Genomic DNA, 71,403 nt, shown 5'->3' with positions numbered 1-71,403 from the left:
AGAGTCAGCCTTTTTGTTCTAGTCAGGACTGATCTGATGAGGGCCACCCACATTAGGGAGGGCAATCTGTTATGTGTCACCCCAAAATGCCCTCACAGACACACCCAGGATAATGTTTGACCAAATACCTGGGTGCCCCCCATGGCCCGTTCATACCCTGATGAAACTGTGAAACTGCAAGGCCAAGAGAAAAAAAAAATAACAGCTCTCCGTGAAGAGGGACAGATTCCCAATGTGTTAACTGCAATGAAGGCAGCCTTCTCATCAGCAACAGCAGAAACCAAAAGACAGAAGGATAATATTTGCAAAGCGTGGAAAGAAAATAAATCTCAACACGGAATTCTATACACAGTTAAATTCATAAGTGAGAGCTAGCTTTTCAGACTATTTCAGACACGCAAAGCCAATGAATTTACCTCACACAAACTCTTGCTGAAAGACCACTAGGGGATATGCTTCAGTGAGAAAATTCAGTCCAGAAAGAAGATGTAAGGAGTGGGATACAAGTGAGGTCAGGGCTCCAGCCAGCTCCCCCGTCAGTCTGGAGAGCCGAGTATGAACATTCCAGGAATTTTGAGATCTGGCTGCTAAATATGGTCATCGTTGAACATCAAATTATATAAACTTACAGTTAAATGATTTCTTTAAAAAGGTAAAAAAAATCCTCACAAATGCATCACTTCTTAATTATTTTACTACAATGTTTCTACTATCTATGTTCTTGGGTTTATTCATATTTTTTGTATCTAATGGTAGAAGGTGCTACAAAATGGTGTGCTACTGTGCATTTCTCCTCATCTCTGTATTTCAGTGATATCACGTTGGCAACCTGAGCATTTATACCCCAGAGATCAACAAATGCTACAAATCAGGGCTCCCTTACCCAATACCACGTAAAAACTAGTTGTTAAAATATCTATCAGCACACCACTGAATACAAATAGTGGTTTCCACTTCCAGGTATGTATCTGAGAACTGAAAACATATATCCACAAAAATACTTGGACACATAAGTTCACAGCAACCTTATGCATAACAGCCAAAGGGGGGAAACAATTTAAATGTCCATCAACTAGTGACTAGCAAATAAAATGTTGTTTATCCATACAATGGAATAGTATTCAGGCATAAAAAGAACGAAATACTAATACATGACCCAACATGGATGAGCCTTGAAAACATTATACATGAAAGAAGCCAGACATGAAAAGCCATATATTATATGATTCCATTTATTGAAATTTCTAGAACAGGCAAATCCATAGAGACAGAAAGTAGTTTAGTGGTTGCCAGGGGCTGGGGATAGGAGGGAATGGGGAGTGACTGGTAATAGATATGGGATTTCTTTGGGGGGTGATGCAAATGTTCTAAAATTGGATAGTGGTGATGGTCACACAATTTTGTGAATATACTAAAAACTGCAGAATTGTATACTTAAAAAGGGTGAATTTCATTGTACGTGAATTATATATTTAAAAAAATTTTTTTAATGTTTATTTATTTTTGAAAGAGAGAGAGACAGAATGTGAGTGGGGGCAGGGGGCAGAGAGAGAGGGAGACACAGAATCCAAAGCAGACTCCAGGATCCAAGCTGTCAGCATAGAGCTGGATGTTGGGCTTGAATTCACAAACTGTGAGATCATGACCGAAGCTGAAGTCAGACGCTGACCCACCCGGGAGCCCCACGTGAATTATATTTTGATAAAACGAAGGGACTAAAGAAAGGTAGGCAAAGAAATTAATACCCAGGCTTGTAAATATAAATAATACCAGCTGTTAAATCATCTAATGGGGAGGGGAGGGTGGTTAAAATAAGTTGGAACCAAAATACTAAAAACCAAATTACTGGACAATGGAGGGGGTGGAGATTGGAAATAAAGAATTCTAAGGATCCTGAAATCTTCACAACGAGCTAGAGATAGTGACTGACTTAACGTTATTTCAAGCGTGCACATTAATAATGGAAGAACTCCCACTGAAAGAACAGAATTAGAATGTATAACTTCCAAACCATTAGTGAGAATAAAAAGGAAGCAGAGAAAACACCTAAATCAAAGACATCAGGATAAAAGAATAAAGCAAACATGTGGCAAACAAACAAAACAATGGAAAAAATCCCCGATATATCATCCTAATAAGAAATATAAACATGACTGAGACAAGACAAAGGTTCTCAGATTCGATTTTTAAAAATCCAGCTGTACGTTGATTACAAGAATACATTCACAAGGTAATGAACCAGAAATGTGAAAAGGCTGGGGGAAAATATACTGAGTCAACACTAATGAAATAATGCAATCATAATAGATTTTAAGGAAAAAAGCATTGTTAGAGATACGGCCATATACTTTAGTGACAAAAGGGACAGTTCATCAGGAAGATATAATGACCTAGAACCTCTCTGTACCAACGGAAAACACTGCCTCCAGATAAGATTATGCGGAGACAAGGACAAATCCACATCGAGATTCTAACACGTCTTCCTCAGTAGCTGATTAAGTTGATGAAATATTTGTAAGGCTGTAGGAGATTTGAAGACCACAACAGTCAAGCTTTTTCTTTTCATCTTTCTACGCACACACACTCCCAGGCCTCGAAAGTTCCTCCTCCCTGTAGCTGCGGAGTCCACTGCCAAAATTTGTGGATTCTCACAGTACAGTGGGTTGGTTCTGTGCCAATCCCCTTTCATCCTATAGCTAGTTCTTGGCTCAGACTGTAGTTGCCTCTTGCCTGAACCACTATAATTGTCTCCTAATTGACCCCCCTGTATTTATGGAGGATCGCCCAAATGACATGTGGCTCAGTAGTTTCATTTTGATGCTATATATTTTATCTTTGGATTAGGCCAGACTAAAGGTATTATGATATTTCAGACACAGTGGAAGTACTTTTACTAAACTAAGTTCTAGTGTGAAGTTATTGGTTATTTGGAGGGATGGTAAAGACAGAATCCTAGGGAACGCCCTCTGGCTGGTATATTATTCTAGGTACATACAGTTCTCTCTCTATGAGGAATCTTGTGGGAGAAATATTCTGAAATCTATGCTTCTGTCCAACCAATTTCTATATATTTTATGGACACCAAATCATGCAACGGATATTTCCACCTTGCTAGGGTCACTAGGAAACTCAGTCAAATTGGTAGGCCACTTATTTTTAATGGTTTTTAAAATTTATTCTTGCGAGAGAGAGAACACGAGCCAGGGAGTGGCAGAGAGAGACACACACAGAATCTGAAGCGGGCTTCAGGCTCTGACCTGTCAGCATAGAGCCCCATGCGGGGCCTGAACTCACCAACCGTGAGATCTGACCTGAACTGACGTCAGATGCTTAACTGACAGAGCCACCCAGGTGCCCCTGCAGGCCACTTTTAACAGGTATATAACTAACTAATATTTATTGAATACTTGCTGTGAAGCAAGCACTGCTCCAAATGCTTTACATGTTTTAATCTATTTAACCCCCATCTCATTCCAATGAAATCTGACCACTGAGTCTTCAGCATGCATGTGAGGAAAATACCTGAGACCAGAGAGAGAACTATCCCAAAGAACTAGAAGGAATGATTCCCAAAGATCACCCAGGCTCAGTTCCTGTTCCAACATTCAGAGTGGCAGGCATGTTTCACAAGGCATCAGGTTCATCACAATAGTGGGTCAAAATTAGCCCTAGACTAATATTGCTCTGGTTCCTTCTAACAAGGTTTAAAAGTAATACCCAAAAGTTACTTCCAGAGTTGCAAAATCCTTCGATTGAAACTGACCAAGATAAGTAGAATGGGTAGATAAGAACATTAAAACAGTTACAACTGAAGTCCGTGTGTTCAAGAAGCTAGAGAAAAGACTAAGCTGTTAATCAGAGGCATAGAAGATACAAAAAAGATCCAAATCATAGTAGCAACAAACACTCAGTGCCCATATCTTGGTTTCTAAATACCATTCTCCAAGAAAAGAAACAAGCATCTTTTAGAGAAAGGTTTTGATTGATGATCTAGAACAGGGAAAATACAAGATGATTCTGGAGCACACTGTAGTACCAGAAAGTAAGAAAGTGTTTAAAAACAAAGGAATGGGAGCATGTCAGAGAGACACAGAAGTCAACCTGAAAGAGCATCCAATGGCCAAAACTGGAACAATTTGAGCAACAAAATAAATAACATCGCATTGGATTATAATGCAAAATATCAAACAAATATACATGAGATATAAATAAATATATATCTGACTGAATAAACAAATTGGGGAGAAATATAATTATTTCATACAGAACTCCAAATAATATATGCAGATACTCCCCTTTCGCAAGAGGTGGAACTTAATCACTCCCCTTCCCTGAGTGTGGGTTGAAATGGGTGATTTGCTTCCAAAGAACAGAGTATGGAAAGGGAAAAACAGTATCTTCACTGTAGGAAAATCTATCAAAACTACCTACTCAAGTGATTAAAGTGAATGTCACCAAGGAGGTCATGTGGCTTTCACGTGCCCTCTAATTTGGTGTAGTAACAAGAACACTTTACCTCCTATTCTTTCTCAAAATCCATAACCCAAGTCTAATCGTGAGAAAAACATCAGACAAACCCAAATTAAGGGATGTTATGTAAAATACATGACCAGTGCTCTGTCACTGGGGACTGGACCAGTGCTCTTTAAAACACTCAAGTTCATAAAAAAGAAGATAAGATTTAGAAACCATTAGGGGTCAGAAGAGACTAATGAGACATAACAACTAAATGAGATTGTTCCTGGAACAGAATAAAAGACATTAATGGAAAAGCTGTTGAAATCTGAATAAAATGTGGGGTTTTGTTAATAGTCCTGCAACAACATTGGTATCTTAGTTTGGGGATAAGTGCACCCCAGTGATGTCAGATAACAACATTGGGAGAAACTAAAACTGGATGAGGGGCATTTGGGAATACTCTGTGCCATCTCCGCAAATTTTATATAAATCTAAAATTATTCCAAAATAAAAAAAATATTTAAAAAACCAAGTCAAATTTCTTGAGATGGAAACTGCCATATTTGAGATGAAGACACAAAATGAGATTAAAATAGAGTGGATGTTTCCAAAGAGAGCATTAGTGAATTTGGGAACACAGCAATAAATACTAGAAGGAGGAGAAAAAAAGGAAAAAATTGAACAGAATCAGTGAGCTGTGGGACAACTTCAAGTAGCCTACTATTCATGTGATTGGAGTTCCTAAAGGAGGGAGGGGCAGAAAAATATTTGAAGAAATAATGTCCATAAATTTTCCAAATTTGATGAAAAGTTTAGGCTCACAAATCCAAGAAGCTCAATGAACTCAAAGCACAAGGAACATGATTAAAACCCTCAAAACAAAAACCAACTATACCGGGGCATATAAAATCAAATCGCTAAAGTCAGTAATAAAGAAAAGATGTTAAGAACAGCAAAAGAGGAAACAGTACATATGCAGGAACAAAGATAAGAATTACAGCAGACTCTTCCTCAGAAATAATGCAAGCCTAAAGACAGTAGAGCAAAATATTCAAGGTACAGAAAAAAAAATGTCAACTTATAATTTGAAAATATCTTTCAATAATGTATGTGACAATGGGAAAAGAAAAGTCTTTTCAATAAAAGAAGCCTTTTCAATAAGCACAGGAATAACTTCAGTCCACATGTGAAAGAATGAAGTTGGGACACTTACCTCACACCATATACAAACACAGACTCAAAATGGATCAAAAACCTAAATATAATAGCTAAACTATAAAGCTCTTGGGAAAAAACATAGGGATAAATCTTCATGACTTTTGATTTGGCAACGGTTTCTTAGCACAAAGCAACCAAAATATAAGTCAATAAATAAATTGGACTTCCTCAAAATGAAAACTTTTCTGTATCAAAGGACACTATCAAGAAAGTTAAAAGACAATCCATAGAATGGCAGAAAATATTTGCAAATCATATATCAAATGAAGGTCTAGTATCCAGAATATGTAAAGAACTCTTCCAAGTCAACAATAAAAAGACAACCCAAATAAAAAGTGGGCAAAAAGGCTTGTGTAAGAGACATTTCTCCAAAGATACACATATGGCCAGAAAGCACACCAAAAGATGCTTGACATCATTAGTTTTTAGTTTTTAGGGGAAAAACAATGAGATTCCACTTCACATTCACTAGGATGGATATACATATATCATATCCATCCTAGTGAATATCCATCACATATATATACATATATATATATATACACATATATATGTATATGTATATATATGTATATATGTATATATATGTATATATATATATATCTCCCACTATATATATATAAAGGGAATCCACTATATATCCACTATACATATAAAGGGAAAATAATAGGTGTTGGCAAAAATGTGGAGAAATTGGAACGCTCACTTCATACACTGCTGGTGAGGATGTAAAACGGGCAATCACAGTGGAAGCAGTCTGGCGGTTCCTCAATAAGTTAAGCATAGAAATGCCATATGACCAAGCAATTCCATTCCTAAGTATATACCCAGGAGAATTAAAAATGGGTGTTCAGGGGCGCCTGGGTGGCTCAGTTGGGTAAGCGTCTGGCTTTTGATCTTGGCTCAGGTCATGATCTCACAGTTTGTGAGATCGAGCCCCACATCTGGCTCTGCGCTGACAGCATGGAGCCTGCTTGGGATTTTTCTGTCCCTCTCTGCCCCTCCCCTGCTCGCACTCTCTCTCTCAAAATAAATACACATTCCAAAAAATTTTTAAAAAATAGGTGTTAGAAAAAACTTGTACACACACATTCATAGTACCACTATTACTATTCATAATAGTCAAAAGATAGCAACACAAAAGTATATCAATGGATGAATGGATAAACAAAATATGGCAGATCAATACAATAGAATAGTATTCAGCAGTAAAAAGGAATGAAGTACTGATACATACTACAATATGGATGAATCTTGAAAACATTATGCTAAGTGAAAGAAGCCAGGCACAAAAGGCCACATACTGCATGACTACTTTTATGTGAAAATTTCAGAATAAGCAAATCCATTGAGACAGAAAGTTGATTAGTGGTTACCAGGGACTCCGGGTGGGGGGGGAGGAATGGGGAGTGTCTGCTTAATGGATACAAGATTTCCTTTTGGAGTGATGAAAGCCTTCTGGAACTAGATAGTGGTAGTGATTGCACAGCACCATAAATATTCTGTCACTGAAACATACATTTTAAAAGGTCAAACTGGTGAATTTTGTTATGTGAACTTCGTCCCAATAAAAAAAGCAACTACCATTGAAGTCTATTCTTTTATTCACCTATCAAACCGTTGTTGAACAATGCCAGGCAAGCTTTAATCTGGATGCGGGGAATACGGAGACTAATTAAATGTGGTTTGGCTCTTGGGGAGCCAAAGACGGTAAGGTAACGGAGGAAAAACATTCTGCAAACAATTCAGTTCTTAATTAAGTGTTAAAGTTTCCTTGACCTAAGGATGTGTATATACACACTGTGGTGGCTGCTTTCCCATTGCAGAGAACAGCAAGGATAAGGTTAAGGCTTGAGTTGCTGAGTAGGAGTTTGCTGGGTGGATGGGGGGGGGGGGGGGAGGATTCCAGGCAGAGGGCGGGATCTGTGGAAGCTCAAAAAGCTGGGGTCCAAAAGCCTCCGGTTTTCAGTACACTTTAAACCATACAGCACGTGTGCGGGCAGTGTGGAGGATGGACTTCAGGATAGTGAGGTGACAGGTTGGTAACCGCCTTCATCTGGTTGCAGTAGGTGATGCCAAGAAATGTTAGGGGAATGACACGGACCTCACTGAATGTGAGGGTCCAAGAAAGTAGGACTCCAAGATCGGGCCGCTTGGTGGGTGGTGAATCCGCAGGTCCCTAAAGTTGGTCTGCAAGACTTTCTGTTCTCAGAGCACATCAAACCAGATTCACACCCCTCTCCCCCACCGTATATATTCTACTTTTTTAATGATTTTTTTTTTTTTTTGCATTTTAAACCTACTTCCCTTTTCCTTAGGCTTCCTCTGTTTTCCTGTTCGAAATATGCGTTACTATGGAAATGTCATGGCACAGTATAGTGGCATTTACAAGTGAAGTGTAAAGAATTTTCAGAACATCTCGAAACGCACCAAGTCTATGGTTTAGGAATATAAACCCTAATGATGTGAGAGCATTCACGCCTTCAGACACTGTGTCATAAATATAAACACACCCGGAAATTCAAGACGGCAGAGAGGAGATAGCTGAGAACTTTATTAGGATTTACGTGTCCAGATTTAAAAAACGTGTATGAGAAATATTAAAAACATAAAACCCAACAGACTACTTGAAAAGGACATCTGGAAAAAATGAATGACAGAATGCCAGCATTTACTTGTGAATACACACCTCTGGTAGAAGGACCAGAGGGCCTGGACACCCCAAGGAAACTTGGAAAAACCTTTGTCCTACTTCTGTGCTATAAATATGTTCCTTAAAAATTGCATATAAATCAACGGTTGGTAAATCATATATTTATCAAACATAAGGTTGACTGCTGTTTTAAAGATACCTTCACAATGTACACATCAGTAAAGGCAATTATTACCAATGGAGTAATGGAAAAAAACTCACTGCACTGAGTGAAATTCAAGGTCCTTCATTATTATCCTGGCTCTGCCACCAGCTGGATGTGTGATTCAAGAAAATCACTCAACCTCCCTGGGCCAATTTCCTCATCGAATCTGATTTGTGGTTCAATGGATTCCTCATTGAATTCCTCATTGAATCTGAGTTGTGATTCTGAATTTTCTCTTAGTAGGTTCCTAGAGCAAGGTATAGGGGTACTGGCCTCCAGCCAAACATCTAGTTTCTTCTGAGAGACAATACCTCACACTGAATCCTGGGGATCATACAGCCAGCAGGCCACTTACCACTGTTCTGTGTATTTTGTCTCTCTGTACCCCACTTTCTCATTCCTACAATCACCCTGTGCATGATCATCCTAACTTTTTGCCCCAAATTCTGTGTAAAAGCTTGTTCCTTACAGTCGTCCTCTGGAAAAGACTGACAGTTGAAGGTGGGAGCCCATTCTCAGTGGTCTCTCCACCTCTGGCCCTGTCTCCATGCCACGAGGCCGGGCACAGCCTCAGGGCAAGGGCTGTACCCTCTGTGCCTACCACAGGCCCAGACCTGAAGACGAAATTCAGTAAATGAATGGATGTTTCTGGAGGAGGAAGATGAGCCAGGGAAATGGGTCTGGTGAAGTACCTGAACCCCTAGGGGTGAACTTTTGGCTGCTATTTTCCAACATTCCTTGAACCTTCCAAAATTTCCACAATGGGGCAGAAATATAAACATACCACAAGCATTAAACCCGCCTTTTCCTGGCTTTTTGTCAATGCCCTGGTATCCCATAAATAACGCAAACTTTGCCTGGCTCACCAGTACTGGGAACAGGGCATAGGGCACACAGCTTTAACAGAAACAGCCATTGTGGTCTGTGCATCTGTTTTACTTAAACAGCAATGACACCCCCGCATTTGTCTTGGTGGACCTAACACCTGCCATCTAGCCCAAGGCAAAGACCCCTGCCAACTGGCTTCAGAAAAGGCCATTTATCAACAGTGTTTAGGCACCACCTTGATTAATCTGCCATGCAGGAAGTACAAAACAAAACTGTAGGAATTCTTTGTCTTCTTAAGCAAAAACAGGTTTAGGCCTTATTAACTGGCAAGAGCTAGAAGGCAGAGTCAGGATTTTTGCCGATTACTACCATGTTGTAGAGTAATTCAAGAGCCATTAGGAAGACTAAAGAAGCAAAGGAAGAGGTGCCTGGGTGGCTCAGTTGGTTGAGTGTCTGACTCTTGATTTTGGCTCAGGTCATGATCTCAGGGTCATGGGGTCAAGCCAAGTCCAGCCCACCACCCCCCCTCTGGGGCTGAGCCTGCTTAAGATTCTTCTCTCTCTCCCTCTACCCCTCTCCCTTGCTTGCACTCTCTTTCTTTCTAAAAACAAAAGCAAACAAAAAACAAAACAAACAAACAAAGGAAATCACTATCTACTTAGTACTACATGCCAAGTCTTGTTGGGCATCACCTACGTTATTTAATGTAAGCTTCACATCTAATCATCACTATCTAACATGCTATACTCTTGCTCTTAAATGTATGCTCAGAAGGAGGAACATTCTTTTGTCTCATTTATTGCTATATCTTTAGAGTCTAGGACAGTGTCAAATACACATAAGCAGTCAATAAATATTTGTTGAATGAACAAAACAAACAAGTCCATGAGATAAGTGTTATTATTCTCCTTTTACAGATGAGTAAACTAGAATGCTCCAAGGGTGCAAATGAATTGCCCAAAGTCACGTGGTCTATTAAGGAGCCAGAACTAACACCCATGTTTCACTCTTCTGTTCTTTCTACAGACCAACACTTACACTTCAATATTAAAGAACTCTCTCAGCTTGGCAAATCCATAATTTATATGCCTATAGAAGATGTACATACTCAACTGAAAGTTTGAAATTTTACTGAGATGTTTGGCATTTTAATGATAAACGTTTTGCTACAGCAACAATGGAGGACACATTTTCCCAACATAACAGTTGCATTTATCGATAGGCATTATCTATATCATTTCTCACTTTAAAATCCTGTAACACGATTACTCTGAAGACATAGATAAAAAGCACAGCAATTCCAGATTCCACCAAAATAACATTTGCAAACTTTAGTTTTGTAAGTTACAACATTATGATGACTCATGATATGCTGTGGGATTCCCAGTTTGGAATACCAAATATTTCCATGTGCATCCAGGTTGCTTGAGCATCCCAGTATGGGAGGAGGCAGGCTTGGCACATCAATAGGCATTTCTATCCTAAAAAAATGATATGGGAGGCTCAAGGATTCTTCAGAGAATCAACTGTAATAAAATCCATCTTGAGAATATTCACTTTGTATGAGAGAATGCGAGAATGAGGTTAATTTTGCTCAGGAGAGTATTCCATATCCTTTCCCATTGTCAGAACATACCTGATCCATTCGTGCTTTTACTTACCTAGGATTACATAACATGGTACCTTCTCATACCACTTTGCCTTTTTTGTAGGGATCCTGGTCACCTGCCTTTCCTCTCGGGCAGGCCCTTTTCCCTTCTGTCCCACTCTTGCTACCCGCAATGCAATGGCATACATCCTCCGTATCCACCCAGACAGTTCATTATTCATGGACCAAACTAGTGGTTTGGCCTTCACTGTCTTCCATCGCCACCTTTTGGTGCTACTGTCTTATTCTGATAAAAGTAATAACATTTGGACAAATGTTTAAAAGAGAAGAAATGGAAAATTAAAAAAAAATACTTATAACCCAACCACACAGAGTTGGCATACCCATTCTAGTCATTTAAGAGACTGAGGCTGGGTGGCTCAGCCAGTTAAGTGACTGGCTTCAACTCAGGTCATGATCTCACTGTTTGTGGGTTCGGTTCGAGCCCTGAACTGGGGCTCCGTGCTGACAGTGCAGAGCCTGCTGGGGATTCTCTCTCGCTCTCCCTCTTTCTCTACCACTCCCCGACTTGTGCTTTCTCTCTCTCTCTCTCTCTCAAAATAAGTAAACTTTTAAAAAAAAGAGACAATTTTGGATTTATATATACTATTTTGTATAACACCCTTTTCACTTAATATAAGCATTTCGCCATGGTGTTTTAACTGTTCATAAACGTTAATTATAATGACTGCATAATAGTCTATTGTATGGTCATACTGTAATTTATTTAACCAATTTTCTACTGTTGGACTTCTGGGTTGTTAAGCATAAATTCTGCCCACATTTTAGACTATTTCTTTAGGACAGAGTCCCAGAAGTGGAATTAGAGGATCAGGAGATATAAACATTTTAAAGCTCCTGATAGATACTGCCAAATTGCTTTTCAGAAAGCTGTTGCCAATTTACACTTCCAACACTGCCAGCGTGTTTTCCTACCAATACAGATCTGTCTAAAGGATAATAAAATCTAAGTGGAACATACAGTCCTCAAATTATTCACGCAGTTGGAGAGGCTTCACGACCGCAGCACAGAGACTTACGGCAAAGGTCATACTTATTTTCAGGTATGCAATTAACAATAAGTTAGTGTGGGCACATGGAAGAGAAGTTCTACTCGGGTGAAGAGTAATATAATTAGATTTTAGACTGTCAGATCTAAGGCGTGTGTCTGTTTTCTTCATTGCTGCACCTCAGCACACAGGACAGTGCCTGGGACATATAGTCGCTTGACAAAAATTTTTGGAATTAACACAGAACCTTCTCTCAGATGCAACTATTCAGCAGCTGTAGTATTTTCGTCACTCCAGGATTCGAGAAAAACTTGACTTGCTGGATTAAATACTTTTGTAAACATCTGTTCAATCCTGAGATTCTATCTCAATTTTGGGAAACCAGTTTAAATAAAGGTGACACAATACGGCTCTCTTTAGGGGAAAAGCAAGTAAAACAAGGGTACACCCTTGGCCCCAGCGTGCGCTGAATCGTGAGTGTTGTCGCTTCCACAGTAGTCACTTTCATAGGTAAGAACATAAACTCATTCAAATGCTGCCCATGGTCAAGGCAATTTGGGAACCACCTTCAGCTCCTTGTTATCACTGGTTGCAACTTGGAACCATTTGCAGCATTGCCAAAATTGTTTCTGAGATATGATAAGGGCATAATATAGGTAGTAGTTTGTGTAATATCACTTTTAGTCAAAAACAGCATAGAACTTATTTTGTGAAACAGAATGTGGTTACGATAAACAGTCCATCATTCAGTTGTAGTTCACTCTCCTGGCATCATAAAGATTCCCTTCAATATTCTACAGTCTCCGTACAGTAAGTTGTCAGACACTGGTGGATCAATATGGCATTAACATTATCGATGGAAGAGGATCAGTCATCTGTCATTTTATATACACACTTTACATACATTGGACCAGGGGCAGGCAAACTACGGTCCATGGGCCAAGCCTGGCCCATCATCTGCTTTTCTATGGTGTATAAGCTAAGAAGTCTAAAAATGGTTTTTTACATTTTTAAATAGTTGAACAAAATCAAAATAGTATTTTGTAACATGTGAAATTCAAATTACAGTATCCATAAAGTTTTATTAGGACACGGCTATGTTCACCTACTTCCGTATTAGCTATATCTGCTTTTGCAATAAAATGCTGAGCAGTTACAACACAGACTGGATGGCCCACAAATCCTAAGACATTTCCTTTACAGAAAAAGTTTTTGTTGACCCCTTTATGAGATCCAAGGGTTGTTGGAAGTATCGAAGTTCCCCACTATAGCTTTTTTATTTCTAGATATTAATACTGGAGAAGGGTGATGCAACCGGTAAGTGTTTGCAAGGATCTGATATGGCAGACTAGAGAAGAGAAATACATGAGGGTTGCCTTGGATAGTGTGTAAAGCCTGGTAAAATCTGAGAGGTCTGATCTAACCAAGAAGCAGTTGGAGAACACAGGGTTACATATACAGTTCCAGCAGCAAAGGAACCTCTTGCTAATTGAGCCACGTGAGACCCTGGTGAGACCCAATCCCAAGGACCTAGAGGTGAAGTGGTCTGCAAATAGCAGGCTGGCTGAGCAGTGCATGTGATGTAGAGACAGTTCCCCAAGGGTATCACCGTCCTTTGCTAGATGGCCTCAAGTCATTTGACACCCACATTTATCAAGGCATGTTCACTGGCAAATCTGAATTCTAAGAAATGGATTTGAAAGGAAGTCTCTGGAAAGCAGGCGCCAGGTACACATTCTTCCTAAATAATAACATTTCATTGAGGATTCAGAACCAGGGGCAGAATTCAGAAGATTGCAGAACTATCCACATGTTTTTTAAAATCAAAGATTGGTGAATATTTAATTCTTTCCGTTTTTTTTTTTTTTTTTTCATTACCAGTGGGACAGGTGGAAGTAAAATAGTGTGGTGTGAGGGGCAGAGGAAGAATTAGATAAAATCACTGATGGGATGATCTGCCCTGGAAGGTGTCTATTCTCGTGGACTTCTAGTTGTGGAATGTAACATTCCATGTGGATTTTGAACCAGAATGCGGATGGGGATGGAGATCAGCCTGAAAGCCAAAGAGATTCATTAAATGACTGTGTTGAGCTCGAGAATTACAGTCAAGGTTTGCAGATGTCCAGCTCTCCTCCTGATGTCCTACAGAGCCAGGCTTCATCTTCTATGTTTCCATGGAGCTTACCCAGAGAGGATGGGATTTGGATCTTCTATTTCTGAAAAACTTTCGTGACTCCTGAGCACCAGAGGTAACCAAATTTCCTCTTTAAGAAACCTGTTAACACTGGTTGGCTCTGGGGAGCAGAACCACTGGTGGCTAAGGGTGGGAGGGAGCTTTCTCTTCCTCCCTGTATGTCTCTTAGATAACACAAAAATAAGAACACATACCTCCATGTTGTCCCACCCTGCTTCTTGAGGATAGGAAAGCAACCTGGGGCCACTTTCCCCACTCAAGACTTTAGAGCTGAAGTGAAGAGCTGGAAGAGGGATCTAAAAATTAAGAGTTGTAATGGAAAATCTTGACCAGAAGGGGGAGAGGTGTGATCCTGAACCAGAAAACAAAGCACCAGTGTAGCAGAGGAGAGAGAGCACACTGGTAGAGAATAGACAGAGGTGTATAAGAAAAGCCAAGGACAAGAGCCTGGGGCACGATGTTGGGTAGATTCTTGAGACTACAGGATTAGCTCAAGAAGCCTGGGTGGGAAGGTGCAGTTCAGGGTTAAAATTTGTGTCGGCAATAAAACCGATTTGGTGGGTGGGCACATAAGGGATACTGCTTTATGAGAACTCTCCCGTCTGGGGATACTCTAGATCATGGTCTGGCCTCAGGTTTAGCAACTCTGAGCAGCCATGTATAGATGGTTTGCTGTGGATGAGTGTTAGGGCAGAAATTTTACTTCCCCAAATCTGAGCTGTCTTAGGGTCTATTATCATTACATTGAATATTTTCCGGGAAGCCTCGCAAATGGGCAATGGGCCCCAGTAGTACCGTAGATCGACCTGACTAGTACTCAGCACAAGAGCTAAAGTAAAACATTAAGTCCTTTTCCTTATAGCTACTTGTAACAATTTGAATTCACACTCTTGATTACCTGCTTCCAGTAGCTGTGTCCAAACCCTGTCTGGGCCACCATTGCTTGTGGAACCCTATGCTCCAGCATGGTCTTGGTCCAGCATCTTTGGAAGGCTCATGCCAGCCCTGTTTACAGGACAGGAATGAGTCCAGAAATAAGTTCTCTCAGGTTGGAGATGTTGCCTAGAGATACTGTTGTAGGATCCTGGCCCTGGCCGAGGAGCATCCAATTCTCCAATAATTACCACTGAACCTAGCAAGAATTAATGAGGTTCAGCCCCAAAGTTGCAACAGCCAGGTACGGGGCCTTTGTTCCAGAAGTGCAGTGTTCCTGGTGGCAAGTGCTTGTGGGGAACCCAGAACCTCTTCTGATGTGGAAGACGTCAGATGACGTCCTGAAACAGAAAGTCTACAAATCGCTAAGTAGGTAGAAGTCTATGAGCTGTTGTTTGGTTTAAGATTTTTCTTGCACAAGATCTTTTATTTGTTGCATAAAGTGTAGGTTTAAGGGTGCCTCAAAACTGACAGGTGTTAGTTGGGAACATGCCATTTTTTGAAGGCGACAGAGATAGTGAAAGAACAGAACTAAAAATAACTGTGTTGAATAATTAAGTGCCAGGCTTCTCTCAACCAATATGGTTTACTAATCTACTAGTTCAATAATAGGAGCTTTGCATGCGAAAACCCTTGGGTAAAACAGACATTGGCTATTCCTGTGAAATGCTGTTTCTAACCATCTTCCACTGCATCTCCATCAGGCATTTCTGAGATGTCTCCAGTCTATGTGGTATTACTTGGAATCCACTTGGGAAAAGTTCCACTGCATAAATCCTGGCAGAGAGGCAGAAAGAGATAAAGGAGTTCGAACTTGCAGAGAATGTTTTTTTTTTTTTTGGCGGTGGGGAGGGGGTCTGATGGAAAAATTAGATAATCAAATAAATGAATTATTATAAACCTAGCCACAGACTCAGGGGAAGCAATTTATAAAATAATGGCATAGTTGGGGCAGAGGAAGGGAAGCAAATTATCCCAAATTGTTCATCTTCTGCAACACTATCATCTTCCTCCAGACTTTGCTATTTCAGCCAAGAGCGCCATCATTTTCATACTGATGCAGGTTTGAAGCCTCATGCTGTTTCACCTGCTTGGGAAGCTTCCCCTAATTTCCTAGCCTCCTGTCTCACCCTTCCTTATGGATCCAGTTCAGGAATCATCTCATCTGGAAGTCCACCCACCTTGTGGTGACCGTGTTTTATAACTTCACACTTTCAATGCCCAGCAGTGTTTTAAAAACTGCACGTGCTCAAAAAACACCCGACAGTGTTGGTATTAGTTATAGCTGTGTGGGAATCAGCACATGAGCAGCAGACGCCCTTAATTCAAGGTCTAGAGTATCCTCTTGTCTTCCTCCTCACACATCACAGCCTGGTCCTGAGTCTCCTCACTTATATTTTCTAGGACCAAATCCTCCTTTTCCAGCAGAGGAGTTACCCAATCGAGTGGGGGTGCGAAGCATGGGACTAATGAAACAAATCCAGCTCTTCTGTGAGAGACAGGTCTGTGAGATTAGTATGGGTGGCCAACCCCTCAATACGGAGGGGTTCCTACTGAGTCATTTGGGCTGGATATTCCCTTAGCATTGCTCACTAGGTCAGCGTGCCACAGCCTTCTGTACCGTACCTCAGGTCCTGCCTGGGAAGCAGGCTGGAACTGTAGGCCTTCTTTTGGGGTCCTCCCAGAAGAATATGCATTCCTGGGCACAGAAAGACTCCAGGGGGTCATGTTCCCACCTTTCAATGGTATGAACCCCTGAGTCAGGATGTTGAGAACACGGGAACAGGATAGCCACAAGCTAAGGTCTGGGCAGCAAGGAGATCCAAACTTGTTAAACAAAAGAATTCAAGAACAAACAAGTACCAGCAGTCAACAGCCAGAAGTTCTTCAAAACTGGAGGATGGCCCAGCAGGCCAGCAAGAGTAACTGGGAGGGCTGTGACATGGGGGAAGGAATGGTAAAGACTGAAAATGGAGGGGCAGCAAAGGAAGGTGCCCAACTGTGAGGCAGCTTTCTACCTCAGGCTTGGCTACTTCACATTCCTTTCACCATGGTGTGAACCAGTCCTGAGCTGCTCTGGTGGGAAGGCTTGTTGATGATGAAGCATGCAGAAGCTGGCTGGCAGGGAAGTGGTTCTGGGGATGAGATACAGGCAGAGGTATCTCCCCGCCAGCTTCACACTGGAGATGAGTCCATGTTTCAGAACTTGTTATCTTTTTCCTTACACACGAGCTATTTTTCCCAGTTTCCTTTGAAAGATCAGACCGAAAGTCAAGTTTCCCAGGCTGAGGTTCATCCTTCAAAATACCTGATAGGACTTTTGCAGAAACTTTTCTCATATTCAAGTTTTCTTTCAGAATGAGTCTAACAGTTTCTTTATCTAAATTTAACTCTTCGGCCATCATCCTCACTGTCAACCGCCTGTTTGAACAAACCAAGTCCTTGACCTTCTGAATATTTTCATCCGTCCGGTGGGTGACTGGACGGCCACTTCGGGCGTCATCTCGAACGTCTTCCCGCCCTTCTTTAAACCTTTTGTGCCAGTCGAAAACTCTGGCCCTGGACATGACTTCATCCCCATAAGCTTCTTGTAAAAGGTGGTGGGTCTCACTTGCAGACTTGTTCAATTTGACGCAAAATTTGATACTAATCCTTTGTTCTAGATAGCGGTCACTCATTCTGGCACTTAACACAGGAACGTTAAGACCACGACTGTAAGGGAAGACAGAGAAACCAATCTCTATAGGGCTGCAAGGGGAATCATGTCGCTATTAATGCTCCTCCAGAAGCCTCACCAGGGAGGAGTAATTGCTTTTCTGAGTTTTTGCCCCTCAGCTTCCGGGTCGAGGCTGGGGAGGCCTGTCCTGAGAAGCTAACCTGGCCCGAGGGCCAAAGAGAAGCTGTAAAGCTGGGGAAAATGAAATCTACACGTCTCCGTCCAACTTGTGCACGTAGATCTGCCAAGAGTGTGCCAATCAGTCAGCAAGGTCTTCCCGATTCTGCGGCCCTTAAGAGTGTATGGCGATTTCTGCAATAGAGGCCTAAGTGGTGGCAACGTAAGCAAGCAAGGAGAGATGCACCAGCGATACGACGTGCAAGCTCGCCCCAGATCTGCAAAAACCCGCGCAAGCCAAACCTACCGAAAGTGCCGGGGGCTCGCCTGCTCTAGAGTCCCGGGAGACACGCCCGCATGCGCATTACTCTCTCCTCGCGGAGTAGGTTGTGCGCAGGCGCACTGCGGCAGCCCGCGCCAGGCCTCGCCTCCGCCCCGCCACACCCCGGCCGGCGCGCTTCTTTGCGCGTGCCCGCCTGAGGAGAAGTCGGCGGAAAGGAGGGGGCGGGGGAGGAAGGCTGAGAGAAGAGAGGGCACCCCCGGGCGCCAGGGTGCATTGTGGGAAGGAGGCGGCAGCGTCCCGGGCGGGCGGGAGGTGCACCAGCGGCAGCGGCGGCGGCGGCGGTAAATCCTCCCGGCCGCTCACAGCACTGTGGAGCCGCGTCCCCAGCCCGGCCTCGGACCGCGGCGCCCCTCCTGCCCCTCGCGGCTTCTCGCCCGCCGCCCCTCCCCCCGGCGCGCCGGCCTTGCCGAGCCGGCCGGCCGGCCTGGCTCCCCTCCCCGGCCCCGACGGGCGGGCGGGCTGCCCTGAGGAGGCGGGGAGGGGAGGGCTGGGCCGGCCGGCGGGTGGGCGACGATGCCGAACTTCTGCGCTGCCCCCAACTGTACGAGGAAGAGCACGCAGTCGGACCTGGCCTTCTTCAGGTTCCCGCGGGATCCGGCCAGGTAAGCGGCGGGCGCCGAGCCGGCAGCCCGGGCCCACCTCTGCGGTGCGCACTGCCAACCGCCGGCTCCGGGGCTGCGTGGGGAGTGGGCCACGGGTCGTCGACCCCAGCCTCGGTCCCAGGTGGGGAACGGGCCTGGAGCAGCCGGCCGGCGAGCGCCCGGGGACCTCGGAGCACGTGCGCCAGCGGGGGCTCGGCGCCGAGGGCACCACCCGAAGCCAGAGGCAACTGGGGCGGCGCGCGGGCGGGATGAGCCGGGTTCTCGCCCTGGTTAGCTTGCTGGGTGACCTCGGGCAGGTCGCTTTCCTCTCTAGGCTTTAGTTTCCTCAGCTGTCAAAAGAGGGACTTGGATTCTGCGGTTGTGGTCACCCCAGGGCCCTTCCTTCTTCTTGCCACCACCCCCGGGACAGTGTTTCTTTTTAGAGTCCGGTCACCTTTGATCTCGTCAAGTCACAGTTACTTCCTCCATCGGGCTTGTTCACGGTTCAAATTCTGGCTCTGACCGTTACTCATTGTCTCACTTGGTTAATAATGGGGATAACGGAGGGTAGGGTGGGGGGATACGCCCACAGGCGTGGGAATTGGTATTGAAACCTCTTCCTTGAGTTAACCCACACGCTCGGGCGTCCGTTTAAAGAGTGATCGAGTAGGGACTGTGATAGTCGGAAGAATTTTCTCTGGCCTCTTCTTGTTCATTCGTTCATTTCAAACCAGTACTTACTATGTGCCGAGCACTAGTGTTAGGTGCTGGAAATTCAGATGTGAATGAGACAGTGTTGCTGCCTGCAGGAAGCTCACAGTCTGTTAAGGAGACATACGGAAGAAGGCGATTATAATATAGCACCCTATTTATTCCACAAATATTTATTGAAGGCCTCCTGTGTGCTAGGCATTCTTCTGAGCATTGGGAGTATACAGGTGAACAAATCAAAGCCCCTGCTCTCATGAAGTTTACATTCTAGCAGGAAAATAGACAAATAAATATGTAAATACAGTATGTTATATGGTGATAAATACTATGGAGAAAAGGCAAATGTGGGGGGGTGAGAAATGAGTAGCAGGGGAGACACAATTGCTATTTTAAATAGGGTGGTCAAAGAAGGTCTCACTAAGAAGGAGAATTTGAGCAAAGTAGGTGAGCAGGCCAACCATGCAGATACCTAGGGGAAGAGCTTTCTAGTCTGTGGAAACGGTAAATGCGAAGTCAGGGCATGCATGTTACAGGTACAGCCAGAAGTACATGGACAGTAGAGCTGGTTTAAGGAAGGAGGGAGAAGGGAAAAAATGAGACCAGAAAACTGTATGCATTTGTATAGTGGGGGCAAATTGTGTAGGCCATTGTAGGCCATGTAAAGCACTATGGCATTTATCCTGAGACAGGAGGTCATCCAAGGGTTTAGAGCAGAGAGACTACTTGAAAACAGGATGGCTGGCTACTTGTTAAATAGGTTGTAGGGAAGCAAAGGCGAGAGCAGGAAGAGCAGCTAAAGGCAATTGCAGTAATCCAGGTTAGTAGAGGAGAAGGTGGTAAGCTGTTGTATTTGAGATACATTTTGAAGGTGAAGCCAACAGGATTTGTTAAATGGTTTAGATGGAGGTTGTAAGAGAAAAGGGGAAGAATGACTCCTTTTTTTAACCTGAGCATTTACTGAGCTGTGGAAGACTGGAAGGAGCAGCTTTGGAGGAGGCATATTAAAAGTTGGTTTGGGACGTGTGAAGTTTGAGAAGCTTGATTGATGTGCAGGAATAGATGTTTTTCTTCATACTGTATCCAGAAACGAACTCAGAATGGCCCATATTTAGATCAGTAACCTAAATATTTTAGAGCTAAAACCATAAAAAGATAGTCTGGAATTTAGAGACTTTCAGACTAGAGATTGTAAATATGGGTTGTTCTGAGTTTATAGAGGGTATTTAAAGCCATGCTATGGGGTTAGTAAAGGAGTAGGTCTGAGGATTGAGCCTTGGGGCATTCCTGGTATTTAAAGTTCAGGCAGGTGAGGAAAACTAGCTCAAAAGAGTGAGGAATAGCTGTTGGGTTTTATGGGAGCAGAGAAGAGGAGCATCCGAATCTGACTGTGCCTTACCCCATTAAGCATTATCTTCCTTTTACCCAAATTGTAGCCCAAGGGCATTCCTGAGAGTTTATTTAATTTGCATAATGAGGGCGCCACTAGTTGATTCTGAACCATAGATCTTTTGTATCCATATACTATAGAGAATGCTCTTTTCATTACACTCCTTGGGAGTATAGGGGTGTACAGTCTCAAATTTAGAAGTTTTTAGATCTAGTGCCATTGGTTGCCTTTGAGAATCTAAGGTAAAGACTACTGGAGAAAAGACATAGACACAATTTTGCATTCCACTATCAAGGTATTTATGGACCCTTTAGGGGCCCTGTGCGTGCCTGACAGGGGGGTCTTTGTTGAAACACCTCCTGCTTTGTGAAGGGACATTTAAGATGTTGTAAGGGGCCCCTGGGTGACTCAGTCGGTTAAGCATCTGACTTCGGCTCAGGTCAAGATCTCAGTTTTTAAGTTTGAGCCCCGCGTTGGGCTCTGTGCTGACAGCTCAGAGCCTGGAGCCTGCTTCGGTTTCTGTCTCTCTCTCTCTCTCTCTCTCTCTCTCTCTCTCTCTCTCTCTCTCCCTCCCACTCTCTCTCTCTCTCTCTCTCTCTCTCTCTCAAAAATAAATAAAATGTTAAAAAAATTTTTTTTAAAATAGATTTTGTAAAGCTTTGGCTCTTGTTTCTTCCTTGTATTGAGTGGAAACATGCCTCCCTATGATTTATGCTTTGGAGATCCTGGTTTTATTCCCAGGGTCACACTGAGCAACTCTGTGCCCTTTTCCGTGTCAGAGCCCTTTAAATATTTCAAGACCAAATTATGAACTTTTCTTAACTCTTTTAACATCTTTATTGAGATAATAATAATGCATATACCACCCATTTAAAATGTATATTAAATGCACTCTTAATATACATTATATTTTAATGCATATTATATATTATTCAGTATATTACGTTATTAATTTTTAAACATTTGGTAAAATACATAACAAAATTTGCCATTTTAAGTGTATAATTCAGTGACATTAATTACATTCACAGTGTTGTGCAATTACTATCTATTTCCAAAGCTTTCTCCATTACTCCAAGCAAAAACTTAACTGTTAAGCAATAACTCCTTTCCTCTCCCTTCCCCACCCCCCCATTCATCCCATTTTCAGTCTTTGTGTGTTCTGTGTACTTCATGGAAATGGAATCATATAATTGTTCTCTATATCTGGCTTATTTTAGTGGACATAATGTCATCAAGATCCTAACTTTTTATCTAAACCAAGTCTTCCCATACTAAGGATTTCAAATTCTTCTGTATTTGACAGTTTCTTTTTTACTGTGCCCAGAGTTAATTATAATAAAGAAGTAGTTTTCAGAGGTGTGTATTAAATTACTAACAGTATTTTTAGGGTTATTTATAATTAGTTTTTTTCCTGTAAATGAGTCAGAGAAGGTTGATAAAAGGTGACATTGCTAACCTATTCTTGAAAAGTTAATATTGTTAACTAACAATAAATATATTTAATGCTATTAAATAGTACATTTCCCATTTGTTATTTTTGTTACTTTGTTATTTTTTATTTTATTATTATTTTTAAAAGATTTTATTTTAAGTAGTCTCTATACCCAACATGGGGGTCAAACTCAAAACCCTGAGATCGAGTCACATGCTCCACTGACTGAGCCAGCCAGGTGCCCGTTTCCCATTTGTTATATTTATAAATTCCATGGACACTCTTATAAACAGCTATTTGAAGTAATTTAAAATTCAAAAGTGTAGTTAATAAAGGGCACAATGTGGAATTTCAAAATATAGTACCTTTTATTGGTTTAGAAAAAGTGGCATTAATGTGCTTTTTATTTTTTTATTTTAGTTTTTTTTTAATAGTTGACACAGTGTTGAACATTAGTTTCAGGTGTACAACCTAGTGATTCAACAAGTCTGTACATTACACTGTGGTCCCACAGCTGTAGCTACCGTCTGTCACCCTGCAGTGCTGTTCTAATACCATTGACTATATTTCCTATACTGTACCTTTTATCCACATTACTTATGCATTTTTTTAACTATAAAATAATTGAATCAACTCACCTTGGGCAGGTGGTACGGAGAGCATAAATTATTTAAAATTAAAGTTAAAATTTTATTTATCAAAAAGTTATTTTATTTTTTTAAATTTACATCCATATTAGTTAGCATATAGTGCAACAGTGATTTCAGGAGTAGATTCCTTAATGCCCCTTACCCATTTAGCCCATCCCCCGTCCCACAACTCTTCAGTAACCCTCTCTTTGTTCTCCATATTTAAGAATCTCTTATGTTTTGTCCCCCTCCCTGTTTTTATATTAGTTTTGCTTCCATTCCCTTATGTTCATCTGTTGTGTCTTAAAAGTCCTCACATGAGTGAAGTCATATGATATTTGCCTTTCTCTAATTTCATTTAACATAATACCCCCTGGTTCCATCCATGTAGTTGCAAATGGTAAGATTTCATTCTTTTTGATTGCCGAGTAATACTCCATTGTGTGTGTGTATGTGTGTGTGTGTGTGTGTGTGTATGTGTGTGTGTATATATATCATGTCTTCTTTATCCATTCATCCATCGTTGGACATTTGGACTCTTTCCATACTTTGGCTATTGTTGATAGTGCTGCTATAAACATGGGGGTGCATGTGCCCCTTTGAAAGAGCAAACCTGTATCCCTTGGATAAATACCTGGTAGTGCAATTGCTGGGTCGTAAGGTAGTTCAATTTTTAATTTTTTGAGGAACCTTCATACTGTTTTCCAGAATGGCTGCACTAGTTTGCATTCCCACCAGCAGCAAAAGAGATCCTCTTTCTCTGCATCCTCGCCAACATCTGTTGTTGCCTGAGTTGGTAATGTTAGCCATTCTGACAGGTGTGAGGTGGTATCTCATTGTGGTTTCGATTTATATTTCCCTGATGATGAATGATGTGGAACATTTTTTCATGTGTCGGTTGGCCATCTGGATGTCTTCTTTGGAGAAGTGTCTATTCATGTCTTGTGCCCATTTCTTCACTGGATTATTTGTTTTTTTGGGTGTTGAGTTTGATAAGTTCTTTATAGACTTTGGATACTAGCCCTTTATCTGATATGTCGTTTGCAAATATCTTCTCCCATTCTGTCAGTTGCCTTTTAGTTTTGCTGATTGTTTCCTTCACTGTGCAGAAGATTTTTATTTTGATGAGGTCCCAGTAGTTCATTTTTGCTTTTGTTTCCCTTGCCTCCAGAGACGTGTTGAGTAAGAAGTTGCTGTGGCCAAGAGCAAAGAGGTTTTTGCCTGCTTTCTCCTCAAGGATTTTGATGGCTTCCTGTCTTATATTTAGGTCTTTCATCCATTTTGAGTTTATTTTTGTGTATGGTGTAAGAAAGTGGTCCAGGCTCATTCCTCTGCATGTCGCTGTCGTAGTTTTCCCAGCACCACTTGCTGAAGAGACTGTCTTTATTCCATTGGATATTCTTTCCTGCTTTGTTAAAGATTAGTTGGCCATACGTTTGTGGGTCCATTTCTGGGTTCTCTATTCTGTTCCATTGATCTGAGTGTCTGTTTTTGTGCCATATCAAAAACTTTTTTTTTTTTAATGTTTATTTATTTTGAGAGAGAGACAGAGCGTGAGCAGAGGGGGGACAGAGAGAGAGACACAGAGTCCAAAGCAATCTCCAGGCTCTGGCGTCAGCACAGACCCCGACACGGGGCTGGAACCCATGAATCACGAGATCAGGACCTGACCTGAAATCGGACGCTTAATCAGCTGAGCCACCCAGGCTCCCCTAAAGTTAAAAATTTTTTAAACTGCCTAAATCTGGATTGCCCCACGATGGCTTGACTAATGCCAAGGCTTGGCAGGAGCCTGGGGGCAGCTCATAGTGGGGCTCATCCCCAGACTAGGTGAAGGTACAAGGAGAGCTAATGAAACGCTTCTGTTACAGTGAGCTGAGCAATTGAAGCCCTCTTTTTGCTTCTCAGGCAATTAGCTCTAACTCACCCCTGAGGTGGCGAGGTCTTCCAAGGTTTTTATGGCAATTTAATCAAAGTTAATTGAGAGTTGATATACTCTGCCTTGTAAAATGTAGAAGAGTGGTTTTTTGGGGCACTCATGAAGGAGTGCCACAAAGTAAACAACTATTTCATAATGACACTGATGTTATTTGCCTTTTTCTTGCTCATTCTTTCAGGAGTGTGCAGTGGGGTTTCTGAGGGGCTACATAACATAGTAACGTCATTGCTCAGTAGGTTGTATGTTGTGTTTTCTAAGTATGATTATATAAATGCCAATGTTTGTAGGCCCTTTCTTGGAAGTGAGTGAGATAAGCCTGCCACTTCCAGGGAAACAATTGAAATTCAAGCAGAAATGAGAATTTTGGAGAATTTATAGGCACCACTTTGAGCTTGACAACTCTAAAGCTTTTCTAATGAGATGAGTGGTGACATTGATAAATGTGACTTTTAAAATAAATTGTATAGTGGTTGTTTGCATAACTCGCTGAACTGGTATTTTCCAAATTGACCAATTTGTGATTTTACAAAGACATGCACAGATAAAAGCTCTAGTCAAAGTGTAAGATACACCAAGATGGATTTCAATGTAATAGAGTGAGAAAGCTCATTGGTCTGGTTTCAGATTCCACATTGCAACTCAGCTTTAAGAAACCACCACTTGGGGAGTTTTGGTGTAGTATCAAAGAACATTCACAGTAATATGGGTAAGGGAGGAACATTTTAATTACCTTTTTTAACTGCACAGCAGTGTGGGGCCAGAGTTTCTTCGTATACTTCAGCCAAAACCACATGTGACAACAGATTAAGATAGACATTAAGAAGATTTGCAGAGATGGAAAACAATGCCATTCTTTTGGCTAAATGTTTTTTGTTTGTTTTGGAAAATGCAGTTCTTTTTCTTTTCTTTCTTTCTGTCTTTCTTTCTTTCTTTCTTTCTTTCTTTCTTTCTTTCTTTCTTTCTTTCTTTCTTTCTATAGCATGAGTGGGGGAGGGGGAGAGAGAGAGAGAATTCCAAGCAGGCACTGTGAGGTAGAGCCCAGTGCGTGGCTTAAACTTAAGAACCACAAGATCATGACCTGAGCTGAAACCAAGTGTTGGTCACTCAACCAACTAAGGCACCCAGGTACCCCAAAACTTTTTAAATTTTAATGAAACAGTTGACTAGTGTTCCTTGAAATATGTTTTTGGAAATGCTGCATTAGTAGAGAACTATCAAAGGGAAAATAAAAAAAACAAAAAGGCTGAATAGTACTGAAAAGGTGATTAAGATGAAGATAGAAAGTGACCATTGGATTTGGCAGGGTGGAAGTCATTCATAATCTTGAGCAGTTTCAATGGAAAAGGGATAAAGCAGAAGCCTCCTTGGAATTGATTGAGGAAAGAATGTGAGATACAGTGAAAATGGGCTCTAGTTTTGCTATGTAGAGATCCAAGTTAAGAATTATTTAGATGGGATATACTAAGGTGTGTTTATGCTCATGGTAATATAGTAGGTTAAATACAGGATGTTGAGAGACCATATACAGAGAGGAAGAGGAGTCTTCCCTGTTTGTGTGTGTGTACATACTCATACACATATGTATACATATCTGAATCAGAAAAGTTTCCTTCAAGAAATGATCTTTAAGATAAGATCTGAAGGCTGATCTTTGCATAGGCTTTCCTTAGCCAGGGAAGTGAAAAAAGACAAGAAGATACTAGGGTGAATAAACAGCATGGGGAACAACCCTAGGATAGAAGTAATCACAGTGCATTCATGGAACTGAAGTAAGGCATGTAAAGAGGCAGAGAGTAGAAGAGTGGTTCGATAAGATTGAAAGGTAGACAAGGTCCAAATTGTTCAGGGTCTTATGACAGGTAAGGAATTGTTTCTTTATCCTAAGAGTCATGAGAAGCCACTAAAGGATCTTAAGCAGGAAAGACATTCTGAAATTGGCTCTTTAAAACGTTTACTCAGCACGGTTGCCCGGGGCTTAGTTGGTTAAGTGTCTCTCTCTCTCTTTTTTTTTATTTTTTTATTTTTAAAAATGTTTATTATTTGTTTTTGAGAGAGAGAGACAGAGTGCAAGCAGGGGAGGGGCAGAGAGAGTGGGGAGAGAGACAGAATCCAAAGCAGGCTCCAGGCTCTGAGCTGTCTAGCCAGAGCCCAATGCAGGGCTTGAACCCATGAACCATGAAATCATGCCCTGAGCCGAAGTCAGACGCTTAACTGATTGAGCCACCCAGGCGCCCCCAAATGTCTGACTCTTGATTTCAGCTCAGGTCATGATCTCACCATTTGTGAATTCATACCCCACATCTGGCTTTTTGCTGACAGTGTGGAGCCTGCTTGGGATTCTCTCTCTCTCGGCCCCTCCCCCACTCATGCTGTCTCTCAAAATAAACTTAAAAAAAAAAAAATCAAACCCCAAAACTTTAAAACATTTACTCTCAGCGTGGAGAAGGTGTTAGGTAGAGAAAGGTAAAAGACGAGTTTGGAAGTTAGATGGATTTGGAGAGTCACTTCACCTGCTAAGGGAAAAGGCTATGGAGTCTGGAGTGCATGAACAGTGACAGGGAGATCTAGGGAAGGGGAGACAGTGGTAAATTTGAGAGATAATTATATATGTGCCTAAAAGCATATTAGAGTGTGTGTGTGTGTACATTTGTGTGTATACACAAACATATGCATGTACATACATGTATATATGTAAAAAAATTGTCACAAAAACTTTAATAACTTAATTGGTGTAAAACACATGTACACAGATGATCACCAAATCATAAGTGTGTGGCTTGTTGGATTTTCAGAGTGACGTGTCCATGAAACTTTCACCCAGATTTATATATACGTATATATATCTATATATATATAAAACTATATATATAACTATATATCTATATGTAACTATATACATGTATATATATAGATATATATATATATATGTATATATAAAACTAATATCCCAAATTCTCTCTCCTCTGAGGCTAAGTCATTATCCCACTCTCCCTAGTCAGAGTCATTGTCTGACTTGACACACTTAGGTTAGTTGGTTACTAAGAATAAGGGACAGAGTGAAGGAATCTTTTATTGATATATGACATATATAGAAAGTGCAAAATTAGTAGACTGGAACGTGATGAATTTTTTTAAATGTTTATTTATTTTTGAGATAGAGAGGGAGACAGAGGATCCCAAGCAGGTTCTGCACTAACAGTGCAGCACTGATGCGGGGCTCAAACTGACGAACCATGAGATCATGACCTGAGTCGAAATCAAGTCGGTAGTTTAACCGACTGAGCCACCCAGGTGCCCCAGAATTTGATGAATTTTTATAAAATGAATACCCAGGTAATGTTTGAGATATAGAACATGTTTCTACCCAGAGAAACCCATTGGAGATCCAGTGCCTAAAGTTTTTATTGGGATCCGGTCACATAGACACACTCTGCCTAGCATATACTAAAATTCTAGACTCCCAGAAGGAAGGCAGATGTTCAGTATGAATCATATTGTTTGCACAGTCTAAGCACAATGAGCCACCTTATCAGTTAGGGAAAGTTTTATGTCAGTGTAGGGAACTGCTTGTTAGCCAGATTTCCAGGCACAAGCCAAAAGGCCATCCTTACAAGCAGGTCTTTATGAAGATAGCAGTCTTGGGCCTGCTATATTAAGTTTTTTCCTGCATAATCACCATAGGTGAGTTTTGCCTGTTTTTTTTTTTTTAAATGGCATCTGATTTCTTATGTATGTATGTATGTATGTATGTATGTATGTAGTCTCTATACCCAACATGGGGCTTGAACTCACAAGAGTCACATGCTCTTCCAACTGAGCCAGCCAGGCACCTCAAGTTTTGTCTATTCTTGAACTTTATATAAAAGGAATCATGGCATGTACTCTTGGCTTATTTTGCTCAGCATTATGTTTGTGCGATCTAGCTAGTTCATTCATTTTCATTGCTGAATAGTATTCTGTATACAATAGTATACTACAGTTTATGCTCTTTACTGTTGACAGGCAGTTTTTTCACTTTCTTATCAATCTTTGGTATTATCTCTTTTGCATTGTAGTCATTTTTGCAGGTATGTAGTAATATTTCGTTAATGGTTTTTATTAGTATTTCCCTGATGAGATTGAGCCCTTTTTTTTCCATGAACATTTTTTTCGTGTGTATTGGCCATCTGGGTAACCAGCTTTTTTTAATGTTTGTTTATTTGGGGGGGCGAGGGAGGGGCAGAGAGAGAGGGAGACAGAATCCGAAGCAGGCATCGTGCTGTCAGCTCAGAGCCTGATACAGGGCTTGAACCCATGAACTGTGAGATCACAATCTGAGCTGAAATCCAGAGTCAGTCACTTAAGCATTTGAGCCACCCAGGCACCCCGATCTGGATAGCCTTTTTATTGTAAGTTACTTTTCCAAGTTTCTTGCCCATTTTTATATTGGGTTGTCAAATTTATTTGTAGGAGTTGTAAAGATATAGTTTGGATATGAGTCTATTGTTGGGTATACGTATCACAGATACCTTCTTCCATTTTGTAGGTTGCCATTTTGCTCTTAGATGGCTTCTTTTAATGAAGAAAAGTTATTAACTTTAAAGTAGACAAATTAGGGAGGCCTAGGTGGCTCAGTCGGTTAAGTGTCTGACTCTGGCTCAGGTCATGATCTCACTGTTCATGAGTTTGGGCCCCGCATTGGGCTCTGTGCTGACAGCTTGGAGCCTGCCTCAGATTCTATATCTCCCTCTCTTTGCCCCTCCCTTGCTTATGCTCGCTCTCTCTCTCAAAAATAAATAAATATTAAAAAAAAATAATAAAGTAGCCAAATTAATTCATCTTTTGGTTTAGAGTTTGTGCTTTCTGTTGCCTTCTTTAAATTATCTTTGTCTTGGCCAAGGTAATGGAGATAGTCTCCTGTGTTATCTTTTAGCAGCTTATTGTTTTACTTCCATAGTTAGATCTACAGTCTACTTGGTATTTATTTTTGTGTATATGATACAGAAGTAGGGGTCAGATTAATTTTTTTCATATGGCTATTGAATTTACTCAGCACTATTAAATATTTTTTTAAAGTTTATTTTGAGAAAGAGAGAGAGAGAGAATCCCAAGCAGGCTCCACATTGTCAGCATGAAGCTTGATGTGGGGCTGGATCTCACAAACTGTGAGATCATGATCTCAGCTGAAATCAAGAGTTGGACACTTAACCAACTGAGACACTCAGGTGCCCTGACTCAATGCTATTTGTTGTAAAAACAAAACAAAACAAAAAAATTTTGTCTTTGCTGCTATGCAGTGCTACCTTAGTCTTAAGTGTCCGTAGCTCTCCCATTTTGTTTCATTGTTTTATCCTTGTCCCAATACCACACTGTCTTACTAAGCTTTATAATAAATCTTAATATCTGATAGTGTAAGTCTTTCAACTTTTTTTCTCACAGTTATCTTAACTATTCTTAGTCCTTTGAATTTCTGTATAAAAAGTTTTAGAATTGCCATTTCTCTCTCTCTCTCTCTCTCTCTCTCTCACTCACACACACACACACACACACACAGACATTCAAAGAGACATGCACAAAAGAACTTGTTGGGATTTTGATTGTATTGAATCAGTAAATCAATTTAAGGAAGATTGATATATTTAGAATTCAGTGTACTAATCCATGAATTTATCATTTATTTAAGTTATTTAAAAAGTCTTTTCAGTTAGGGGCATCTAGGTGGCTCAGTCAGTTAAGCGTCCCACTTTCGGTTTTGGCTCAGGTCATGATCTCATGGTTCGTGAGTTCAAGCTCTGCATTGGGCTCTGCTCTGACAGCTTAGAGCCTGCTTGGGATTCCCTCTTCCCTCCCCTCCCCTCCCCTCCCCTCCCCTCCCCTCCCCTCCCCTCCCCTCCCCTCCCCTTCCCTTCTTTCTCTCTCTCTCTCCTGCCTCCCCCCTCCCACTCGTGCCCACTCTCTCTCTCTCAAAATAAATAAATAAACTTAAATTTTTTTTTTTTTTTTGTTACAGGTCTTGCACATCTTTCACTAGATTTACTTCTTGGTGTGTTCACTTCGGCAGCACATATACTAGATTTACTTCTTGGTATTTGATGTGGAAGACAAGATGTAGTTAATCGGGCTTTCTGCCCAATCTATTCTTGATTGAATCTGAGTGCTTGTGGTATAGGAAAGCTGTCTCAACTTAGTTCAGAGATCATACAGACAGTAGTATTCTGTATCGAAGATCTTCAGAGATGTAAGAATTAAAAAACAGCTGTAACAGTATGGCAAATTATTTTATAGTAAGACAGTTTTTATACTAAGTATTTGGATGTTGAAAGATGAAAGTTTATGAAATCATATTGCACAACTGTGCAAAATATTAAAATATGGACATCTTAGGCATCATTGCTGTGCAATAATACTTGGTTGAATGAGAAGCTATACTATTTAGGTGTGGTTTTAGTTTCAGTTAGATAATCAACATTTCACCATGGTTTTACATATTCATAGTGGAGGGAATTAAGTGTCAGTGTGTGTGTGTGTGTGTGTGTGTGTGTGTGTGTGTGTGTGTGTGTATGTGTGTAGGTGTGAACTGTAATGTTAAGACATAATATACTATGATGTGATTATAAAATGAATGTGTTTTCAGATTTGTGACTCTTTGTGACAGAATTTTTATTCCTAGAAACTTGAGAAATAAAGGAAAGAAAGATCTAGTTGTAACCTTTAGGAAATTACTTCATATTTCTGTGCCTTCATTTCTTCATCTGCATAAGGGGGATAATGTACCCCTTTTGGAAAGGACATAGAACAGTGTCTGGCTCATAGCAAGTGCTTAATATGCATCATTGTTGTTTTTGTTTTTCTGCAGATATGTAGGTAGCAAGAGGGCATGGACTTGGTCTGTTCATTATCTTCAACACCTTCTGTGTGCTAGATTGTGTAGGAACAATCCCTGTAGTCCTGGAGCTTACAATCTACATATCTTACAGTCTGTACATATTGTAGATAATAAATTATGTTCATAATAAGGCAAATTAACACAGGCGTCATGCTCCTGTAAGAAACTGTAATTATTTATAAAACATCTATTTACTAATTTTTTGCAATGACATTGTTGTTTCATAACCTTATTTAAGTTGAAGTCCCGAGGGAGTGTGTTAGGCTGTTGACTTCATGGTTGTGCAACTTTTGCTTGAACTACTGATAATTGATTCCTCTCTGGTGCTAGGATGTGCTGAGAATTGAAAGACTCAGGTTTAAGTTCTAGTTTTGCTGCTGATTTTGTACATGACTCTGAGCAAGTTATTTCTTAATCTTGTCTATAATTGAATGTATTAAATGATTTCTAAGGTTTCTTCCAGCTCTCATTTTGTTTTCAGTCATCTTCTCCAAATTACATCATGTTCTGCAGGTAGAAGGGAGCAGGAATCCATTGTCCATAATATTTATTTGTCTTATAACTGAATGCTAAAATTTATTTATTTATTTAAAAAAGATTTTTTTTTCATGTTTATTTTTGAGAGAGACAGAGAGACAGAGCATGAGCAGGGGAGAGGAAGAGAGAGAGGAAGACACAGAATCCTCAGCAGGCTCCAGGCTCTGAGCTGTCAGCACAGAGCCTGACTTGGGGCTCGAACCCACGAATCACGAGATCATGACCTGAGCTGAAGTTGGACGCTCAGCCGACTGAGCCACCCAGGTGCCCCTGAATACTGAAATTTAAATGGTGAGCTCATATTTCATAATTGGTTTTATTTTGGTTTTATTTATAGGTGCCAGAAGTGGGTGGAGAATTGCAGGAGAGCAGACTTAGAAGATAAAACACCTGATCAGCTAAATAAACATTATCGATTATGTGCCAAACACTTTGAGACCTCTATGATCTGCAGAACTGTAAGTAATAGAAGGGCTTGGGGTTTTTTTGTTTTCTGTCTCTCTCATTCACTCAGTATCTGGTTGGCAGTGTAAATCTGTATCTGTTAATGTTGGAGTGTATTCTTATATCCCGCCACTTTTTTTTTTTTTTTTTTTTTTTTAAGATGAAGACAAATTTGGAGCTGAATAGTATCTAATCTGTTCTTAAAAGCCTGGTATTTTTTTAACCCCTCTGTTTCTGATGCCCCATTACTACTCAACAGAGGTTGCCCTTTTTACATTTCTTATGCAGCCTTCAGAAAATTTCATTTTTTTATTTTTAATTTTTTAAAGAAAATTTTAGATGATTATAAAAGTGTTTGTTTAAGGTGAAGTTTGTGTTTTTATTTGGAGCAGATTCTCCAGAGCTTTTTTTATGAGTGAAATCTTTATCAAGAAATGGAGCTCTTTGTTTTCATGTTTTTGTATGTACTGGTAGAACCAACCCTTAATTTTTATGTGCAAGTTACAACAAGAAGAAAATTGTATAATTAATGTGAAAAATAATTTCTTTCAATAATTTGCAATTTCGTATCAAACCTGGATCTCTCAAGCTTACTTCTGTTAACTATGTGAATTTGGCCAGGTCACTTTCCCTTCTGGGTCCCGAATTCTAATAAGATTAAACCAGATAATTTCTGAAATCTAAGATTTTTAACCCTCTGTGATTCTGTTATTGCTATGACTTAGACAAACAGGGCAGATTTGATTGAAATGAAGCAGATTTGAAACACTTAAACTAGGGAGACAGTTTTGTTAAATAATATCTTCTTATTTAGGTGTAACTAATGTATCATCTCAGATATTGGGATAGACATAAACTTGATTTGAAGATACACTATATATTGTTATGCAGCAATTTATTTTGATATTTTTTTCAGATACATTTTGCAGAGGCATCAGAAAACTAAAGAATGATTGGGTTATTTTATTTCTCAAAATTAATTGAAGCAGATACTTGTGAAGTCATTGGGAGGTGAGCCAATTCCGGTTCAACAGTTTAATCACAAATATTTGAGGGATATTTTTGCCTTGTTTTGTTAAGAGGGTAATAATGATCAACCAAAATAGGGGATTTTGTATGTTTAAAAGGCAAACTACTTTTATGTTCTTGACATTAAGTAAAAATATCCCAAATTATTATTTTAAATACACAAGCCATAATGCATTTTTATTTAATAATAAATATGGTCTCTTAATTACATAATTCCAATAAGATTGTTGTGAGACATGTAAAATTGTAGTTCACTCATATTCTTGTTTAGTCAGAGCATAGGACAGAAAGATGAGCTATTTTTGCTTTTTAAATTTCCACAAGATTCTTAAATCTTGAATAAATTAATGCAAATGCGAGAAGATGTTCTCTCTACACATGATATCTGTATCTAAATGTTTGAGAGTTTTGACTTCATTAGTTTGGCATTGAAGGTCTCATCAGTAAACATTCATGGCTAGTTCCACTGAAGCCAGATACTATCCTTGATGCTAGAGTAAGGTCACTGCTTTATGCTCAAACCTTAATTCAGCAGTTGAAGATTAAATCTTGATACTGAGTTAAAACTATCCTGCACATAAATTGAAAATAGCTCTTTTTGGAATGCATACTTATAAATAAATATTTCTAAAAAGTAACATGTTTTTAACTCATGTTCTGTTTTTCGGTCTGTAATTTGGTTTGTAGCAAATTGATGTGAATTTAAGAAATTCATTAGGAATGTTTTATCCCTCCTTATTTAATAATTGGTAAGATATCAAGAGTGGACTGTATATGTTTGTGTCTGTTGTGACATGTTGGCTAAGTGGGAAAGATGAGATGTTTGGGGTATAGTATAGTTTTTGCTCCCTTCGGTGATTGTGTCACTGATCAATCTCTGATTCAGACTTCCTAGTAGACTCAGGATAATTGACCCAGCACTAGAAGCTGAATGGCATTGAGAAATAGATTTTCTTTTTGTTTTTTATGAGGCATGGGGGTGATCTAGAAAATGAATCTGAATAGAAATACTTCCCGAATGTGTTTAACAACTCTTTAGATAAAACTTGAGATAGTGTGTTCCCTTTAGTTATATATTTTTTCTTCATATCATCCTAATCTTCCTTCGCTGGATGAAAAAATATAGATAGGAGTTGTTATTTTTGTTTGGCATATACTTTGAACATGCTTTAATAATCAGCTTTGAAATAATTGCTGCTCCCAAGAAAGCTTTTTATTTCTTTTATTTTTCTTAAAGTTTATTTATTTTGAGAGAGAGAGGTGAGGGGCTTGGGGGGAAGGCAGGGAGAAAGAGAATCCCAAGCAGGCTCTGCACTGTCCGCACAGAGCTTGACCCAGGGCTCAAACTCATGAACTGTGAGATCATGACCTGAGTCGAAATCAAGAGTCGGACGCTTAACTGACTGAGCCACTCGGGTGCGCCCAAGAAAGCTTTTTAAAAAGAAGAGTATTTTGTCTTTATCAGTGCACATCTGTGAAGAAATTAAAAGACATTGTTTCTTTGACTAGCTGGGGTGAACATATGCAGTTATTTATCTGTTACTCTTCCTGTTAATAAAATTCTTGTCCCTACCCGACCTCTGGGTTGGCTGCTGAAGACTGTCAACATCTAAGTATGCATCTAGCGTCTAGCCAGGTTGGATTAGGTTAACGGGAATTAGGATAGAGAATGGTCATCCTTCAGTGATAAGAACATTAGAATTAGAAATTTAGAAATACCTAGTTTAGTGTTTGCAGAAATATGATTATATATATCATGGTATAAATGAATTCAAGTGGCACATGAATCAGTTTTTATTTTAGGAATTTCACAATATGTGTGAAAAATATAGCTCATGAAAATCATTATTTTATAGTTTTTATTGCTGAAGACAATGCTGACTTAAAAAGTCAGTGGATTATGTGAGAGTGCAGATGGTGGTTTGCAAGTGTTATCATTAGTATGTGAATAATTTCAATTTGGGAAATATGGTCTAGTTCAACACTAGAAATTTATTCAGAAGAGGCAACTGAGGCCCAGAAAGGGAAAGTATTTGGTTAGGATCTCACAGTGAGTAACTGGTAGAATTTGGACTAGTTCCTAGGTCTCCTGGGTCCCACCAGTCCATCGTACCTTGATACTTCTCAGTAATAGTAGTGAAAAGTGGATAGAACCACGGGGAAAGTAGGGAAGAATTAAGAACATAGAAAGGGATAGATTGAGAAACTCTTGTGCCTGCTGTAGATTTGGTGGGCTCATGGAAGAGCTAAACAGTGAAGTAGCTGGGAGGATGAATTAGAAATATATATGCAAAATGCAAATATATCTTATTTTTTATGCTTACCATGAACTTCGTTCGTTAATTTAAAATAGTAAGATTGCCAGAAGGGCAAAAACAAAAAGTTAGAAATAATACCTGATCTGGACGGACATCATCATTCTGCAAGTCTCTACACTTTAGAGCTGGAGTTGAAGGAGTACTGGGGAAGTCATTAACATAGCATTTTCTTTATGTGTAATACATTCTTAAGGACTGTCTCTGAATTAACACATTTTTCTTTTTCAGAGTCCTTATAGGACAGTTCTTCGAGATAATGCAATACCAACAATATTTGATCTTACCAGTCATTTGAACAATCCACATAGTAGACACAGAAAACGAATAAAAGAATTGGTATGTCAAATGTGCTTTTGGCTTTCCCACCCCCCATAATACTGTGAAATCAAATATAGATGCATTCATCTTAAAATTGAACCCAAGTTACTCTCTATTTCCGAAGGTAACATGGGAAATAAATGCTGTGGTTATTATTGAAGAAGGATGGATGTAAGATGATTAGTGTTTAAATTGGAAAATTGTTCTCAAATTTAGCCAGTTGATACTCATTGACTTGGGCCAAAGTGTGCTGTTAATTATAGGCCACTAGCACATTCCCTTCCTGGGAACAAAACAAAACACTACCTTTTCTTTTGTTGTGAGGAAAGTGGAACTGAGGGATATTTCCAGAATTCAGGACAAAGGGATAAAGAAAGGGAAAGTATGAAAGTTAAGACATGGATACTTTTACCTAGAGATAATGGTTCCGTCACTATTAAGTACTGACAGTGTCAGAAAAAGCTTTTAAATCTCTGTTTATGGCATCATTTATGCATGTTTTCATGTTCCGTTGATACCCTTTAGTTCTAATAATTGAAACCTACCACTTTTTGTTGATATTAGGTGAACAAAATTAAATTAATCAAGGCTCTTCAGTCCATGACTTTCTGCCATCATTGCCACCAGCAAGACCCTTATTTTGTTTATTATTTTTCTCTTCCTTCCACTATTACCATTCCCATTTTCTCCCCCTCCTTTTGGTATCCATGTTAATGTATTTAATATTTGTCATTTTAGTCTACCTACTGTGTGCTTTTTTAAGACAACATTTATCTCATTTTCCTCTTTTTTTCCTTGTTTACCTTTCATATTTAGATCTTTGATCCATTTGGGCTTTGTATGTATGGTGTTCAGTAGAGATCTCATTTTATTTTTCTCCTTATAGAGAATCAGTTTTCTCAATATGGTCTGTTAATCTGTCCTTTCCTTCACTGGTTTTAAGGTGCCACCCCTGTCATATACCAAGTTTCCATATATGCACAGTGTTTCTGGGAGCTCTGTTCTGTTTATTGGAAAATGTGTTTGTTCACATATGTACCACTGTTCACAACAGTACCACATATGTACTGCTTTTATTAGCATGGCTTTATAATTTATCTTACTTGCAAATACAGTGGTTTCTTAACTCTTCTTTTTCAAAATTGTCTTAGCTACTTGTGGACCTTTATTCCGCCATATGAATTTGAGAATTCTTTCGTCCAGTTCTTCTAGAAATTGCATTGGGATTTTCAACACAAATGCTTTGGATTAACATCTTAAAATATTAATTGGTCCCACCCATAAACAGAAAAAAATAGCTTTCAGGTAACAGCAGCCATTGACCAGACTAAATACTAGTTCTTTGAATACACTATTAACATACTTTAAGGATTGCAGAAAGTCAAAAATTTGAAAAAACTTTAGGGTTTTTGCTGCAGTTTTTTAAAAGAGAACAATGTGTACATTCCTTAAATTACTTCCTAAATACATTATGGCTTTTGTTGGTATAGGTTATGTATTCTGGTTGAGATTGTTTCCAGCAATTTTGAAGAACTAATTTTGGTTAATTCCTACTAGTCTTTGGAGTTTTCTATGAAGTTGATTTTATCATCTCCAAATAAGGACAAATTTGCCTCCTCTAATCCTCATAATTTTAATTTTTTCTGTTGCTTGTGTTACTGTTTAGTCAGGATCCTGAGAAGTGCTGTGTTGAACAGTCCCAGTAATGTCACAGATGATATGCTTGCCTTGTTGCATTAAGTGTGATGTTTGTTGCTGATACTGTTAAAGAGGGTTTTTTGGGTTTCTTTTATTTGAGACAGTGTGTGTTAGTGAGGAGAAGGGCAGAGAGAGTCTTAAGCAGTCTCTTTGCTCAACATGGAACCCAATACAGGGCTCAATCCCATGACACTGGGATAATGACCTCAGCCAAAATCAAGAGTCTGACACTCAACTGACTGAGCCACCCAGGTGCCCCTGATACTGTTTTTATCAAGTTAAGGAAATTCCTTTCATTCCCTTTTAGTCCTCATATTCCGAATTTTTATCATAACTTGTTGAACTTACCAAAAGCTTTAACTGCATCTATTGAGTAGAAAAATTCAGGTTTTTTTAATGTAGTGAATAGCTGATGGATTTCTGGTGTTGAACCATCTTTGCATTCCTGTGATGAACCCTAACTGATTGCATTATCTCTCTTCATTTGTTTGATTTAGTTGGTTGATATTTTATTTAGGATTTTGCATTTATAAGTGTTGTCCTGTAATTTTCTTTCATTGTACTCCTCTTATCCACTTAATGATGTCAGGGTTCTATTAGCCTTATAAAATTAGTTGGATAGTTTTCCTTTTCTCTCAGATTTTCTGGAAAAACTTGTATAAGGTATATACTCTCTGCTCATGAAAGTTAAACCATAAAACCATCAGAGTGCTTGGGGTGGGTGAGGGAATATTTTGTTTGCAATTTTGATTCATTTATTGGTTTTCTCTTGTATTTCATTTGTTTTTAAGAACTGCATATAGGATTTTGGAGCGCTTGTGTTTTTCTGACCCTAAGATTATTTAAAAAAAATTTTTTTAATGTTTGTTTTTTAGAGAGAATGACGGAGGGAGGGAGAGAGAACTAGCAGGGGAGGGGCAGGGGGAGACACGGAATCCGAAGCAGCCTCCAGGTTCTGAACTGTCAGCACAGAGCCAGACATGGGCTCGAACCCATGAACTGTAAGATCATGACCTGAATCAAAGTCGGATGCCTAACTGACTGAACCACCCAGGCATCCCTGATCCTAAAATTATTTTAATATTGTTTGTAAGGAAATCAGTTAGTATTATCAATGATTGTTGCATTGTGATTTATTTGGTTTCATCTTGATTTGAGACATTTATTTTTTGGCTCTTTTTCTGACTTCTTGAATGTTTAGCTCATATTTGTATGTATTCACAGTTGTAAATGTCTAAGTGTGTTTTAGCTGTATCCCATAATTATAGACATGTAGTGCTTTTGTTGATTAGTCAGGAGTGTTTTGTAAATTCCCCTGTTCCTTTAACATAGGGTTATTTTTGTTTTTAGTTTCCAGGCATGGGTTTATTTTTTAAAACCATTTTGTAGCTTTTATTTTGTAATATTAAGTTAATAATTCATGGAGTATATATGTAGTCTGTGTGATACTGATTCTTTCTAGTTTTTGCATTTGTTATTTCTATTGAAGTCTGATGCTAGCCTAATTCTTGTTACTTTTTAGATGATTTGCTTTTCTCCCTCAAAGTCTTTAGTATTTTTTCTTTATATTTGACATTTTTAATTTTGCTAACCTGTGTCTAGATGGTTTTTTAGTTATCCAGACTGACACCTTTAAGTTCTGAGAAATCCTCAGTTTTTATTTCTTCATACATTTCTTTCCCTCTATTTATTTATTTGTTTTTCTGGGATGTCTCCTAGATGAATGGTGACACACCACTGTAGTTTTCCACATCAGCTCTCTTCTTAGCCCTACGTACCAGGAGTGAGGAGCTCAGCCACTTCCCATCCTCCAGCTACCATTTCCCTGTATTCTGCCCTTTGGGAACCTCAAATACCTTAATGCAGACATACTCTTATAGGTTTGCCATCCTTGTAACTGTAGCTCATGGGATAAGGAGGGAATGTTCTAGATTGGCTAGCCTGCTGATGTTTCTTGTTATCAGTATCATGTTCCTATGCTGCCTAGCAGGTACCCTTCTAACTCAAGCTGTCACTGGTAGTGCTCCTTGCCTGCTCCTGAATAGTAATGGGGTGGTTTGTGGTTTAAGCATTGCAGTGGGTTAGAGGAAGAGAAAGGACATAACTGGAAAGTTCTTCCTCAGTTTAATCCTGTATGTACTTGACCCTCTATGCTGTATGCATCCATTTCTCTTCCATACTGGTACTGTGTTACTTTCTGCTTCCCAGGGAATTCTCACAGTTTTTGTGTTAGGTTCTGGGATCCAGCAACTCTCTCTTACGTGGCATCCCCCAGGAACAAATTGGAGGGGACATGATTTGTGACCCCTTGGATTTGACGCCAAGCACCATCCTGTACTTTCATGCCTTTTATTAGCTTTCAAACACTTGTAACCCAAAGTTAAGTTGATTTAAGTATAAAGTAAGTTAAGCGATGTATTCTTTCTCCTCAGTGTTTTTAAAAAAACTTAAATAAATAAAGTTTATTTATTTATTTTGAGAAAGTGAGAAAGCGGGGAGGGCAGAGAGAGAGAGAATCCGTGCTCTCAGCATGGAGCTGGCGCACGAACCCGGAGAGCATGACTTGAGCCAAAATCAAGAGTAGGATGCTTAACGGAGTGAAGCACCCAGGCACCCTGTCTCCTCTAGTATTTTATTATGAGCTTGGAATCATTAGTAAATTATTTTTCTGGTTTTTCTGTCATTTCTATGTTTGAAGAATGTATTCATTGTAAGGAATTTATGCTTTCGAAGGAATTAAATTTGAGTCACAGTATGCTTTTTACTTATGAATCTACAGTGATGTGCTAGAGTTCAGTTTTCTTAAAGGTGTTTTTTTTTTTTTCTTCTTCTTTTTTCTTGTCACTTAGAGTGAAGATGAAATCAGGACACTGAAACAGAAAAAAAGTAAGTGATAGTGTTAATGACTGAACTTCTGAATGCCTTTTAAAAAGGCCTTGACCTGGTAAGGACAAATAAATATGTTTTATGTCCAAAACCTACCGTGAGAGTGATGTAAGAGTGTGGTAGGCATTTTCCTGTGGTCTGGAATTGTCTGTGAGACAGAAGTCTTAGTTTAGTTTCTTGATTGAGTGCTACTGTGCCATGTACTTGGCCGCTTCCCTACTAGCTGTGCTCTTGGTGTGTGGTGGGGTGGCAGGCACACAGTGTCCCCGTGGAGGGAAGGAAAGGCAGCAGTAAAGGACAAGAGCAGAATCTTTGTCCACCCGATGTGTGGTGCATCATAAGTTCTTGATAAATGTTTAAGGAAAAGTGCTTTGAGGACACTTAGCCTAATAGAGAGTAGGAGTCACAGTAGCCTTTCTGCAGGTGCTGATGCCTGACCTGTGTCACCAAAGGATGAGGGCTAGTCGTTGTTTTTGTTTTTGTCTATTACTACTATTATTCCTCCTTCTCGGTCTCCTCCTCCTACTGTGCTATTATTAATATTATTTTTATTAACATAACTGTTTATGTCTTTAGGTGCTTTACTTAGTTCATTTAATTCTGACAGTAGTCCTGAGGGAGTCAGGCAAAGGAGGGAGATGTATTCTGCGCAGAAGTAGAGTAGCTTGAAACAGGGTGCCTGATTTGGAGAATTATACTCATTTTGTTGTTAGAGCTTCTAATATCCTATGATGATTAGAAAATGAACCTAGAGGGGACCACAGGGTCTAGGACTTGCAAGGTTGTGTATATGACTATGGGCAGGACACTAACCTCAGAGGCTCAGTTTTTCAATCCACGTACAAAGAGATTTGGCTAATACTTCTAGTAGTCTATTATTTGCCCTAAAAATTGCGTCAATATACCTTATGTTATGTTGGCTTACATAATTCTCATCTCCCATATTAAAGTGTAGCTTAATGATTTCATAGAAATTGCATTAGCATGGACCTTGGAACCAGACAGGTTTGGATTTGAATTTCACCTTCATCCTTTTAACTACATCTGTGACCTTGGGCAATTATTTACTTTCCTCATTTGTCAAGCGGGATTGATAGCACCTGCCTATAGAGGGAGTAATGTGATACATATAAAATGCCAACACAGTGCTTCAATAAATATTAGTTCTCTTCCTCTTTTTCCTGAGGGCACGGACCGTTACTGGTCTGGACGTGTTTTATGTGACGTGCCTTGTTAAGTTTGTAAGAAATCGTTCCTCTCTTATATGTAACATTTACATGTAGGATTAAAATCTCTGTATACAGTTTTTGTCTCCACTAGAGTGTGTCTTATTTTAACCCCTGTATCCTAGTCTGTGGTCCAATAGGTACGTTGTGAATGTTGAATGGATGAGCTCCTGAATTTAAATATTTAACCAATCAAAAACATGATTTTTTTGGTTTGTATCATTCCTCATGAGCCTGTTTATAAAATTGATTCTTTGTTTTCCAGTTGATGAAACTTCTGAACAGGAACAAAAACATAAAGAAATAAACAACAGCAATGCTCAGAACCCCAGTGCAGAAGAAGGGGGTGAAGAACAGGATGAAGACATTTTACCTCTAACCCTTGAAGAGAAAGAAAACAAAGAATACTTAAAATCTTTATTTGAAATTTTAATTCTAATGGGAAAACAAAACATCCCTCTGGATGGGCATGAAACTGATGGACTCCCAGAGGGTCTCTTTACCCCGGATAACTTTCAAGCACTCCTGGAGTGCCGGATAAATTCTGGTGAAGAGGTTCTGAGAAAGCGCTTTGAGACAACAGCCGTTAACACATTGTTCTGCTCGAAAACACAGCAGAAGCAGATGCTAGAGATCTGTGAGAGCTGCATTCGGGAGGAAACCCTCAGGGAAGTGAGAGACTCCCACTTCTTTTCCATCATCACTGACGACGTAGTGGACATAGCAGGAGAAGAGCACTTGCCTGTGCTGGTGAGGTTTGTTGATGAGTCTCATAACCTGAGAGAGGAATTTGTGGGCTTCTTGCCTTATGAAGCTGATGCAGAAATTTTGGCTGTGAAATTTCACACCACGATAACTGAGAAGTGGGGATTGAACATGGAGTATTGTCGTGGCCAGGCTTACATTGTGTCCAGTGGATTTTCTTCCAAAATGAAAGTTGTTGCTTCTAGGCTTTTAGAGAAATATCCCCAAGCTGTCTACACACTTTGCTCTTCCTGTGCCTTAAATATGTGGTTGGCAAAATCCGTGCCTGTTGTGGGAGTATCTGTTGCATTAGGAACCATTGAGGAAGTCTGTTCTTTCTTCCATCGATCTCCACAACTGCTTTTAGAGCTTGACAATGTCATTTCTGTCCTCTTTCAGAACAATGAGGAAAAGGGTAAAGAACTCAAGGAAATTTGCCATTCTCAGTGGACAGGTAGGCACGATGCTTTCGAAATTTTAGTGGACCTCCTACAAGCACTTGTTTTATGTTTAGATGGTATAAATAGTGACACAAACATTAGATGGAATAACTATATAGCTGGCCGAGCGTTTGTACTCTGTAGTGCGGTAACAGATTTTGATTTCGTCGTTACCATTGTTGTTCTTAAAAATGTTCTATCTTTTACAAGAGCCTTTGGGAAAAATCTCCAGGGGCAAACCTCCGATGTCTTCTTTGCAGCCAGTAGCTTGACTGCAGTACTGCATTCACTGAATGAAGTGATGGAAAATATCGAAGTTTATCATGAATTTTGGTTTGAAGAAGCCACAAATTTGGCTACTAAACTTGATATTCAGATGAAGCTCCCTGGGAAGTTCCGCAGAACCCAGCAAGGTAACCTGGAATCTCAGCTAACCTCCGAGAGTTACTATAAAGAAACTCTAAGTGTCCCAACAGTGGAACACATTATTCAGGAACTGAAAGATATATTCTCAGAACAGCACCTCAAAGCTCTTAAATGCTTATCTCTGGTGCCCTCTGTCATGGGACAGCTCAAATTTAATACATCGGAGGAGCACCATGCTGACATGTACAGGAGTGACTTACCCAACCCGGACACACTCTCAGCTGAGCTGCATTGTTGGAGAATCAAGTGGAAACACAGAGGGAAAGATATAGAGCTTCCATCCACCATTTATGAAGCCCTGCATCTGCCAGACATCAAGTTTTTTCCTAATGTTTATGCATTGCTGAAAGTCCTATGCATTCTTCCTGTGATGAAGGTTGAGAATGAACGCTATGAAAATGGGCGAAAGCGTCTCAAAGCATACCTGAGGAACACTTTGACAGACCAAAGGTCAAGTAACTTGGCTTTGCTTAACATAAATTTTGATATAAAACATGATCTGGATTTAATGGTGGACACCTATATCAAACTCTATACAACTAAGTCAGAGCTTCCTACAGATAACTCAGAAACCATTGAAAATACCTAGGAGACTTTTAAAGTAGGCTTTCTCTTATGTTTGATATTTGGAAAAATCTGTAAGAAATTTGAAAACATCTTACGGAAAAGCTGTCAGGTATACGTAGGCCACTTAATCACTGAATATCTTGACCTGTCGACCTCTCATTGAGTACATTAGCCATTGATAATCTGCCTATTTAAATGGCCCCCGTTTGAACTCTTATGCTTTGGAGACATAACTGTTCTTCCAGAAGATAGCGTTGAAAGTGCCACATTACATTTCTGTGGGATCTCTGCTAATGGCACTTTGGAATTGTTTTAGTTAAGTCATTTTAGACATAACATTTATTATCACTGGATCCAGTTGTCGGGTATTGAGTTATCAGTTCTTAGAAGAAATAGATTTGGAAGAGGTGTGGGAGAAAGGAATATATTTTATAGAATGTTAGAATGAAGCTCATGAGTGACCTGGAGTGTTAAGTATGTTAAAAATCTGTAATGGAGATTTAAGGGAGTTATCAGACAGCTAGAGAGAGAGAGAGAGAGAATGGAAAACATGTGCGCTTGCAAGGATTTCAGTGTAGATTTTGTCTTTATCAAACGAACTTAAAAGAACAAGTTACAGTTAGAGTTTGAATGGGCTAGCCTGCCATTGTCGGTCCACATTGGGTTGTTGCTGTTTACATTCCTTTGTTGAGCCTACATCTTCATAAGCTTTTTAGCAGGTATTTGTTGAACACCTCTGTTTCATGGTCAAGACAGGATCAGAGGCCGTGGATACTGACAACTGATTTGTCTGTTTTCCTCTGTCTTTTTCCATGACTGTATCTCCTGCCTCGTCTTGATTTCTAAACAAAACCTGGAAAACCTACAAAAATAAGTGTTTTGTGGTTTACCTAGGAATAATACAGAAAATATTACTGTTATTTTTGGTGAAGAAAATCAATTTTGTATAGTTTATTTCAACCTAAATAAAATGTGAATTTTGTTTAAAGTTCAGGCACATTATTTTTGGTGGGGACAAAACAGATTCTTGTGGTAAATTGTTTTTTCAAAAATATCTCCTTCACAATTGAAGAATGTAGGTTTTTGGTTTGTTTTTTTTGGGGGGGGTGGTATATGGCTTACTACGTGGGGTATATAAAAGGTTCTTTAATAACTAAATAATAAGGTTCATCTAACTGATGTTTTTTAATATTATATGCTGTATGACCCTGTTACAAATTTTCAGGGTTTGTGTAATTGTTGATGGCTAAAATGTAAACACGTGAATATAATTGCAGAGATGTCATTGGATTATGTGGGATACCTTAGTGTTATATTTGAGTTTCAGAAAACTGAACGGGGTGCGTTTGCAGAGTGCAGGTCTTAATGATAGCTGGAAGTGCATTTGCCTGTCGTGGACAAGGCTGGTGGATGTGTCAAAGCAGGACACATTACTCGTGCAGGTTATAAAAAAGATAACAGAGTTTATCTTAGAGTCCGAGCTCTAAGAGGTGCCTCTGTCTTTGGCAGAAAGAATTGATCAGGTTCATGATGGCAGGATGACAATGAAGGAAACAGAGCCGGCCTTCTAATACCTGCTTCTAGTCCTTAGGATATTTCAGAGTGGTGTGACCTTGGTAGATTTTTTAACCTGGGTATGTTTCCTCAACTATAAAAACCACATTCGTGGGGCGCTTGGCTGGCTCAGTCGAAAGAGCACGCAACTCTTGATCTTGGGGTTGTGAGTTCAAGCCCCACTTTGGGTATAGAGATTTACTTAAATAAAAACTTAAAAAAATAATAAAAATAAAAACCACACTTATTTATAGTTATGCCATGAAGGGTAGATAATTTATCATCAGTTACCTGTGGCTGCTTGGCAACATCCCAAAACTTAGCAGCTTAAAAAAACCAGTTCATCTCGTTTCTCAGTTTTGTGGCTTGGTTGAGTGGTTCTTTTGCTAGTGTCATGTGGGTGCTCTGCATTCTGCTGGCAGATTGGCTGGGGGCTGGGTGGAACAGCTGGGCCTCTCCATGTGGTCTTTTACCTTGGGCGTAGGGCATAGTGGTCTCAGTACCAAGGAGGCAAAGGCAGGAGCTTCAAAGCCTGAGCTCAAGAACTCACAGAACATCACTTTCACCACATTCTTTTGGTCACAGGAGGTCATGAGGCTGGCCCAGATTCAAGGCGTGAGGAAATCGGCTCCTCATCCTGAAAAGACAAGCTGCAAAATGCAGCTCTGTTTGCAGTCTGCCATAATCATGTATGCAAAACAGCCATGCAACAAGCATTGGTCAAGCTTTTAAGGTGCCCATCATTTGTTTTTATAATCTGTATATTCTCCAAATTAATTTGGGACTGTAGTGAAAGCCCCCAAACCCTAATTTATTAAACGCATTTTTACAAACTCTGGGTCTTTGAAGATAGATAGAGTCATTGGGTCACATAAAACTGGGATTGTCGTTTTCGCAAGATTAGATAGAAAGTTGTGGGTGTTGTGACTACTTATGAATTAATGTGAATATTCCACAAATATTAGATGAATGCCGACTGTGTGCCAGGCTTAAGGGCTGCGCTTTCTCACTCACTGGCGCTTGCAGTCTTGAGTTGCAAGTACAAGTTACAGAAGTACAGTTGTACTTATTTGTAACTATACATAAACACACTTTACAGAGTTAAGTGAATCGAATTTATTAAAATTAAAAGTAAAGAAGACAGGCCATCTATAAAAGCATGTGCAGTTTTTTAAAAAATGCTGTATTCAAACAGTTGGCAAAATATGCCAGAAAATAGATTTAGATTTAAGATTCAGCTAATCTAACTGGAAGAATTTTTGCTTTTTACATGTCCACTCACATTTTTGGGAAAAAAAAAAAGTTAACATAGTTGAAGCCTAACTAGGATGTGTTACCTGAAAAATGAGAGCAAACACCTTATTAGTAATTTTGTGTCATTTTTATTTAATTCTTAACAAAAACCCTGAGATAAATAGTAATTGTGTTGAAAGAGACCCTTCTTGAGGCCAGTCCCTCTGCAGTGACTTAATTGGATCTAGTTTTGTATAATTTTAGGGACAGCTACTTTTTAAGTGCTATTGAAAGTGAGTGATTCATAAAGCAGGAAAGTTGTACTTGCAGTGTTTATTAATATTTGTATGATACCTTAGAGCTTACAGAGCACTGTGACTATATCATTCAAGTTCTCCGAAAAAAGCAGCTTATTATCCCCATTTTTCGGTTGAGCAGTCAAGCTCACAGAGGTAAATGAATTGCCCCAAATTATATAGCTAATAAGTTGCCATAGCCAGATATTTCAATCCTTCAATCTTAAAATTGATTATGAAAGCCACTTCATTCTTATGGTTTATAAAAGAAATATTTGCTTTAGGAATAGGCTTCTTTTATGTTCCTGCTTTATCCATTGCCAGCTTTCAGCACAGCATCTCTAGAATGTGCTCATTATAGTCAACATGGGTTCTTTGCAAAAAAAAAAAAAAAAAAAAGCCTGAAACTTCTGAGACTTCACAAACTGGGTGTAGAAATGCTGCCACCTTTGTTTGGCTGCCAAGACACTACCACAAAGGACTGTAGATCCAGGTCCATTTATTTCACAAGAGTGGGTGCAGCTGTCTTCTTGCTGTAATCAAATGCTCCTCTGTAGCCAGCTTTTTGTGGCCAGAAAAAGCAAAGTAATTTTTAGTACAGATTAGCATAAAAATCTCTACTAGATCGGTTTCAGGAAACAATTACTAGCTTAGAAACAACAATAAGTGTGATCTATAGGTTGGTTAAAATGGCAGTTAGTTTCCAGACTTTTTTAAATGCCCTTTATTTCTCACCATGAATACTACATAAATAGAATACACTGCCTGCCACTGTATTTGGTTTCATAAATTATTTGGACAGGGTGAACAACAGGCTTCAAAACTAAGTAGAGGTAGTAAATCTGCCCTTTTTAATGAGTTTGAATTTACAGTAGTAGTTTAAACATCTGGAAATTTAAAGTCTTAATTCATTCCAAATGTTCAACAAGGATCTATTGCAAAGAGGATATTGTAATGGGGGTGGGGGGATCAAGAAAACGACTATTGACTCAATTTGAAGCCTTTCTAGTTTTCTGTATATACATTAATCACATAAAACTTGGGAGGCTGACAGTTCAAAAAGGTAGAGATGGACCCAGATATCTAAGTTGGCATGTTTATAGAAGAATAATTTTTAAGAGAGGGCAGTTGTAACAAGGATGAGGTTTTAAGTGCTGTTATTATCTAAGATATGGCCAGATAGTGCTGCTGTGTTCTATTTTTCTTCTGGATGCGAGGTGGGCTTTTTATAATTGTTATTTAAACTGGACTGAGGGGACTCAAATCCTGTGACTTACAAATTGTAATTTTGATTAATGCATTTTGTAATCCAAGAATCTGGTCTGCAGCCAGCACCTAGCATGAGACCAAGCATTCATTTAGTGCACACTTCCTGAGCCCCTACTGGTTGGTCATTAGGTGTTGGTTTGATTTTCTTACGGCAAAACGGTTGTGGGCGCAGGAGGATCAGTAGTCCTTGTCTGTGGCAGCTGCTGCTAACTGTTCGTCCTATGCCAGTGCTGTGCTGAAGCACTTTAAACTTACCCAACCTGTGAAAAAGGTAATATTATCCCCCCTTTTTTTCAGGTGAAAACCTAAGGATTAGAAGGTTACGTGGCTAGTGAACATTTGAACGAGGATTTCAGCGTGATGTAAAGATTTACAAATCTAATTTGTTGTCTCTTATAGTTTGCTTTTCATGTTAATTTTCAAATTCTGTCTTGAATGCCTGTAGTGGTCAATCTTTTTAGCCCCAGGCATGAGGCTAGGTGTCATGGATACCACGATGAATGAAGTGGAGCCCATGCCTTGGATGCAAAGGTAAATAAGATTGATCCCATACTTCGGTCAGCTGAGTCACCTGGGGAAGCCAGACCTGCAAGTCAGGATCTGCCAGGAACTAGGCTAAAGGTAGGGTATTGGTATAATTGATCATCCCATCCAGAGCACTTTTGAGAGTATAAGGAGGCACTTTTAATAGTTATGCCAGATAAACCGGGACTCTCCAGAGCAAACCAGGACTTATGGTCACTCTAGCTAGAGGAAAATCCATGGTGTGAGTGGAGCCGACTGGAGGAGGTGATGCCCTAGGTACACTTGGAGTGCAAGGTGTGAGACCTGTTCTCGTCTCTGGTCATCACCCTCACACCCTTGCTGTTCGCTCTTCAGACCTCAGCTTAGATGACACTTTTCTGGAGGCTTCTGGTCCCTGAAATCTGAGTCAAGTGACCCTTACATGTGCTCCCAGGCTTGCCTGGCTCTTCCATTAAATGTAAGCCCTGTAGAGAACCTGTGTGGTTTCTACATGTCTCCCTGTTTGAGGCTAAGAGAAGACAGTAGGGAACAGCCTTTGCAGCAACCTATAAACACAGCAATGTTTGTTTTCCCACATAATGCCTCCTTGGATTGATAATGGTATATAAAACTAAGCCAACTTCACCAACAATTGCCAGTAAGTCCAGTTGGAATAGGTTTGGAGCCGCTGAGAAATTGACATTTGTTCAGAGTAGACCTACCTTTGAAAATTGTGTGTACATGGGACTACATGACTCTAAATGTTTTTAGATTAGTCCCTCGCTTCTCAGTGAAAATGTGACTTGTTATCTTAGTATTAGAAATATATATATACAGTTGACCCTTGAACAACTCAGGGATTAGGGGCACTGGCTCCCCTGCACAGCTGAAAATTGTGTATAACTTTAGGCTCTTCAAAAACTTAACCAGTAGCCTCCTATCGACCGGAAGCCTTACTGATAACATAGTTGATAAACACATATTTTGTATGTTATATGTTGTTATGTACTTTATTCTTACAATAATACCTAACTTTATCTTATCTTTTTGGTATTTCTAGGCTATGCAGTTCATCAGTGAATTTTTTCAATTGCCTCAAATCTCCAAAAAAATTTCCCAATATACTTATTGAAGATAATCCACTTGTAAGTGGACCTGTGTTCAAACCTGTGTTGTTCAGAGGTCAACTGTTAGGTTCTTCATTTCCCCTCAAAAAACAGTAGATAATCATTGTGATATTCAGTATCCTATTTCAGGCTTTCAAGATATCTGATGAAGACAGTACTTCTTCCTCAAACCAGTATCACACATGTTAAACTGTTAAAATCTACATGGCAGTAGAGTTTTAGAGCCGGAAGGAGTTTGGGAAACTATATAGACAAACTCTCATTTTACACAGGACTGGACAGGGCATCTTGCTCTGGATGATGCCCTCAGTGGTGGCAGAGGCCAAGAGAGAACAGAAGTGTTCCTACAGTGTTGTGCTCTGCCATGCCACACAGACATAAGATGGAGAGCCTGAGAGACTCATTTCTTGGCAGGTGAGCAGTGTCCACCCTTTAAGCTGTTACTAATGTAAACAGTAATCCCATAAGTATGTCAGCTTTATAGGAGATTTATTAAGCAGGCCAGGATCTGGGGTTAGTTTGTGTTACTATAAAATTTTGATTTAAAAAATATTTGGTATTGCTTACATCTTATTTGGCAAATTCCTATTCTTGGTGTGATTATTTTTCTTTAGAAGAGTACATGTGGTTGGATTATGGGTTTACAAAGCCTTTTTCCTAAAAAAAAAAAAAAAATGTTGTAAGCTTTCCTTATGATTGCATTTTGTGGGATTTGGGCTTCGTTTTAATGAGAGCAGCTACTATGTATTGAGCACTTACTATGTACCAAATATCATCTTAGGTACTTTGTATGCATCATACATTTAGCTTCACCATAATCTGATGCAGTAGGTGTTGCTGTCCTCATTTCATGGGTGCCAAAGTGACTTGTCCAAGGCCATTCAGTGGTGGAGTGGGATTCAAACACCAGCTGATTCTGGTAGATTGGGTTGCTCCTCAGAGTAGAAGTAGCCACCTTTTAAAAAATGTGTGAAAATATGTGAAAAGACTTGGAGAAAAGTACATCAAAATACTAACGATTAACTCTTGGTGGTGGGCGTATGAGGAATTACGAATTTTTCTTTGGCATCTACTGTTTTCCAAATTTTCTATAATGTGTATATTTTTCCTATCTCAGAAAAGATTAAGTAGCATTCTGGAAAAGAACATTTGAATTTCAAGATCATTTACGTGAAAACATTTTTCTTGCAGAGGGTTTGTTACTACTTTTCCAGTTGCTTTTAACACACATCATGCCAGGCATTGTGCCAGGCATTTTTGCTACAAAGATAAGATACTGACACTGGGGGCAAGTTGTTAGGCTGCTGATTCTTAAGGTCCAGCTCAAGCGCCACTAGTGCACCCTCACCTCTTGCCCCCAGTTACTTCTTCACCACCTCTGCTGTTGCCACTGTAGTTCAAACCACCATCAGCTCTCTCTCTCTCCCTCCCTCCAAGTTTGTGTTACAGCTACTAGCCAGAGTGATCCTGGACCTCCTCTTCTCAGGGCTTTCCAGTGGTCTTAGACCAGAATCCAAGCTCCAACTGGGACTGGATGTACGTGATCTGGTCCTCTGCCAACCTCTGGCATCTCCTACTCTGGTTCTTGTTCACGCTGCCGACTAGTATAGTTTCGTTTTGGTTTCTCCCACTCACCAAGCCCATTCAGAGAAGCTCGTTCAAGACCTTTATACTTGCTATGCTGTGAAGGCTGTTTAACCCAGTTAGCTTCTAGTTCACTTTTGCATCATTTTGATCTTTGCTTAAATATTATCTCCACAGAGAAGTTTTCTCTGCCTCCCCTTTCAAAACTAGTCTCCCTTTACTAGAAATGATCAGTCTTGAATTCTAGTGTGTAAGTTCTCTGAGGGCTGAGACCTTGTCGTGTTCACCGCAGTTGTGTCCCAGTGCCCTAAACGGTGCGTGGCATGCAATAGGTGCTTTGTATTTGTTGAGTGAATGGCCAGATGATGTGTTCTAGTATCAGTGGGAAATTCAGAGTGGCTGGAGGGCTGAGCGGAGGAAAGCAGCTGGAGCTGAGGATGGAAAGGCATATGGAGCTGTCCAGTCTCTGAAAACCTTTGAAATTCCTGCTTAGGATTAGCCATCATCCCCTGGTCAGGGCATACTCCAAGAGATGCTAAGAGCCTGGGCCTCTTTCCTGTGTGAATTGCCACAGGAGTAGAGTCCTTCATAGGTGCACAGATGAATATGGCAGAGTTCGGCCTGCAGTTTCTGGGCATGTTTAGAAAATGCGAGAGCACAGTTGAACTAAAAAGCAAACCCCACATTGGTCACTGTTAATCATAATTAATGACATCTGTGATTTGTATAGTCTTTCTTCCAAAGTGTTCCAAGTCTTGAGACGTGATCCCTTTGGTTCCCCCCAGGCCCTGCCACAATAATGACCTTGGCATGTGACTCACCACCCTCCTCTGCCATATAATACCCTCTTATTTATCACCCGTCTTACCCCTTCCTTTCCAAGTCAAGTAATTTCTGCCTTGTTTTTTCTTCTCTTCCTTCCCTTCTCAAACCACAACCCATATAATTTTCATTGCCCTCTTTAGTACCTGTTTGTGTCTTGGCTCCAGCCTTCTTATAGAGAAGGGGAGCAGACCTAGAACGGTAGGGAGGGAGAGATGTGCACTTTTAAATTGCCTCCGTTTTGTAGTGGCATTTTCCTCTGGGCTGCAATTCCTTTTCCAGCTTTGCAGTCTCCCTGGGTAATAGATGACTAAACACAAAGGGGGCTGCTGGTGCTTTAAAATCATTAGCAATCTCAGTGCTCATTTGAGGTTAAAGTCTCTACCTGTAGTAGGAGATTATCAGTATGCTTAAATAATAGAATTAAAGTAATGGTTTCTGCTATGCTTCATATAATGACACTTACACTTAAGAAGGAACTTAATATTTATTGGGTGCCTCCTGTATGCCAGGCACTGTGTGAGATACATTATGTACATAATCTCATTTAAGACTCACATTTTGATGAGGCTGATAAATTATCCCCATGAGAGAACTGAATTTCAAGGAAACTATGCCTGCAGTCACATGGTCCGTGTCTGTCTAAAGCCAGAGCCTGTGTCTTTGCAAAACACTATGCAGCTAGCCTCAAACTGCCTCCCCCGCCCACAGCACGTGAGAGTGCCCCCAGGGTCTTTGCAGACCTGTCCTTTCAGTCTTCCCACAACCTGTGAGATTGGTGGTGTCATCCCCAGCCGACTGGCCAAAATACAGCACCACTGGGACTCAACTCATGTCTCCTCTAGCTCTGTGGCCCTGTGATTCGGAGTCTGGTGTTTGGGGAAGGTTCTGTGCACATCCCTGTGTTAGATGAGGGATCTGAGTCCAGCTCTAGAAAAGTTAGAGCATTGGTGGGCTATGCCAGAGGGGCCAGACCACAACCTCTGTGACATCACTGAGAGCAGGGATGTGGGTACCCATTCCTCTGGGGAGGCCTGGACGAGACTGCTATCCCTTTCCTGCTGGTGAGAGTGAAGGCGGGCCTGGCTGGGGCCTGGAAGCACCCAAATGAGAGCAGGGGCAGAGCTGGCCAGACCAGCAGTACAGAGCAGAGGTTTGGTGTGAGGACAGCCAGCCAGTGCTGCTGCTTGGGAGCGGTAACCACTTTACCTCACTGACTTCAGATGTCACTCTGTTTATTGCGCAGTCGTGGGCAACCCTCACCACAGCTTGGAATGCTACTTTGTCCAAGGGAAGACTTGGCTCACCTGAGTGCTGGTTATGGTTAACTGCCCCAGAACAAGCAGGAGGTATTGATAACGTGAAGACCCTGGAGACCCACTTCTCTTCTGTGCCCTTAAGAGAGAGGTTAGGCAGGTTGCTGCCCCTCCCTGGGCCTCAGTCTTCTCATCTGTGAAGCGGGATGCGAATATCTCCACGATTAAGGACGAAGTATTTAGTCAGTTACATATGCAATCATGTTACTGAAATGCTCTGATGCAAAAATGCTTCCAGATGAAATTAAGAAAGGATGAGCTTCACGCCAAAGGACCTGCAGAGACTTCTTGGAGCAGTGTGGTATGGGTAGGTCCCAAGGGCGGAACAGGGGTCAGCAGGGAAAGATGCAGAGTTCAGGCAGACAGCTGGGGCAGCAGGCCAGGAGTCCTTCCAGACAGGGAGGACCACTGCTCTGTCTCTTCCCTTCCCATCTGACTCCATCAGTGCCTCCCACGCTCACAGCTCCAGCCTTCAGCTCTCAGTTCTGAGAGGCTATTAGTTATGAGACACACTTTCAATTAAATAGCAGCTTTTAGGGGAATAAAAAAGTGTCTCCACTGTAAACACACATTGGTTTTAAGTTGCATCTCGGTTTCAAAACCATTAAGTTGTGGGGAAAAAGTGTATCTTAGAATTGAGAAAATACTAAATATGTCACTTCAGAATAAATACTACCAAAAAAAGTTCATCATGTGGACCTTGAGACCAATATTCGTGTTCCTGTTCTGCCACATACTAACTTTATCATTCCGGGCAAATCGCTTGATTTCCCTAAGCATCAATTCATTTTTTAAATGGTCTATAAATTGCCTGGGCATAGGAGATGAGCAGTTAAGGTTATTTGAATCTGAATGTTGATTCATTTTGGAAAGAGATCTGTAGAACATATTTTGTCTAAAATTAGGGGTTGCCATAGTTAAGAAAACCCCACAAACCTATATATTGTCATTTTAGGATAGTATAACAGAGCAGTGGTTCTCAGCCAGGGGAGATTTTAACCATCAAGTGACATTGGGCAATGTTAGGCATTTTTGGTTGTCACAGCTGGTGTGGAGAGGGAGCTACTGGCATCTAGTGTGCAGATGAACATCCATCAATGCGTAGGACAACCCCCCTGCCCCCCCAGAACAAAGGACTTTCTGGCCCCAAATGTCCATAGCATGAGGGTATGAAATCCTGACACAGAGATTAGGAATATTGATTGTGGAGCCCAGCTATCTGGATTTGAACCCTGGCTCTGCCACCTGCCAGCTGTGTATCCTTGGGTCAGTTACCTGACCTGCGTCCTCTGGGGGAGAATAGTAATGGTTTCTGCCACATGGGGTGGTTGTGAGGTTTACTAGGACTTAATTTAGGTAGAGAATTTCGAGTGGAAACTGGCTTTCAGGAAGCACCCAGTAAGTGTCAGTTGAATAAGCACTAGACTTTGTGAATATATTTGGTGACCAGAACTAGGACCTCAAATAAGTGAGTTAACTCTTTGTGCCCCAGTTTCTCCATCTGTTAAAAAAAAATGTGATGGAGGGGCGCCTGCGTGGCTCAGTTGGTTGAGCATCTGACTTTGGCTCAGATCATGATCTCACAGCTTGTGGGTTTGAGCACTGCATCCGTCTCTGCTTTGACAACTCAGAGCCTGGAGCCTGCTTTGGATTCTGGGTCTCCCGCTCTCTCTGCCCCTCCCCCCACTCGCACTCTGTCTCTCTCTCTCTCTCTCTGTCTCAAAATAAACTTAATTAAAAATTTTTTTTTAATGTGATGGAGATCAAATGAAATCAAGAAGATGACAGCACACTGGAAACAGTGGAAAATTTTACAAAGACATTTGTGTCATTATTACTGCCTCAAAAGCCAGTAAGAGAATGTCCTGGGGTGACGCAGTGAACTCTCCTGGGTCGGGCTGTAACTCAGAAGGAACAACAAGAGAGAGGAGGTGTTCGGAGCAGCACGTTGCAGGCCCAGCAATGGACGGCACCTTAAGTACATCCTCAGCTGTGAGTCCAGGAAGTTGCCTTTATTGCATAGTTATGTGCAAACTGCGCCCCGGCTCCACATACCACTTTCCCCGGAGGAGTACTTGGCGAATCAGCATACACGCCTGTTCTGCAGGCTCTAAACTCAGGGAAAAACAACAGCTTAGATGGAAAGAAAGTCCTGCAAAGTCCCTTGGCCAGGGATCTGTTCCTGCTCTGCCTGTGTCTTCTCTGGCCCATTTTCTCAGCACTGAGAGGAAGGAACTGGATTGCTGGCCTGTACTACAAGATCTGCCTGAACTCTAGCTCTGACCATACAGGATTGAGTGAGGATTATCTTAACAATTATATCAGCAAACAGTTAATGTAGCAGAATTGTGTCAAGCAATTTACATAAATAAACTCATGTAATTCATAGAACAACATTGTGAAACAGAGTATAACGTCCATATCACTGATGGTATCACCGAAGCTCAGAGACATTGAGCAACTTGCCCAAGAATGCATATAGAGCCAGGTCCACACTACTGTTGACCAACACACCGCAGTACCCCAAGCCAGATGTGCAAAGAGCCTGGGAAGCACTAGGCACTTAATATCTGTTCATCGAGTTTAGTAAATGAATGCCCAAGGGCAGATCACAAAGTGGCCTGTTCCTTCTCCAGTTCTGTCCATCCCTGCCTCTTGTCACCTCATCCCCTCTCCTTGCCTGGGCTCCCAGTGCCTGCTCACTCTGGCCAAGAGCTTGGCACCTCTGGGCAGTACGTAAAACTGTTCTCTAAGGGACCTTCAGGGGCAGCAGCAGAGACTAGCCTTTCCCATTATTCCATCTGGTGAACCCACTCTGTGCCAAGCCTGGGGGGTTGGGCACACAGCTGTCATCTTGAGCATCTGCTCTGAGGGGGACCCACATCTGTGCGGCGTCAGTGGGGTGAGAGGGAGACTGATGAGAATACCAGCTAGTTATAAGCAGAATGATACAAGCAAGCCTTCAAAGGGAAAGGCTCGGAGAAGCCTTCCCTGGGGGTGAGGATGCTTTGAAATTTGCATACCTATATTTGGTGTAGACTGGGCCACAGCTGCCTTCCCATCCATCCCAATTTATCCTCCTCCATTCAGTATCCTGGCACCACACAATTGAAAACTAAACAATAGTCTCTCTAGCAGCCCGGAACCTGCACTGGGGAAGAAGGGAGAAAGAAACTACTGCTAAGTACCTACTATGCCAGGTCCTTTCATCTACTTGGACTTAATACTCTCAAGAAACCAGTGAGGTAGACATACTCATTGTAGAGTTAGGGAAAATGAAGTTCAAAGAGGGTAGGCAATTTGCTGAAGGTTCCAGAGGAAATTGCGTATCAGGATAAACAAGTCAGTTGGCCTCTTTCTGTTCTGGATCCCCGTGCAGGTCCACCCTCACACCACCTCTCTGAGAGAGGCCAGCGTTGGGGTGTCCAGTGAGCTGTAGAGGCTGGGTGGGGAGTGTGGGTGGCTCAGTTTCTGCAGACCCCCACAAGGTTCTTTGGTCAAAACAATTCAGGGGAGGGGCGCCTGGGTGGCTCAGTTGGTTAAGCGTCTGACTTCGGCCCAGGGCATGGTTTCCCGGCTCATGAGTTCGAGCAGAGCCTGGAGCCTGATTTGGATTCTGTGTCTCCCTCAGCCCAGCGTGAGGGAGAGCTTAGGAGAGAGGGACTTCTCCACCTGTCCCTGGGACTGCCCAAGATCGGGCCAGCAGGCTGCTTTGGGACCTGCAGTCAGGCGTCCAGAGTGGAAGTTCTGCCTGCACCACCCATAACGAATAGGATTGTGGACACATGTATAACAAGCTACTGCATCACCCATTATTGACCTGAGCACAATCACCCCTCTTAGTTTAATTTTCCACTCTATCCCTCCCTCTTCCCTCCCTCAGTCATTCCTCTATTGCACTCAGCAATTACTTTCTTTCAATAAGTGTCTGGGGACACTTGTCAGGCATCTGTAGAATTTTGCCAGGATCCAAGAAGCCTTCATCATAGTGCAGAAAGCATAAGACCCAAGCCTTGACGGATGACTTAAACTTTGGCAGGTAGAAATGGGTTAAAATAAAGAGCAGTCCAGACGGAAGGGATGGTGTGTGAGTGAAGACAGAGAAGTAGTAAAATCTGTAAGAAGTGTGAGCAATAACTTGTCATCCACTTAGGCAGAACACTGTTTCCCAAGAATATTTGACCACGGAGCATCTCACAAGATAAGTGACCTGAGGAACGTACTTCAAGAAAGACTGAGGCACAGAGTGGGGGCGTGGGGCAGAGAATAGTGAGTGTAAAGGCATCTGTGCTTGCTGCTGGAGGTGGTGATTCTCAGCATCTATTCCACAGAATACTGGCCCCCAGAGGTTCTCTGTGGTCCTGCAATAAGCGTGGGAAGTACCACATACAGTGTCCTCCTCAGGATTCACGAGGCACAGTGGTATATTAAAGGCTACACCCCCACATACCCAAAATCCTGCAGCAAAGACATGTTAACTCTGCTTAACCCTGCATGGACCGAACTTCCTTTACCACGAATCCCTTTGTTTCAGGGAACATTTTTATTTGGAGGACTAGAGGGTTAATTTTTTTTTTTTTTAATTTAAAATGTACTTATGAATGCATTTCAGACAGAGCAGTGGGGTATCCTGTGAAAATTGTCTTTCCAGCCTCGGCTCCCTTAGACCTAGTTTTCTTCACGGGGTAGCTCTTCTGTATCGTCCCAGAGAATTCTAGGGTACACAGGATGTAAATGTGTATTTTCTTTTCAAAATGCACATGAAGGCAACTGATAAGCACGTCTCGTCTGCACGTGTATTCCATCCTAGGGATATGTGATATATTATTAGGCATTCCTCTAGTATTGGCATCAAGAGATTTCCTAGTCTTAGGGTTCCTGGGTGGCTTAGTCGGTTGAGCATCCGACTTCAGCTCAGGTCATGATCTCGTGGTTTATGAGTTGGAGCCCTGCAACGGGCTCACTGTTATCAGCACAGAACCCACTTGGGATCCTCTGTACCCACCCCCCCCCCCGTCCCTCCCCCGCTCACACTCTCTCAAAAATAAATAAACATTAAAAAAAAAAAAAGATCTTTCCTAGTCTTTCCTAGTCTTTTGTTCATCTGAACCACGGGTTGGTTGCTGTGGCCTGCTGGCTAAATCTGGCCCTCTTTCTTTCTTTCTTTTTTTTTTTTTAGCGGTGAACCCCTATGGGTCTCAAGCCTAAAATCGTTACTGTCTGGTCCTTTATAGCTCCAAACAATACTGTAATGAATCTCCTTACCCATTCTTGCAAACACTTGCAAGTAGATCTCTCCTAAATATATCCTATTTGGTCTAAACCAGTCTGAGGGACACAGCTCCCTGTTTAATTGATTTTTCTTTTGTTTGAAGTGAGGTTAAGCATCTTTTCACAGATATAAAAATGTTTATTTTTCTTTTTTGTAAATTTCATTTCTTTCCAATTGAATAAAGAATATGAACAAAGGTATTTTTCTTACTGCCTGATAAAAATATTAAAGGAATTAGCATTTTGTCTGTCTTGTGTATAAATGTTTCCTCCATTTTTCGTTTGTCTGACTTTGTTTATGGGCTTTTTTCTTTTTTTTTTCCATGCAGAGATGTACTCTGTGAAGTGAAGGTGAGTTCAGGTACTGACGGCATAGGGGGTGGGAGGACCTGACCCAAGCAGGTGGTTCTTGATTTTGGAGCCCCTGTCTTGTTCTAGGTCCTGGGAATCCAGTGGTGAACAAGACAGGCAGAGCCTCTGCCATGATGGTGATGATGGGAGAGTAGGACAGTGTTCAGCGAGAATGTCACAGGGAAACCTCCCGCTGTGGAGGAACTACCCAGGGATCCAGGCTGCAGAAGGAGCGTTCTGAGCGATGATCCATACAAGGCTAGACCTCAGAGAGATGGAGGTTTCAGAGTTCACGTTCCTGGTGCCCAAGGCATCCTGGGTGGTGGTGAGGCACCTGGCACAGCCATGTCTGGCTGCTGGGGGCAAGGACGAGAGTCCAGGAAGCCTCCTTGACAGAAAGTTGCCCTATCAGGGTCTGCCCAAGGCAGGAGTCTTGTCTCTGTACAGAGAAGGAAAGCGACTCCCAGGGCTAAGCCATGGCCAGTAGAGACTAAACTGAAGTCTGAGTGGTTAGGACTGGTTGGGGCAGTGCTGAAGTGTTGCTCTAGGAGCAGCAGAGGATGGGAGGAAGATGCTGACCTCTGCTGGAGTGAAGGCCTCTCCCTGCTCATCCACGGCCCTGGCCTTGTGCACACCTCTCAAGAAGACTAAGAGGGACAGAAAACCACATATGCAAGAGAGGGTGGCAACTGGGGAGGGAAGACGGGCAGGAGGGAGCAGTGATGAGAGAGAGGGGCTGAGAGCCTCAGGCCTTGAATGCCAGGCTAAGGCAGCGAGAGGCTGATGGGGGTGACGAGGGCCAGGAAGTCTGGGAGCTGCTTTCCTGTCTGGAGCCCCACTCCCTGGGCTCCTTGCAGGCAATGACAAGGAAGAGGGGGGAGCCGTGGGGAGAGCCAAGAGCTCACAAAGGTTCCGCTGTGCTTGGCCAGGGCCTCCGCCAGAGCCCGCTTGCCTGCTTGCTTGCTCCGAGGGAAGGATCTGATTCGGAGAAAGGTGGTTGCCCACGGCCCAGGGCCAGGCCTGCTGGCTGCCAGCCCAGCACAGCGCCCCTACTCCAGGATCCCCATCCCGGGGCCTCCTCGTTCCTCTTTACTTTGGTGCTCCCTGTTAGGCTCCGGTAAAATTCCACAGCCTTGAACTGAGGACTCACTCAGTGCTGGGGGGCCAGTGCTCACCTGAGGACCTGAGGGGGAGGGGTGCACAGGATGGGCCAGTGGGCCCTTCATAGAGCAAGAAACACGTGGAAGCTGCCCCGCACTGAGCACCTACTGTTTGCCAAGCACTAGGCATTTGTAGGCTTCACATTCAATCCTCCCAGCAAGCTAGCATGGTAGGTATTCTTTCCATTTTACAGACGAGGAAAGAAAATCCAAGAAAGGCTAAGTGACTTGCCCAGGGACAATAGTGAGTCAATAGTAGGGCTAGAATTCTGACTCAAGTCAGCCCTGCCTGTGAATCTAATCTCTACTTCAACCCTAGAGTGCTTAGTGCAGGATATGACCCTGTGCCTTACACATGTCTGGCACAGAGTGAGGTTCCCATGAAAGCTGACTCTATCCTGTACTCTCCCTGCTGGAGCTTGTGAACTCATGGCAATTCTTGAGGCCAGTAACCTTCCTCTCGATTTAGTGATGCGAGCTCAGAGAGGCCAAGCAACCGCTCAAGGTCACCTAGCTTTGCAGCAGAGGATGGGGGAAGTCGGGGGAAATTTAGAAGTGAGTGGGGCGGAGCGAGCCAGCCCAAGTAATGACAGTTTTCAAGATGCCCAGGGTGCCAACTGAAGACCGGAGGTATCCCTGCGAGCTGGGTGGCAGTGCTGCTCACGGAGTATTCCGCCCTGCCACTCAATGGGGTTCTCACTCACCGGAACAGCAGTGCTCCAACAGCTGGTCTCAGGACACCTACCTGGCCTCGTGTGTTCCCTATGATACCCGCAGCAAGAAAGGGCCTTAATTGGGCCTATTTCCTCTTCTGTCAGATGAGAGCAGCTGGAATAGTTCTTTGATTTTCCTTTTTCAGCAGTGGTACCTTTAAAAGAATCTTAAATTGAACCTCGATATTCTTTCATCCATTCAACAAACTATTGAGACCTTCCAGGTGCCTGGAACATATGGCCGACCGGATTTTCTTCCTACTTTGAGGCACTCTGACATATGATAGAGAAATTAAGTGTCCCCAACCCTCTGCTCGGGACTAAAATCGGCCACCTGGGCCACATCCTCATCTGGTGAGCCTACCCACCATAGAGTTGGCCTGAGAGACTCACCGTCTGTGCTGACAGGGACCTTAGAGATATTCACATACGGACAGCCAACCACACCACAGATTAGAGGATGAAAGGCCCAAAGGGTAGACCAGGCCGTGGGGCCCATGGCAATCTCTTCATGGCGTCATTAATCGAAGAGACTTTGCAGAGTCATTTGAGACCAGGCACGTCTGTGAGGAGAGAGAAGCAGGGAGGAGGCATGGCCTGAGCAAAGCCCTCGAGGTGGGAAAGAAGCTGTTTTGCAGAGGCCAAGCCCCTCCACCTTCTGTCTCCTGCCTGGCAGAGCCTTCTGAATAACCTCCCTCTCCTCCACCCACCCCCGCTATCCTCTGCCCAGAGCCAGGGTGCCAGCTTGGGTCTGGTGACAGCAGCCTCAAAGGAGCTGTTGGATGGCTGAAGCCCTCCACTGTAGAAGCTCTGGCATCTTCCACAAGCCCAGCCTCGCCAAGCTGTCCTCCTGCCAAGCTGGAGAGTGGCTGGCTCCCGAGGGGGACCCTCTCCAGGCAGGTAACTTGATCCCCGGCAGCACAGCACCAGCCCATCTCTGGCTACCAGAGCCAGAGCCCCGAGGGGTTTATGGCAACCGGGCAGGACCTCGGAGCAGTTTTCAGGGTCAGGAGAAGGAGCTACCAGGAAGAGTTGCAGCTGACAGGCCAGAGGCCTGGGTTCCAGCCCCAACCCTTCGCCAACTTGCTGTGTGATTTCGGGTAAATCACTTCCTCCCTCCAGGCCTCAGTTTTCACGTAAGGGAGTCTGACAGAGGGGTGGTTCCCAGAAGCCTGCATGGACTGAGCGGCCTGGGTCTCCGACACAGGCCTCCTTGGTCTGCCGCATCCCTTTCAGGTCGAGGTCTGATTGCTCTGCGCTGGGTGGTCAGGGTGCCTGCTGGCTCTGAATCCCACCACCTGGCCTCCTGCCCCTTCAGGTAGGAGGGGGAGCAGGGCCTGGTGCTTGCTGTCTCAGTTCTCAGCTCTCAGAACATTCTAGATTCAGTGGGACTCCACTGGGTGTGGTTTCCATTTCCTTGTAGATAACCAAGTGAAACAGGGTTTTTCCTCAATAACTGCAATAAAGCTTAGGAACAAGCTGGATATAGAACTCTACTTCCTGTCTGAATCCCTAAGTTGACAAAACCAACGTGTGAGTGATATTGTGAAATCGCTTTGACTGTTTCTCCCTGGGATTTTTCTCACTATCATATCATTTATTTTATTTTTTTCTCTAATGTTCTTTCCCAAGCAAAATAAGAAGTTGGCAACTTTACGTTATTCTCCCCACTATTTAGAATGTGCCCATCTGTAAAACCTAACATTTGGGGGCCTTCTGGGCCAGCTGATCTAATGTCCCGGGCAGTGTGAGCGCTCTGTGGCTCTGCCTGAGCCCTCGGAGCTGGCATCTTCGATGCTGCACCAACCAGAGGGAAGTAGGCCTGGCCTGGGACGCTGCCCAACCAATGCCCGAGGACAGGGCGAATCTGGCCAGATATCCCTCCAGATGTGGACCTCAGCACTGCTGGCTGCTGAAAGCCAGGGCCAAGGGACAGTGAAGAGGAGTGGCTTTGGGCAAGAGATGCCGGGGGATGAATCATTTCTTCCACCCAGAACTCTCTCCAGCCGCTTTTCATTAGCCATCACTCTTCCCTTTCACCCACTCACATTCCTACACACCTAAGAATCCCTAGGGGCTCTTTTGTGCACCAACATTGCCTCTCTCCCCCAACTCAATTCCCAGGTGATGCTTCCCAGACTCAGGAGGTCATTCTCTACCTCTTGTTTGTCTTTATTGATTTACGGAGAAATCCTGGCACCTTCCTGAAAGATTAAGGAATTTGTTCAAAATCACACGGCAGGCTGGGAGTCCAGGAGGCCACATCCGCTCCACCAAGGCAAGGCACATTTATCAAGGACTTGCTTTGTGCCAAAAACATAGGTAAGGGTGACTGTAAGGAAAAAGAGGCTTTCTGTTCAATAAGTATTAAGTGTTATTCTGTTCAATAGCACGTGCCCAGCCCTCACGACATACTGACCATTCACGCATTCAGCAAATATTTACTGAGCAGCTTCTCTGTGTCACTTGGCTATAGTTACTGTCCTTGGGGAGTTCACAGCCTGGTGGAAAGAAAGAATACCCACAGATGAAGCTAGACAGTGATCATAGCAATCAGAGTGGGATAAGGGATGGGGGAAAGGAAGGGTCCTATGAGGCTGCGGGGACCATGGAAGGCTTCTGGAAGGCATGGCATTTGAATTTGCCGCTCGGCAGATGAACTACATTCCACCTACTACTTAGCTTAGCTCCCCAGAGTCCCCCCAGAACGTTCTTCTCCTGCTAGCATTTCAGTATCGGTCAGTATTAGGCTAAGCCTTCTGCTAAAAATGACCACCCTCCTGCCACTAGTAGCCTCAGCTCAGGGGTTTGTTGTCACTCAATTAAAAAAAATTAGTTGTACATGCATGTAGTTTAGAAAGCCGGCAAGGCTTGTAATGGAAGGCAGCCATCTCCCTGCTCAAAACACACATGTGCGCACACCCATGCATTTGCCTGCTCTATAGAAGCAGTTGCTTTCCACTCTAAATTATTTGCCTCTCTTGCTACTTCTTGATTTTTTAGTTTTAGGTTTCTTTCTCCTTGCCTTCTCTATACCCACATGTCCATTTTGTGTCCCCCACCATCTTTCCAGTATAGCTACATCACAAGTTTGGTTGGAAGAGTACTCACCGTTTGCATTATTAGGCCATATAAATGCTGTTGACAAGTGAGCCGTGTAATACTCTGTGATTACTTTTCCTTTCCTGCCTAACAATTACAGTTATGTAATCTCTCAATATGTTTAAATGTGTTGGATAGTCTGCCAGTTTCATTTCCTTGGAGAAATCTCTTCCAGAGTCTCCCATCCTGTTCCAGAGAGGATTGGTTGCTTTCTACTGCACAACTGTTGGCCTGGGGACTCCTCTGCCCCTCCTTTGTGGCATTTTCTCTTCCTTAGATACCATGTCCTCCGCTTTCTTGGTTTGCTCACTTGTTCATTTCTGCTAAAGCACATCCTCCAGCAGCTTCCTGAGAAAGTGTGCAAAGAGATCTTACATGACTAAATAGGTCTTTATTCTCTCTTCACTCTTTATAATCATTTGGCTGGGCCCAGAATTCTGGGATGGAAATAATTCCCCTTGGAATTTTGAAGGCACTTTGCCATTGGCTCCTAGGTCCCATCTTGCTATTAAGAAACCCAATGTCAGTATATTTCTTAATCTTTTGTGTGAATCCTGCTTCTTTTTTTTCTTCTATCCAGAAATTTTTGTGATCTTCTCTTTGTTCCCAGAGTTCTGAGATTTTGACGTCATGGTATCAGTCTACGTTCACCCGTTGTGCTGAGTCCTCAAGGGGTCATTTCAAGCTGACACTCATGTAGTTCAGTCCTAGGATATTTTTTTCCTAATCCCTCTTCTTAGAATCCCTGTCATTCAGATGTTGAGTTCCCTTAACTCGCCCTAAACATCTTGTCTTTTCTGCTTTCCATTTCTTAGCCTTTTTGTCCTGTTTTCTCAAATTTATATCTAACAATTCTTTTGAGTTTTTCATTTTCTGCTATCATTATTTTTAATTTCCAAGAGTCATTTAAAACATTTTTTTTTAAATGTTTATTTATTTTTGAGAGACAGATGGAGTGTGAGTGGGGGAGGGGCAGAGAGAGGGAGATACAGAATCCAAAGCAGGCTCCGGGCCCTGAGCTGTCAGCACGGAGCCTGATGTGGGGCTTGAACTCACGAACCGTGAGATCATGACCTGAGCTGAAGTTGGACGCTCAACCGACTGAGCCACCCGGGTGCCCCCCAAGAGTTCTTTTTCTTGTCACTCATGGATGCAATTAAAGATACATTAATGATGGTTTTCTCTTTCAAGCCTTCTGCTTTTTGCATAGTTGCTATCTTCCAAGTTTCTCCCCTTGTTTGTTCTAACCTCTTTCTTATTAGAAGCTTTCCCTCAGACGCTTACTCATCTGCTCATAGTAGTCTGTTCATATTTAAACACGGGGCACTAAAACACAGACTGGATACCTTATGGACACGATTGGGGCTGGGTGCATGGAGCTGGTTGGGTCATTCCATGTTTTTTTCTGTTGAGCTGGTCAAGAAAAAAGCTCCTTCAATCTCCTGCCTGGGGCAGGGGTGGGGGGGTGGGTAGGGGTTACTATCTCAGCAGCCAGAGTTTGGGTAGTTGAATGGAGAAAAAGGACTAGAGACATCAATATTGGGTTCACAAGTAATTACTTGATTCTGTTGTCAGAACGCCCCAGAATAGAGATCCTCTGCTACTCGCTTTTGAGAATGGACCTTTAGCATTTGACTAAACACTAAAGGTGAGGAGGGTATCTGGGAGTCTAATTGCCTCTTAAATAGATTTTCAAACAATCTTCCTATTTTAAGCCTCCCTACCACCCACCCAATTTCTACAAGTACCTGGTACAGCCAACTCCTGAACCATTTGGGGATTTCACAGTGTAAATTGGGCCGCTTTTCAGCTTTCTTTATTGCCTATTTAGAATTCAATCGCTTACTATTCTTTGTTGGCTGTGTCTGGTTTCTAATATTTTGAAAAGTCCCTTTACTGTTGTTTTAGTTGGTTTCAGGAAAGACCACAGTGTGTGTTCAACTTGCTATCCTTATCCTATTTCAATTTTTAAATGAACAGCCACAACACGTTTTAGAGCAGGAATTCTCTGCTGCCAATTTATAGAAGTAAACTGAGGGTAACCAGCATATGGAAGAGGCCTTCCCCACTCGTTCTTTACCTGATAAGACCTTTTCTGGGTCTAAAAGCCCAGACCAAAAGCCGTCCTTTGTGATGCCTTCCTCAGTCTCCCAAGCTTGTACCTGGTTTTACCCAAGTTGGGTCTACTGAGTGATAGACATTCTAGAGAAGCTTACAGACATTATCCTTTACGCTTTACAGCTATAGAGACTCAGGGGGATCCACAGACCAAGATCCCCCCACCAGTGAGTGACAGGATTGAGATTTGAACTCAGGTCTGTCTCCACCGCTGAAATTGACATCATCGTTAATTCTGAGGAGTCTTGAAGGAGGAGCTCACATTCTAGTGGTGAAAAAAAAGGGCACATGTACCTCAGCCCCAAGCGCAGGAAAGGAGTACCAAATAGGAGTAAAGAAGCTGAGTGGTGGGCAGTTCAGAGGAAGGAGGGCTTCAACCCGAGTGACTGAATCAGGATGGGCTTTACAGAGGAGGTGGTCCCTGAGCTCATCACCATACCAGGCTGACCTCTCCCCTTGCCTAGAGTATTGGAGGACTGGCAGGGACAGCTAATAATATCCGTTGGTGGTGGTTCATTTGCAAAGCACTTTCCTGTAAATCTCTTTGACATTAGAGAACCCTGCGGGCTGTTTGCTCTGCCTTTAGGCACGGAGAAAATCGAGGCACGGAAAGGTTAATCACCAGCTCCTGGTTCCCCAGGGGAAAATCAGAATTCAAATCCGTCTCTTCCAAGTTCAGGCTCTCTGCGTCCCCCAGCCTGTCCATGCTTGCTTTTATCCTGGCCATCAGTTGAGCGGAGCCTTCCTAGTCTAAAATATCTCTTCACCAATATTTCACAACGTGTGGGTGTATGGCCTGCTTGTTTTGGGCCCCACTCCAGGCCCACCTAATTTCTGGGAGACGAGGACCTAAAATCCGCATCTTAACAACTTGTCCCGGTGATTCTCGTGCCCACCCAAGAGTGAGCTGCCCTCGGCCTACGGCGATGCCACGTGGCAAAGCGGGCAGAGCGCGGACCAGGACCCGGCAGTGCCCTTCTTGGCTCTGTCTCAGGACCGCCTCAGTTTCCCGCCTGTGAAGTGGGCCGAGTCACGAGAGGCAGTGCCACAGCGCCTCGATCTGCTTACCCCACCAGCAGAGCGAGCTGCACACCTGCCTCCCTCCCCAGGCTCCTTCCCACCTCCATCCGCCCGCCCCGCCCCGCCCCGCCTGGAGTGGAAGGAAAACAGCTGGGGACTCTCCGCTTCCAGGCTGCGGTCGCCTCCGAATGGGCAGCGGACGGGTCCCGAGGTTGGGGACTCTGGGCCGCTTTCCGCACGCGCCCAAGCCCCGCCGGGGACCGCAGGGAACCCGAGCGAGCGGCGCATCCCGCCCGCGGGGCAGTCGCGGCCCCCGCGGCCCCGCCTCCCTCCCCGCTGCCCTCCGGCAGCCCATAAATATTCCCTGGGCCCGGAGGAGGCGGAAACGGCCTTTCCAGCGCGCCTTCTGGCGCGGGCTCACCTTCCCCTTCGCGGAGCCGGTGCAGAAGCCTGGACGGGACTCAGCGCGTGGCCACGGCGCCGAGGGGCGCATGCGCGCGCGGGTGCCTGGCGCCTGAGCTGGGATTCTGGAGCTCTGGGGGCGGCGGCGGGGGGGGGGGGGGGCGGCGTGGGCAGCGGAAGCCACCAGACCCACCGCGGGACTCTGCAGGAGGCTCCCCACTCGACCCAGGAGGCAGGGAAGGCTTCCTGAAGATATGTAAGCTAAGCTCTGAAAGCTGAAAGAATACGAGGGAGCAGAGGGCACAGACTATGAAAAGGCCAAGAGGGTGGCATTTGGGGGAAATTACCATCACTGTATTGAGTTCAAGGTGACGTGTCAGAGGCTGGAGAGGGTCCCAAGGGCCAACGAAGCAGAGTCTTTGAAATTAGGCTAGGCAGGACCGTGGCCTGGCCAGATTATTCGCTTTTAAGAAAGACCCCTCTGGCTTGGCGTGGGAGGTGGCATTTAGGGGTTGCAGGAACATGGGTGAAGAGTCTGTAGACAGAGGCCATGGGAGCTGGGCCAGAGTAACTGCAGTGGAAATGGAGAAAACGGGGATGGGCTGGAGAATTTCTGAGTGGAATGGGGTAGGACTCTGTGATATGATAGACTGAACGTAGGGATCAGGAAGTGAGTGATGGGTGGATGGTCTAGCTTTTCCTAAGTAGGAAGCAAGAGGGAGGATGATGCCTCCTCCTACAATGAGTCCCTCCTGGAAAATCCTCCTCTTTCCCTATCCATCCAACTTTAGTCAGAGCCTCACTCAACGTCCCACCTCACCACCTCCAGGAAGCCTTCTCCGCTCCCTTATGGATTTCAGAACATCAAAGCTTGTATTTGGTTGTTTGCTGCGTTGATTAGTTCTAGAATTAATTTGTGTGCATCAGCCCTCAAGGGAGCTGGAAGTGGTTAAGTGGTTAAGATCACGTTAGAATCTTAGCTCTCCTGCAGAATTTGCTCTTCGACCTGCGAAAGTCAGTCACTCTAAGCCTCACTTTTGTCTGTACAATGGGGCGGATAATCTTGAAGGATTCCATATGACTGCCATATGATATGTGCCCAGTAAGTGAGCTTTTTCTTTTTTTTCCCCCACTAGAGTTGGTCAGCCTGGAGACCAAACAAGGGCTTCTACAGTGTCTCCTGAAACTTCTTGTCTGGGCCTTTTGGATAGAGATAACAGTGGGGTAATAGAAAGATTTTAAGGCCAGGGATTGGAAGGCATGAGTTCCTGCTGAGGACTTCCTATGCGACTTGAAGCAAGTCAGGGCCCCTTTGTCTACCTTGGACAGCAGGGAATGGGGTGGATGGCCCCAGAGATCCCCACTGCTACCCTTGGTCATTCGGTTTCTGGTGGAGTTTCCTAGCTCCCAGCATGCCCTGAGCCCTGTGGGATAAGAGTGCTTTAATCCACTGGGACTCATTGAGGTCACAGCCAGGCCCCTGGGACTGGTGCCCCTTCCCAGGTGGACAGTAGATGGCGCCGAAGCTCTGTTTATCCAGCCCCAGGGGCGGGCTACCTGGCCTTCACCTAGGCGGGTGAAACGCCTTATCCAGCGCGGCCCTGGTGCTTCTGGACCCTATCTTCTGCTATTGAGGCTCTGAGAAAGGTCTGGCTGGGTTTTTCTCTCCCTCCCCAGAAGCTGGGAAAGCCACTTGCTTTGCTTTCCAGAGCCACAGGATGTGTGAGCAGGGAGAGCCTCCAGGGCTCTCCTGGCCCATTTCACTGAGGCCCAGAGGGAGAGGGGGGCTCACCTGAGTGGGTTAACAGCCCAAGAGTGGTGCCAGTGTGCTGGATGTGGCAGGTCGTCCCGTCCTTCCTTCCTCCTAAGCCCCTCACCAGTTTCCTCCTCCTTGCTATCCCACTTGCTTTGGCCACTCATTCCCGCTCAGTCCTCAACCATCTGCCTAGCCAGGACCATCATCCCAGCCTCCTCGCAGGCCCCTGTCCTGTGGATTTCTTCTATGGCTGCCTGTGCCTCTCCCCACCCCTGTCCAGGGATTTTCTCACACATAGATCCTACCATCACCCTCCCCTGCTCAAGCCCTTCCCTGCCCCACTGCCCTGGAGGTGCCTTAGTCCAGCGGTCCTGGCCTTGGTCACTGGCCTGAGGCCCTCTCCCTCTCCAGGCCTCACCCATGCATGTCTGCTCTGAGCCCCTCACACCTTTGCCCATGCCGATCCTCCCTTCCCTGTCATACTGTCAAACTCCTACTCATCCTCCACCACTCAGGGGAGCCTCCCAGATGTGGGGGCCCAGGTGCTCCTCCCCAGCTCCCATGCCTGTGACTACAGTATGTGGACGCCCCTGTGCTCGTCTCCTCTGCTGGGTGACCCTAAGAGCCTCTGGGTGGGGACCTTGGCGCAGGGTTTGGCCTCCCATTGGTGCTCCGTCTTTTGGGGTGAATAACAGGATAGGTGCGCTGGGAGGAGCATTACCAGATCATAGGACACTGCTGTGGGCCAGGCCACATCGCCTCTCAACCACCACAGCACAGACAGGTCAGAGACTGCAGTTTTATCATCCCCACTTTACAGGAGAGGAGATGCATGTGCAGAAGGTCACTTGGCCAATGAGTGAACGAGTGGCGCCGAGCTCAGCAGCCTGTGGGCACCGTAAGGCCTCAGGCCACAGCTGAAGGGGGCTGCAGGGTGGTGGGAGCCACACGTGCCTGAGGATGAGTAAGGCTAGTGTGGGGCTATCAGGAGGCCACTTGGGATGCCTGGGGCAGAGGTCCCTCAAGAAATGAGGCTCCCACCCTGTCTTAGAGCGTTCAGAGCCCCCAGCTGTTCTGAGCCAGGCAGGGACCTGGGGCCTGAGTACCGGAAGTGTTCCTGTGGCAGCTATGGGGGAGAGACCAGGGCCTGGTAGCCAGGGAAGAGGTTGACCTGGTGATCCAGGGAGAGGCAAGGCCCCGCTTGGCGGGTGGCTCATGGTCTGGCATCGAGCTGGGCTGAAATAACAAGGCTTTCCAAGGAGCTCTGTGGTCAGCAGGCTGGAAGTTGGGAAGCCAGAGGTA

General features: G+C 42.6%; 2 protein-coding genes and 1 long non-coding RNA gene across 8 annotated transcripts; 1 reads left to right on the top strand and 2 right to left on the bottom strand.

Annotated features, from left to right (window-relative positions):
- Positions 1-16,603: 16,603 nt before the first annotated feature.
- On the bottom strand, positions 16,604-18,357 carry GVQW3 (GVQW motif containing 3). The gene has a single exon (XM_015073892.3). The coding sequence runs from the start codon at positions 17,823-17,825 to the stop codon at positions 17,193-17,195; it is 633 nt and encodes a 210-aa protein (XP_014929378.2). The 5' UTR covers positions 17,826-18,357; the 3' UTR covers positions 16,604-17,192.
- Positions 18,358-18,690: 333 nt separating this feature from the next.
- THAP12 (THAP domain containing 12) lies at positions 18,691-45,491 on the top strand. Of its 5 annotated transcripts, XM_053203717.1 has the most exons (6): positions 18,908-18,925; positions 32,745-32,865; positions 33,768-33,862; positions 36,427-36,534; positions 41,064-41,158; positions 42,592-45,491. In XM_053203717.1, the coding sequence occupies exon 6, from the start codon at positions 42,765-42,767 to the stop codon at positions 44,523-44,525; it is 1,761 nt and encodes a 586-aa protein (XP_053059692.1). In that variant the 5' UTR covers positions 18,908-18,925; positions 32,745-32,865; positions 33,768-33,862; positions 36,427-36,534; positions 41,064-41,158; positions 42,592-42,764; the 3' UTR covers positions 44,526-45,491. The 5 variants fall into 5 exon arrangements, with proteins under 5 accessions (XP_026895659.1, XP_026895655.1, XP_026895656.1 ...); XM_027039854.2 differs by lacking the exon at positions 33,768-33,862 and having other exon boundaries at positions 18,693-18,925; positions 41,064-41,100; XM_027039857.2 differs by lacking the exon at positions 41,064-41,158.
- Positions 45,492-46,037: 546 nt separating this feature from the next.
- Positions 46,038-68,426, bottom strand: LOC106976461 (uncharacterized). 2 transcript variants are annotated; one of them, XR_003414108.2, is made up of 7 exons: positions 68,365-68,426; positions 64,123-64,204; positions 62,097-62,266; positions 61,736-61,858; positions 57,232-57,359; positions 51,246-51,441; positions 46,038-51,143 (listed from the first exon to the last, which is right to left on the bottom strand). It is a non-coding gene; the product is annotated as an uncharacterized LOC106976461 (long non-coding RNA). The 2 variants fall into 2 exon arrangements; XR_008290511.1 differs by having other exon boundaries at positions 57,232-57,354.
- Positions 68,427-71,403: the final 2,977 nt, after the last annotated feature.

The sequence above is a fragment of the Acinonyx jubatus genome, chromosome D1 (assembly GCF_027475565.1).
Source record: "Acinonyx jubatus isolate Ajub_Pintada_27869175 chromosome D1, VMU_Ajub_asm_v1.0, whole genome shotgun sequence".
NCBI classification, from domain to species: domain Eukaryota; kingdom Metazoa; phylum Chordata; class Mammalia; order Carnivora; family Felidae; genus Acinonyx; species Acinonyx jubatus.
Note: the sequence above shows the minus strand (reverse complement) of the source record. Positions and strands in the feature narration are given on the sequence as shown.

What these genes read in the sequence shown, in the direction of transcription:
- GVQW3 (XM_015073892.3), bottom strand. Translation starts at nt 17,825, where the DNA reads ATGAGTGACCGCTATCTAGAACAAAGGATTAGTATCAAATTTTGCGTC.
- THAP12 (XM_027039854.2), top strand. Translation starts at nt 18,837, where the DNA reads ATGCCGAACTTCTGCGCTGCCCCCAACTGTACGAGGAAGAGCACGCAG. An exon ending in TTCCCGCGGGATCCGGCCAG is followed by an intron (nt 18,926 to 32,744) that starts GTAAGCGGCGGG and finishes TTTTATTTATAG; the next exon opens with GTGCCAGAAGTGGGTGGAGA. An exon ending in CCTCTATGATCTGCAGAACT is followed by an intron (nt 32,866 to 36,426) that starts GTAAGTAATAGA and finishes TTTCTTTTTCAG; the next exon opens with AGTCCTTATAGGACAGTTCT.